General features: G+C 39.2%; 1 protein-coding gene across 5 annotated transcripts; it reads left to right on the top strand.

The window, feature by feature from the left end:
* Window positions 1-18,723: 18,723 nt before the first annotated feature.
* Window positions 18,724-67,675, top strand: LOC136876280 (F-box and leucine-rich repeat protein 13). 5 transcript variants are annotated; one of them, XM_068225405.1, is made up of 3 exons: window positions 18,724-18,870; window positions 29,583-29,725; window positions 63,982-67,674. In XM_068225405.1, the coding sequence occupies exon 3, from the start codon at window positions 63,995-63,997 to the stop codon at window positions 65,408-65,410; it is 1,416 nt and encodes a 471-aa protein (XP_068081506.1). In that variant the 5' UTR covers window positions 18,724-18,870; window positions 29,583-29,725; window positions 63,982-63,994; the 3' UTR covers window positions 65,411-67,674. The 5 variants fall into 5 exon arrangements, with proteins under 5 accessions (XP_068081506.1, XP_068081505.1, XP_067006200.2 ...); XM_068225404.1 differs by having other exon boundaries at window positions 29,579-29,725; XM_067150099.2 differs by lacking the exon at window positions 29,583-29,725 and having other exon boundaries at window positions 63,982-67,671.
* The last annotated feature ends 4,414 nt before the right edge of the window (window positions 67,676-72,089 follow it).

Genomic DNA, 72,089 nt, shown 5'->3' with positions numbered 1-72,089 from the left:
CCAAAAATCTTGTGTTCAATTTTTTCAGCCTTTGATGGAATATACCCCATTTCCTCGGCAGTTTTCTCCAATAGATAGGATCTCTGCGAGCCTGTATCCAGCAATGCCCGTACAGTTCTTTCTTTCCCTTGATGATTTAACCTAACTACAAGAGTTTGTAACAGTACTTCAGAAACATTACTGGTTTGGGTGTTAAGGGTTACAGTCGGGCCACCAGACAACTCTGAACCCCATTCTTGGTTCTTCTCATCACCCTTATAACCCCCTTTATTTACATCTAATTTGGGACACATAATAGCCTCATGTTTATCACTGCACACGAGACATTTTAGTTTCTTAATGCAATTAGCAGCCCTATGTCCCACCTTCAGACATGAAAAACAAGCTTTATTCTCTGACAACCTTTTATGTTTATCCCTTAAGTTCAATTCTTGAGCCAGATGACACCCTTTGCTGTCATGCGATTTATTACAGAAGACACACTCCAAACTGTTTCCTTTTCCAGCGAAAAGTACACTAGCAGTAGCTAAACCTTGCTCCTCCTGCTCCCGTTCTTTAATCTTGGCACTCCTCGATTTATTAGATAGTCCAAAACCAGCATGAGCGAATGTAATTTTCTCTTCACTCTCTACTTAACCCTTCAGAAAAACCAAGTAACGCGGTCAGTTTGTCAGCATGTCCATTATCCTGATCCGTTTTAGTCGTTGATGAACTCCTCATCCAGACACGTAATACTTCCTCAGGCAAGCAAGATTCTACTAACGGAAAGAGCATCGAGCCGTACTTATCTCGAGTAACGCCTATTGATTCTAAAGCTCTCAGCTGTGCTTCTAACTTGTCGTATAAGCTAGCAAGCATAGGCTTCTCCCTTGTCTGAGAAACATTTTTTACTACAAGACTTATGAGCTCCCTAACATAGAATTATGTCAATAAATCTTCTCTTCCAAACCTACCCTTAAGGGATTCTACAGCCTTAGAGTAATTTTCAGCAGTGGGGGGGAAACTGGTAACTAAATCTCTAGCTCGGCTATCAACCTTCGTGGACTGGATTAGGTATTGAAATTTATCTTCATCCTCAATTTCAGAGTCCTCATGGATGCGCCGAAATTGTCCCCAAAATTCCAACCAATTCCTAACCTCTCCATCGAATTTTACGAGTTCTATCTTTGGTAATTTCAATTGCCTTTTGTTTTTACTCTCAGCTGATACAGTTGATCAACCTGACACCAACACATTGGCATTATTAGCTTGTAACCACAGGGCATATTTTTGTCTTGCATCATCTAATTTGTCTCTAAAACTGTCTATAGATTCGTACTCACTGTCATACTCGTCGTCTCCTTCTCTTTCCAGCAACAAATCTAACACTTTTTCGTCCAACGGTGACAGTTCCTTTCCTAACCTTTCCAATTTATTTATCAAGGATTGCAACGTGTCTTCATGAATGCCGTCTTGTATTTCTTGACTTAAATTTTGCAAGAGCAAATTGTACGTTTTCGTAAAAGTTGCTCTAACCGGCCTCCGAGCTTTCGTTAACTTCTCCATTTCAACACAATCTACAAGTCGTGTAAATTAATACGTATCCTGGCAGGGTCGCCACAATTTGTTAGGGACCTATGCCTACCCGGTATAGGTATAACCAGTTGATCACATAATAAACACTCACAACTGCTATAAAATAAACGCAATATTACGAAAATACAATTTCACACATTACAGTCCGTCCGCCATACTTGTTTTTTTTTCAAAGATCACCATAACAACAGCCAAACACTCATAGTGTAAACATGACACCGTACATATATCTATGCTTCTGTCAATGAGATTATGTATTTCAACAGATGATATTAGTAAGAAACACAATAATACCAAGTTGTATGGAAGTAAACGAGCATACATGAACACTATTAAAAAAATATAAGGTTCTGTTAATTATCTTCCTATTTAAATAGCTGTGAATGTATTCGTCATGTACGTGTTATAGAATTATATATATACATGAATAATAGATGCCCAAATTCTACATGAAAATAGTTGCTTGTTTTATTTCAGTGTTTGGTACCTAAATCCTTTTAATTCGAATTCACTTGCATTTGGTTACGCCAAATACACTGTAGACAATACTGGACACTACCGCATTCTTCCATACTAAACTGCGAGACATGTTGACAGTGGCGCACCTAGTGGCCCGACCTTAAAAGTCAGGTGGTAAGAGTGAAACTACTAAGTGCATGTTAAAATTTATAAATAATTCAACTTTCGTAGTAGAACAGTGCAAACATAATTATTTCGTTTTGTCCAAATTCTTGGCTGAACGGTCAGCGTTGAGGCCTTCTATTCAGAAGGTCACGGATTCGATTCCCGGCGGGATCGGAGATTTTAATCGCGTGTAATTAATTCTTCTGGTTCGCGGACTGAGTGCTTGTATTTGTTCCAACACTTTCTCTTCATATTCTTTTTTCCTTGCTAGTTGCTTTACGTCGCACCGACACAGATAGGTCTTATGGCGACGATGGGACAGGGAAGGACTAGGAGTGGGAAGGAAGCAGCCGTGGCCTTAATTAAGGTACAGCCCTAGTATTTGCCTGGTGTGAAAATGGGAAACCACGGAAAACCATTATCAGAGCTGCCGACAGTAGGGTTCGAACCTACTATCTCCCGAATGCTGGATACTGGCCGCACTTAAGCGACTGCAGCTATCGAGCTCGGTCTCTTCATATTCAGACAACACACTACACTTCCAACCATCACAGAAACATCCAATTGTGATTACTAGACCTTGGATATTTAGGTGCTAAAATGTTATTTAGCTGCCTAAATAAGCTGTCAAATAGGTTTTAAAATATTTTAGGCGGCTTCAATTTTGCGTATTTTAATAGGCATCAATTAAAATACGTTTATTTTTCTAAGTTGATAGTAACTCGTTAGGGGGAAGGATAAAACAAGTTTCCCACACCTCTTTGCTGCAAACGTCACAGAATATAATTTTATCATCCGATATGAAATGGGGAAACTCATGTAACTTTTTAATTAAAGGTGAATTGGAACCTGACACTTTCGGCATAATTCACACACTGAACAAACGGAAATACCGAAATGTTCTCACGGAATGAAAAGGAGTTTATCAGTGGATGGTACTGTCTCCAACCTCGTGACAGACTACTGAAGTGTTCGCTGCGGGAGGTTCTTAAGGCTTTCCGGGGTGTGTGGTTTACAGTTTTCCGATTTTAAGATTTTGTTTAAGATACTGAAAACGAACCAGCAAATATTGTATTTTCTCTGAATATGTTAAAAGCATGTTAACCGATTTAGTGATAAAAATAGGAATTATAGGAATATAAGCAAACTGAAGCACCCTTTCTAACATTATAAATACATGAAACGTGTAAATACAACTTCATTTTAAGTTCTGCACTTCTCAAAGAAATAAAACTTCAGGTTTTGTTAATTATCTTCCTATTCAAATAGCTGTGAATGTATTCGTCATTTACGTGTTATTAAGTTATATATACTGCACCGTTCCCGCGTCCAGGTGAGGATACATGAGTTCCAGACTAGCTCTTGATAAACGATTCTATCTGTTTAACATTGCTGGGTTGTGGGTTCCGCTTGAGAAAGTATGCTGATGGCCTATGGTAAATCTCAACCTACGCAGAAGGACGTCTCCAACACGCTATCAGTCAGATACCATACTCGCATGTCGCCGAAATTTATCGCAAAATCCAGGTTTTTACGGCATTTCAAAAAATTCGTGCATGTTGCTACCGAAATCGCAATCAGAAAATGAGTCATTATAGCCTTATATCTAGCTCTTATTCTAAGTAGGCATTAAAAGAATTTTATAGTTTCACTACTCAGCTTTTATTGGCAATTCAGTCTAGTATCATTTAAATGTTATGTAAAAATATCGTTAGAAATTGCCTCATATAACATAGACAGTCTCATAATGCTATCAGCATCTCTATGCGTTGTGATTACGTTGCAATAAAGGAAAACAGGTTTTGAAAAACCTTTAACAAGTAATTGAAAACCAGGCCTTAATCATCGACACACTAATTCTGGCCTGTCGAAATACTAGGTTGTAGTTAGGTAATGTTCGTAAAAATCAAATGAAAAAGAAAAATTAAAATATATATAATCAAATGAAACATATTAAATATAGTTGAAATAATTAGATGCATTCAATTGGTTAAAATGAAAAGAAAATTATGCTCCCTACTATATACAACATTTCAAATTAGAGTTTCAAATTAGAATGTAAAAACGCAGTGAAAATAACCAAATAATTAATTAATTAATTAATTAAGATCTGGAATCCTTTCTTAGTGAGCTGGATTGCTCCTCAAAGTTACCAAAAATTCTATCATTTAATCTTTAATTCACATGTGACTAGTGAAATGAATATCACTTTGCTGAAAACTTAACATCCGTGTCCATGCACAGTAGAAAATCGTGTGAGAAAGCAATGTTTGTTTTCTTAGGACTTCAATTAATTCATAAGTTTGAAAACTTCCATGTTCGTTTCATATTTCACAATGTCTGATCTCCATATAAGCAAATTCAAGTCCACTCTAAGTCGTAATTAATCTCAAATTAATTCTATCATAAGGCTTATGTGGCTAACTCACTCAATTATTATCTTAATCCATGGTTGAAATTCAATTTAAGTGCGTATCTGGCTGAATGTAGCATTGCCAAGTGTACTTAACTAACTTTCCAACAAATTATACCATAAGTGGAAAAATTGGCATATTAGAAGACTCTACCTTCATCTAAAAGTCCATATATGAATGAAGTCACCAGTGATGTGTCAAACTGCTCCCATAAAATCATAAATTAAGTTACCGTGCGTGAGAGTACTTAAAAATGATCGTAGATAACTCAGTGAAGGCCTAAATATTAACGTTATTCGCCTCTTGGCTCAAACGATGAATCTGCATACTCAAATAACTCTGTATTGATGGCATTGAGATCGTATCCTAACCTATTTTGTGTATCAGGAATAAAAACAGCAATTGAAAACAGTACGTTTCAATATATACCTTAGCATGTGCAATTTACACATACTATCATCTCTCAGAAGAATACTATGACCAACCTTCCAAATAACAATAACAATCACCATCACAACTTAACATCAACTCATATTATTACTTCATTCACCATTTAACACTTCAAATATCACGTACCATTCATATTAGTGCGTCTCAAGCACTCATCTCATCAAATACGCTGCATATGTGCCATAACCTACACATAAACACTGACTGACAGAGCAAATGCAACACCAAGAAGGAGTGGTTCGAAAGGGATGAAATGTGGGGAAAAAACAGAGACGGCACGGACGAATAATTGATGTTTATTTCAAACCGATATGCAGGTTACACAATGCGCACGGCATCGACTCAGTAGGATGTAGGACCACCGCGAGCGGCGATGCACGCAGAAACACGTCGAGGTACAGAGTCAATAAGAGTGCGGATGGTGTCCTGAGGGATGGTTCTCCATTCTCTGTCAACCATTTGCCACAGTTGGTCGTCCGTACGAGGCTGGGGCAGAGTTTGCAAACGGCGTCCAATGAGATCCCACACGTGTTCGATTGGTGAGAGATCCGGAGAGTACGCTGGCCACGGAAGCATCTGTACACCTCGTAGAGCCTGTTGGGAGATGCGAGCAGTGTGTGGGCGGGCATTATCCTGCTGAAACAGAGCATTGGGCAGCCCCTGAAGGTACGGGAGTGCCACCGGCCGCAGCACATGCTGCACGTAGCGGTGGGCATTTAACGTGCCTTGAATACGCACTAGAGGTGACGTGGAATCATACGCAATAGCGCCCCAAACCATGATGCCGCGTTGTCTAGCGGTAGGGCGCTCCACAGTTATTGCCGGATTTGACCTTTCTCCACTCCGACGCCACACTCGTCTGCGGTGACTATCACTGACAGAACAGAAGCGTGACTCATCGGAGAACACGACGTTCCGCCATTCCCTCATCCAAGTCGCTCTAGCCCGGCACCATGCCAGGCGTGCACGGCTATGCTGTGGAGTCAATGGTAGTCTTCTGAGCGGACGCCGGGAGTGCAGGCCTCCTTCAACCAATCGACGGGAAATTGTTCTGGTCGATATTGGAACAGCCAGGGTGTCTTGCACATGCTGAAGAATGGCGGTTGACGTGGCGTGCGGGGCTGCCACCGCTTGGCGGCGGATGCGCGATCCTCGCGTGCTGACGTCACTCGGGCTGCGCCTGGACCCCTCGCACGTGCCACATGTCCCTGCGCTAACCATCTTCGCCACAGGCGCTGCACCGTGGACACATCCCTATGGGTATCGGCTGCGATTTGACGAAGCGACCAACCTGCCCTTCTCAGCCCGATCACCATACCCCCCGTAAAGTCGTCTGTCTGCTGGAAATGCCTCCGTTGACGGCGGCCTGGCATTCTTAGCTATACACGTGTCCTGTGGCACACGACAACACGTTCTACAATGACTGTCGGCTGAGAAATCACGGTACGAAGTGGGCCATTCGCCAACGCCGTGTCCCATTTATCGTTCGCTACGTGCGCAGCACAGCGGCGCATTTCACATCATGAGCATACCTCAGTGACGTCAGTCTACCCTGCAATTGGCATAAAGTTCTGACCACTCTTTCTTGGTGTTGCATTTGCTCTGTCAGTCAGTGTAAAAACATTATCCTTACCGTCATAGTATCAAAGAAACGTGCATCACAATACTAAGCTGTGCTACTATACTTCGTCGTAAACATTCCCTTGCTTGCTTGCTTGCTTGCTGATGCTTATGGGCTGTGTCTACGACATTTCACCCAGTCAATACTCCCTTACTCATGTAAAAACACTAGTATAAATGAAAACTTCAGTTCAATAATTGATGCTTGAGCTTGCAAGTAGAAAACACAAAACACTGATCTTCACTATATCACATAATAACCCTAGTTTGCTAGAGCAGACTGTGCTCATACGGGAAACTTCCAATCTTGCAATCACACTTCTTCTAAAGTTTCACAAACACTAATAATCCAAAATAGCACCCTCAAGTAATACACTAATGATATGAGGAATTACTCAAATGGAACCTTCAAAAGCATGAGCAAATCTCACCCTATATTACAGACAGAATTATAACACGATATTGGCTTCATCTAGAAACAAATTTAGCACTCTAATAATCTCGACTGTAGGATTACAGAGCAAACAAGAAACACTGGTTGGAAAGACCTGCTTGAGTCGCTTGAGATTAGTCATAAGTTTTTTACGGGGGTTGGCATATAACGAACATTCAAATAAAATGTGGTTGGAGTCGCCATTACTAATATTTGTACCACACAAACAGTTTGTATCCTGCGTTAAATGGAAACGAGATCTATATTGTGGTGTAAGGGCATGATTAAACCGTAACCGAATGATGTTAATAATATGCCGTCTAGAATATGATCCTCATATAAACCATGGTTTAACCAAAAGTGTTGGTTGTAAATGATAATAGAAGTTACCTTTGACTTGCGCAGTCTGTCTCCAGTAATTCTGCCATTCTTGACGTCCATCCTGTCGGATAAAAACTACATAATCAGAAGCAGGAACAATATTGTTAGTATTCGGAACAGGAAGTCTAGAAGCTTGTTTTGCAAGATAATCTACTTTTTCATTGCCTTCGATACCCACATGCCCTGGTACCCATACTAAAGTTATGTAAATACCGACGTTGTCAAGCATATAAAGGAGACTCTTGACATTGTATACATACCAATTATAGGATAACTCATACGAAACCAAAGATTGTAATGCACTCAGCGAATCCGTATAGATTGTAACTCGTGTATATCCCTGTCGCTGAACAAAAAGTAAAGCTTGCTGTATAGCGAATAACTCCGCCGTAAAAATCGAACAATCACTAGGCAAACCATATTGTTCTTTAACATTTAGAGAAGGTATATAATAAGCGGACCCAACTCCATTAATGTTCTTTGCTCCATCTGTAAAAATGTTTATGCTTCGTGGAATATTGGAAAATTTCACTCTTTTAACAGAACAAATCTCGGTCACCTGCAGACAAGTAACGTTAGTAGAGCCATTACGTATAGGCCATATTATTTGAGGCTTATAATAAGAAACCGGATAGGGTATTAAGTTAACACTGTGTATTAAGGTATACTGTTTCGACTTCAATGTAGTAAAAGCATGAAACAGGACTGGCAATCTTCGTAAACCCTGACGCCGTAAGGAATAATACTCCGAGAGTAACTGTACCTTCGGAATTAAAGGATGACTTGTTAAAGAAAAGCAAGTATTTTTCTACGTACTTGTAGGGGAGCTTCGCTGGATTCAACTAAAAGTGCATTGGTAGGTGTGGACTTTAAAGCTCCAATACAGGAGCGTATTGCTTTATATTGACAAGTGTTAAGAATATTCAAGTTAGTATACGATGCCAAGTCAAAAATATGTGATCCGTAGTCCAATATCGATCTAATAGTGGTTTTGTACAGAGATAGCACCACAACTGGATCTGCCCCCCATTGCCTACGGGTTACAGCTTGTATTACCTGATTATACCGTTCACTCTTCGAACGCAAATATAAAAAATGATGTTTCCATGTAAGTTTTTGATCGATAAATAACCCAAGATATTTATGGTGACTAACCACGGGTATTTCATACTGATCAAAAGCAAGTGGCGATCGGTCATAGGTTCGGTGATGTGTAAATATCATCGCTCGACATTTCGCTATGGAAAGATTTAACCCATGGGCCTCTAACCATGTTCTAGCTTCAGGAAGCGTGAAACTAATATGTTGTCTACAGAGCTGTAAATTTTCATGCGTATAATAAAGCAAAAAAATCGTCAGCATACGCCTGTAGTCGAGCATGACGTAGAATGACCGTTTCGAAATCTTTCATAAAAAGAGCGAAAAGAATACCACTCAGAATATCGCCCTGTGGCAACCCATTACTTACCTGCCGGGGCTGGATTGTATAAGGTGTCGATTTAAATCTGAATGTTCGATAAGTCAGAAGTTGTCTGAGAATGATAATAAATCCCTCAGGAATCTTAAGAGTTGCAAGTTTTTCCCATAATATGTTCAAAGGTACGGAATCATAAGCCCGTTGAATATCAAGGAAAACCGCTATGGTACTATGTTTTCTATGACGAGCTACTGTAATAGTAAATCGATAACAAAACTATTAAATGCATCAGATGTACTGCGTCCCTTAAAAAAGGCATATTGATATCGAGGCGTCAAGTTATAGTATTCTGATACCCATATGATTCTTCGAAGTAAGATCTTTAGAAAGACATTACGGAGGCACGAACCGAGTACTATACCGCGATAATTACTTACCTCAGTGGGTAACTGCTTATTTTTAAGAATGGGAATTAGAAAAAATTCATTCCAACTAACCGGTGTACTATGATTGCGAAAAATATCATTATACCTGTTTAATAATGCCTTCTTTGCTCTAATAGGTAATAATTTGAGCATTTGATATGATACATTATCTGGACATGGGGATGAAATTGAGCACGATTGGAGTACTGCCTCAAATTCCTGATAATCGCAGGGTTGTAGCAATACGGAAAAACGTGCGTCTAGTGGGTCTTGGGAATGAACATACTGTGGTACAACAAAATCTGGCGTCTCTCTAACAAGAAAATCAGATAATACCTGACCTGGGATGGTCTTGGCAGGGGAGTGCTGCGTAACTCGTGTAATTGCCCTGATAGCATTCCACAAGTCTGCAATTGGAACCTGACGCGTGAAGGACGATATAAACTCCCTCCAAGCGACACGACGTTTTTGATGGAAAATTCGGCGAGTTTGTGCTATGTGTCGTTTGAGCCGGAAGTAATTATCAGGTGTTGCGTGCTGCCTATATTGTTGAAAAAGCACTTTGCGGGTTTGAATCAGCAAATGACATTCCTCATCCCACCACTTGACATGCGCAGGTTTCCTAGAAGATAAAGGGGGTGAAACGATGATGGGGTGGTGAAGATTAATATAATCTGTTAAAATCTGCAGTAAAGTTTGATATGAAAAATTATTTTTCCGGTATTTTTTGTAACGCACCCTCAATGTAAGCGGTATATATTTGCGGTTTAAATCTCCTCGAAGATCGAATCATGTTATTTTGAAATGTGTGCGGCGGTGGAGAAAAGGGTCTGCCTACACCATAAGAAATAACAATAGGGAAATGATCACTGGAATAAGTATCACTCAAAGTATGCCATGTAGTGATAGACACCATATTTCGCTTACACAATGTTAAATCTACTGCGCTAGGAGGGGCAGAAGGCGCAGTCAAACGCGTAGGAGAGCCATCATTCAAAATAGCAAGAGCATGGTTATTTACTGCATTAAGGAACTGTGTACCTTAAAGTGTATCCAAATATCCTCCCCACAGTGTGTGATGAAGATTAAAGTCCCCAAAGATAAAAACATATGGTTCGGTAGTAAATTGTTGAAAGAATTGGTTCCATTGTCTCTCATTAATGGAAACTTCAGGAGGACAGTAGATATTCACAAGTAAAATATGCATATAATATAATCCTATAACATAGGTATGGGGTATGGCCTGAATATTCGAATGAATGCTATATGTCACGGACGAGTGGACCAAAAAGGCAACCCCACCGTAACCGGGTCCATCATTACGTAAAACTTTGTAATTAGGATACGCAATGCGAGTCTCAAGATTAAACCAAGTTTCTTGTATGGCTAAAAAGTGAGGTACTGTTTCCTGAATTAATTTAAATAGGTCATGACGTGTGTTCATGAGACTTCTAGCGTTCCATTGAGTGATTCTGATCATAGAATTGAATGAAACTGCAAACCTTGTCCCTTAACTGGAATACATTATGGGCTAACGCGGGGTGATCACCCAATAATTGCACCAATTGCTGAATAGATTGATAAAGACCACTTTGAAGATATTCTCTTTGCCTATGAAATGACGAAAGCGGTTGCGCCATTGAGGCGCTACTCGTGGCAACAGGTTCGTCCAAAGGTGCCTCCATCCGCCGGCTTGCGCCATTGGAAACAGGTGTAACTCTAGAAGCTGCCATCTCCATGCGGGGAATCTCTCTAACCAAATTATGATAACCATCCTTATCATATCCTGGAGCTGGTACTGGTCTCGGTGATTTTAAAATTACTTGTGTGAATTTTCTCTTACGGGGATTCGACTGTGTAGGAGTCTGCTCCTCCCCAGTTAAAGGGGGAAAATTTTTGGAATTGTCTACTACATTATATTCACTAGGTTGGACTTTTTGTACAGCGTCCTTGAACGATAAGTTCTGATGGCTCATGATCTTTTTAATGTGGACTTGCTGTTGGTGAGTTGGACAGTCAACATCTCCAGTTGAATGGGTGCCGCGACAATGCACGCATTGCAGGAAAGTTTCCGTACAGTTCGCCGTAGTATGGTGCAATGCACATTTCCCACACCTTGGACTTGTCGCTCTGCAATGCTTATCAACGTGACCGTACCGTTGGCATTTTTTACAGAGGATGGGAGCTAAAACATATGCCTCCACCGCTAAATGCACCTGATATAATGACACATACTGTGGAAGTTTCTGCGCACGAAAAACGACTTTTATAGATCCAGTAGGGACATACTGTGTTCCTTCTTCGTTAACAATTCTACGGTTCAAACGCTTTACAGATTTTATAGCAGCAGGAGACTTTAAGTGCTTTAATATAGCATCCTCTTTCAAGGTCTTCTCTACTCCCCTGATAACTCCTACCCGCAATACATTAGAGCTCGGTATGTATGCCCGTAACTTAAGCTCAACTAATAAATGGTGTTTCAAAAATGAATTTGCCTGTACGGCATATACAAATTCTATTTGTACCCTATTTCGTCCCTTGCGGGCCACTGATTTTATTCCTGGAATATTTTTCTCATAGAAAATTCTACCCAAGGTCATAGGATGCATGTTACCGACATTGCCTGTTGCTGTGGACTCCACAAAGATAATGAAGGGTCCATAATGAGTACTAGGATAAAGTTCCTGCGACTCAGTCTTCGAAATCGAAGCACCAATCTCTTTATTCACCACCGCATTTGGTGTATTCGATTTACTCACTGTACCACTATTCTCACTTGAACTATCATCCTCATCCTGGTCCATTTGAACTGTCTCTTCCCGAGCAACGGTGAGGGTTGAAGGATCAGGAGATTCCTCACCACCACTTTGCTCCCCCATAACGTACGAATTACACTCGTAGAATCACTACTCAATACCGTCCACGCTACCTCTTCACAGCGACTGTCCACTCAACTGCACACTAGCACTGCTAAGAGGGAACTGTTGTAAACATTCCCTAAATACGATCTCCAAGCTTGTTATTCTGTTAAAGCCATCACACATGTATATTAACCTTCATATAATACTCTAACACTTCACTGACAACGATTTAAAAATATCAACCACTTTCTCTAACACCACATTGATAAATTTGCGAACGGCTTTCACTGGTATTTTACGCCTATATATGGGATTAACGGTAACTTCAGATGAATACCTACTTCCTTGTAACTACACTTGAATATCATCTACGCACGCACAATGTCACAAATCATATCACACATAGCCAAAAAAATAAAGGTTTCTACTTACGAAAAACGACTCATAGGGGACTTAACTTTGCTTAATGGGTCATGCCTCCCATCTCGCTGTTGTTCATCGGGAATGGTAGGCCTCGCTCCATGGTTCTGCTTAGGTAATCGGGCCCATCTCGTCCTCTCAGCTGATTACCAACCCTCCTGGGTCATCAATCTCGTGAAGCGCCACCATAGTCGGAGTAGCCTTGCTCTTTTAGAACATCATAGTGGTCCCTAGTACGTCAGGAACAGAATAATACAATGCATTAGTTGATATTGACATGCTGCAATTCGTTTCGTACTGCCAATGATATAGGAATATATGTGCTCTGGGCCGTCTAGTTTGACTATAACAGCTCTAAATGTGCTATTATTTGTCAATTCTCTTGCTTGTTGGACGAATGTAATTTTTCCGTGCTTTTTAGAATTGCACTTTACAGCTGGTTGAATTCCGCTCTCTACGGTGTGCAGTATCGGACAAAATATAATGCTTCCAAGTCCAACCGTGACGTAGTAGCTGAACAAGACTTGACGATTCCTTATCGCTGGTCTTAAATTTCGCGTATATATGTCAATCTATACAATTGACGTTGAGCGGGCTGCCGCGGATTTAATTCTCCTCCAATAATTGATCATAAAATCAGATAACTGGCTTGTTTCTTTACTCGATTCCGTCCTATTTGCTGCAGTGCTGAACTGAGTCTAGTGTTCTAACAGAAATCTCTTTTTTTAATAATTAATTTAAATAATCCGCTTCTGTCATTCTTTTCTCACAGCCTTCTAAGAATGGTTCTTTCGGTGACTACCGGTTGAAAGGATTATCTTTTCGGCTCGTAACGATGTTAATTGCTTTCATATTGATCTTTTAATGGCTGGAACGCCATTTTTGTTCCTAATGCTGCAACTATAGAACGGTGAAATGGCACAATACATGTATAGGCTTTTCTCTAAACTCCGAGGTCCAGTGATTACATCCCACCATATAGCATTAGCGTGAGAAAAGGAAATCTGGCCGTAAAATAGGACCAAATCCACATGTTCGACACAGCTCGCAGATCTTGGAAAAGCTGTAGAAAAAGAAGTATTTTTGTTTTGTGTATTTTGTTCTAATTTTCTTCATGTAATGAATCTAAGGTAAGAATACTTGACAACTAAATGTTAAACCTAATGTGATGCGTACACTAATATTTTACAATATTGGAATTTGCTTACAATGTTTTGTCTCGAGGAAAGCGGAAGAAATATTTCCATAGCTGAACAAGTTCAAAGCTATTGTAGCCAAAAACATCACAAACCTTACCAAACATGGTTCAGTGCTTCAGTGACTGTAATTCCAAAAACTGTTGTCACCCGATAAATTACATTTTCACGGAAATGTTCTTCTTAACGCAAATCCAAGATCAAAATTTCACACTGCATAAGATGATCGGTATTACTACTACTACACTCAGTTTTAATGTCGTCCCGTTAAATGCGCTGGCAATAAATGTCGTGCGATATCTCGCAAAGTGTCACGTATTCTCTATAGTATATTTGGATACGCTCACTTAAAGAATGAGAATGGCGGCTCCATAAGTAACATTCGTATTGTGACCTCCCTAGATTGACCATCATTGGTGTTCTGTGCTGACCAGTGTGTCACACCAAAGAATCAATGAGAAGATGATCAGTCCAGCAGTTAGGTTAAGACCGACTCAAATCCTCGGACCGTAATATAAAAAACATGGCGGCCGAAGTAGCCGGATTGGTAGTATTGGCTAACACGAAAATATCACGTACATATTATATAAACGGCGGTAAATTAACATGATAAATGTAACATCATAGGGAAAATCACTTTTACACGTATGAAAAAGCTTCGCCAACAAGAATCACATATAGTCTACTAGAAAAGAGACCAACGAATTTCAATTCGTCAAATAACTCTTTTTCTTAGATTTCATTTCACTTCGCTGGATAGATGAAAATACATAATAAAACTGTTAAAATGGTACTTCTAACATCATTTTGAATGTTCCAAAATAAATGTCTTTCTTTCTTTGTTTCTTTCTTTTCCTTTCTTAATCTGCTTACCCTCCAGGGTTGGTTTTCCCTCGGACTCAGCGAGGGATCCCACCTCTACCGCCTTAAGGGCAGTGTCCTGGAGCGTGAGACATTGGGTCGTGGGATACAACTGGGTTGGATGACCAGTACCTTGCCCAGGCGGCCTCACCTGCTATGCTGAACAGGGGCCTTGGTGAGGGATGGGAAGATTGGATGGGACAGACAAGGAAGAGGGTAGGAAGCGGCCGTGGCCTTAAGTTAGGTACCATCCCGGCATTTACCTGGAAGAGAAATGGGAAACCACGAACAACCACTTTCAGGATGGCTGAGGGGGGAATCGAACCCACCTCCACTCAGTTGACCTCCCGAGGCTGAGTGGACCCCGTTCCAGCCCCCGTACCACCTTTCAAATTTCGTGGCAGAGCCGGGAATCGAACCCGGGCCTCCGGGTGGCAGCTAATCACACTAACCACTACACCACAGAGGCGGACTCAAAAAATAAATTAAGGTACGAAATTCCTCGATTTATTCACTCTCATAAGAACTGTGAAACACAGTTTGTTGCCTTAGTTTTGAAGTGGTGGACAATTTCTTAAATTCAGCACCCAACGAATAGGAAGTACACCCGAAATAATAATGTTATTGGCTTTACGTCCCACTAACTACATTTATTACGGTTTTCGGATACGTCGAAGTGCCGAAACATAGTCCTTCAGTAGTTCTTTTACATGCTAGTAAATCTATTGACATGAGGATGACGTATTTGAGCACCTTCAAATACCACCGTCATGAGCCAGGATCGAATCTGCCAACTTGGGGTCAAAAGGCCAGCACTTTAACTCAGCCCATGTACACCCGAAATGATTGTTAACCCAAAGAACGGCCCTGCTAATATTAACATAATATTGATATGTGGCATAGCAGCACTTCACACAATGATAGTAACCTTAGTAATGAAACGTTCAAACACTAAAGATATAATAGGTTTTTACCCATTAAAGGACATGAGTGCAAAAACTCTATTGACTAAATATTGATATTTAACCATATGCACGAGCTTCAGTTCGGCGCAGTCTGCTTGATAACAGATAACCATAACATCAACCGGAATGTTCTTGGCAATGTAAAACCCTACTTTACAAACCCAGCTAATCCCTATAAGTCACTATTTGTTCCATGTAACAGTATACAGATTGCTCCAACTGTCACACTTATAAGTTTTGTTACGCTCCAAGATCCAGCCAAACATTTCCGCAGGCAAAGCACAGATTATTGTAAAATAAACTTGCATCTAAATCACTCGAGATTTTGAAGCACATAGACATCAATTATATTTTATCTAAATTATTTTTTTCGAGGAACACGAATAGTTTGGAAGTAGAGAAATGGCTTCCCTAACCTTGGACTTATTCTCAAAATGATGTTTGCACGCTACGGTTTTGTCATGGACTTCAAAATAATCACGATGTTCAGTATATTCCTAATCTATTTCTATCTTAATGCTATATTCCGCAGAAAACTTAAAAATTGTTGTATGGGAGGCATTGGCGTAGTTAGACTAAAAACTGGTCCACCTAGTGCACTCATGTTCTGGGTAAAAACACGATCAAAACAAGCATATTCTCACATTTACTGCGTATAATTACAGATCGTATGTGTCCACTGACTCATATAAATACACTCGCACACTTATATTGTACAAAGAAACTAACATTTATCGACAATTTTCATAAAATTACACAGACTACATACCATAACAACAAACCAAAACGAACCCAGATTTCCAACAATTCCGGCTACTCGATTCGCCATCTTTGAACGATCGAGAGTAGCATTAAGGTCTGAGGATTGAAGTCAGTCTTGGTTAGGTCACACCAAAGTTACACCACACTACGCCACACTTAATAGGGACGTACTGAAACACTACCAATAGACGTCTCACGAGTGGTACACGGTATGCGCTTATCGATCGTCATTTGTTCCTCTATGTATTTTATGGAAGATGGCTAGTTTTTGATGTTAAAGTTTTAATAAAACGTAATGGCAGAAAAGAAAACAAGAATACTGTTTTGGCTGACTATTACACTATTCCAATGTTCCATAATCAAGGTCAATTGTATTCGTACCATCAATTTCCTAAGGAGTCCTTCCGTAAAATTGGTGGTATGCGCTTCGTAGACAAGAAATAAAAGTGTGACTCATAATATCAATACATGCTCAAAGCATGTTGGAGTTGAAGATTTTGTCATTACTGAAACGAGTGAATGAGATAATTAATTCTAATTAAGAAATAATTTTATTATAAGTTAGTGACGTTCTGATTAGTAAATACGACTTATTTCAATCATTATAGCCGGGCTGAGTAGCTCGGACGGTAGAGCGCTGGCCTTCTAAGACCAACTTGTCAGGTTCGATCCTGGCTCAGTCCGGTAGTATTTGAAGGTGCTCAAATACGTCAGCCTCGTGTCCGTAGATTTACTGGCAGATAAAAGAACTCCTGCGGGACAAAATTCCGAGACATCGGCGTCTCAGAAAACCGAAGAAATAGTGTGGGACGTAAAAACAATAACATTCTGTATTATTCTCCCTAACTTATGCGGCAGCGCGCCGGCCTCTCACCGCTGAGTTTCGTGGTTCAAATCCTAATCACTCCATGTGAGATTTGTGCTGGACAAAGTGGAGGCGGGACAGGTTTTTCTCCGGGCACTCCGGAATTTCCTGTCATCTTTCATTCCAGCAACACTCTCCAATTACATTTCGTTCCATCTGTCCATTAATCAATGCCCTAGAGGAGTGTGACAGGCTTCGGCAGCCGGCACAATGCCTATCCTCGCCGTTAGATGGGGCTTCATTCATTTCATTCCTGACCTGGTCAAATGACTGGAAACAGGCCGAGGATTTTCATTTTCAGTATTATTCAATAATTTTAAATGAAAGACGGAGACTTAAGGAGAACGCTGTACCTTCGATATTTTCATGCAGTGGCACCAGCACCTTGCAAATAATCCCGAGAGCAAGAAGATTTAGAAGTAGGGAAGCAGACATAACATCGCGTGCGTTGGTGTACCCTGAATCACAGAGTGACCTATAATTTGACACTGGTGCACCATCAATTCCAGGTTTCCTGAACACGAAATACCGTACTGTAATTAATCAATTCCAAATTTAAAATATTTATATAAGCCTTATAATCTGAAACAAGGTTTGGAACTGGTGCGCTGAAGGAAAATTCTATTCAGTAGTACTGGATGTAACCTCTGGTACTGCAGTCGTACCAATATGTACAACTCTAACCTAAAATATATATTACGCATGTTTTCAAAAGGCTATTTGCAGTTAAAGAATTCAATCTTAACAAAAACACTAAAAGAAAAGGTTGCTACTTTTAGTCCTTCCCTTTTAGACAACTCCTTTCTTTCCGGATAACTTTCTGCCCTTTTCCTTCAGTTCCGTTTTTAAATCCGCAATCGTCATTGCACCTATATTATTTCCCATCTCTTTCAAAAAATCAGCAGAATATGGTAATTTCATTTTTATGCATTTAAAGTAACAGTTTCGTTTCGATTATCATAAATTTAGAAATAGCCCATGTAAGTCGCATGTAAAACAATCGAGAAGCGGAAAGCGCATACCGTGTATTACCATTACGCTACCTAGCGGACAAGTTTTACGTGATACATCCCTATTCACTGCCTGCACGGTTGCTATAGTTACATGCTCGAAGGGTTACACTTCCCTTACACATTTTGTCGCGTCATGTTACACACATTTCCAGAGGACTACCAGCTAGCCCCCAGCAATAAAACATATTTATGTCAAAATGTACATGTATACGTATATAAAATTAAGTTTATTACCGCTACTAAAAATCGTTTTCAGTGTTCTAGGCATATTTTGACATCGCGACAAATGGCGGATGCGACCTTACTTTCAGCGCTCGTAACGGCGATCTAGTTAGTTAAAGAGATCTGGGACACCGCCGAGACGGCGGTGATCTGGGAATTCGGGAAGTTTGTGCATAATTTATTCTCTTTGTTACTAAAGCCTTCCTTGCAAAAAGTGGGCGTATGCATGCTAGGAATCTGACAAGTGTTAGTTTTCGGAATATTTTATTGCACGTTGAATTTGAGATATTCACCCAAGTAAATTTATGTGATGTTAGTGTGTTGTAACGTGTTTGAAGTGCCTCGGAACCGGTATAGTTACATATTGTAAGTTCATTTTTACAAAGGTTAGAAAATTGTCTTGTCACACACTAAGCATTTTTTTGTCGTAATCTTCGAATAATTGTGATGGTTTGATTTCTTGCCCTTTCTCTCGAGAATAATTTGAGATATTATTGCCTTTGAAATTTTATTATGCACTTTCTTTTAAATAAATGCTATAATATTAGAGATTTGAAACTTTATGAAAGAGTGGTGTATGAAAAAGTTGTTTTAGGATATGTTTTTAGCGCGCATAACATTATGGCCTATTCTAAATAAGTATAATTCAATTAAACGTAAACTAGCAAGCACACTTGCCGTTTTACATGACAATACGGTGACCTCCAGTTTTCCTATATGGAATCCGAACCAGATCTCAAATTCCCACGTTCTTTGGCTACGGTTCTAAGTACGATTGTATATGCACTGACTGCACGGATTTTTGCCAATAAAACGTCCCATACAATACTGTAATTGCTGCTTGTGATCTTATAGGCATTGGGATAATTACTTGACGTATAGTGTGTCTTGACTAAATAGGTTCGTCAACTACATGCTCACAAAGGTCTCTTAGCAGTTGTTTATTCTTGTTTCCTTTCTTGCATATTCTACTTAGAATTGAAATCAGGTTCTTCCTTTGCTCAACTCACCTCTTCACTCTCATCTGATATGATTTTATCCAAAACATAGAAATTGCATAAACATAACTTACGTTACAAGCATAGCCTATAATACAAATAATTCTGTAGGCATAAATTTTTGCTTTCATAGCTCTGTAGGAAGAAGCCCTCTTGAAGATTATAACTTGATAAACACCGTAAAATTGGTCTCGTGTTTTGAGAACCAGTTCCTTTAAAGGGTAATTATAGGCCTGTAGATATCAGCATAAGAGGTGCCACTGTGAAGTCCAAATGACCAACTCTTTGGGCTAGAAATGGATCCCTAGTCCACTTATCATTGTGGATTTGTGTTATGCAATAGGACAGCAATTCTTCACATTTTCTGACTCAAATCATTGAGTCATGTAAGCTAAATTTTAATTTTTAACTTCATTTAGTAGTAATCCGTATCGTACCGGTAAGTTATGCAGTACTACATTTTACAGTGACTATAACAGTACAAATTGTTAACATTAAGGAAAATAAACAATATCCGCGCTGAGTGGCTCAGACGGTTGAGGTGCTGGTCTTATGATGTCAACTTGGCAGGTTCGATCCTGGCTCAGTCAGGTGGTATTTGAAGATGCTCAGATACATCATCCTCATGCCTGTAGATTTACTGACACATAAATAAAAGAACTCCTAAGGAACAAAATTCCAGCACCTTGGCATCTCCGAAAACCATCAGTAGTAGTGGACGTAAAACCAGAAACAATCATTAAACAAACTATAAAAGGTAACAAGGGTGCATTTAACATTGAGTTCTTTAGCAATTAATAACAAGAAAGAAAGAAACAAGGAAAAAACCCCAGATATAATAATGTCAGTGTCACTAGTAACATACTGACCAACAGAGACATGAGCTTATCAGTTTGGTTTAGAAGAGATGATGGGGAATGATGCCAATTTCAGGTAGAAATTCAGTAAGGGTTACATTACTTTTATAGCATGATAAGGATGTAATATGTTGGAAATCTTAAGTGTAATACCCTGTAGAGGAGAGATGTGTTCCCTGCGACAGGTAAGAATCCACCCGCCGTCCCCCAGAAGTAATTTTGCTTTTATAACCTAATACAATTTATCACGTGCCATAGTCCATCACCTAACCATGTTCCAGCATTTCGATTGGGTGAGACACAGTGGTATATGACGTCACTCATAGCAATGAAGTAAATGAATTCCGTTACCAACACACGCACAAGAAATACACAATTGTCCAGACCAATGGAGGTGTCACGCGGGATACTAGAGGCCTAGGGCCGCTTCGCAGCTTCTAACCTGGGGGCTTACGCCCCTAGACCCACTTTGCTTGATCCAGACCAATGGCTTTGTTACTGACCAATGGTCTAACCAATCCAGACCAATGGCTTTGTCACTGACCAATGGTCTAACCAATCCAGACCAATGGCTTTGTCACGCGGGATACTAGAGGCCTAGGGCCACTTCGCGGCTTCTAACCTGGGGGCTTACGCCCCCAGATCCCCTTTGCTTGATCCAGGCCAATGGCCTAACCAATCCAGGCCAATGGCTTTGTCACGAGATTCGTAAATTCAAAAGTAGCGCCGCTGCACTAGGACTAGTTCTTTATATGAATAGTTGGCAGCTCTGTCCACCGCACGATCGAGCCCTTCGCGAAACTCGAGCGAGAGAGAAACAAATGACAGTAGAATCGCGCCTAGATGCGTGCGCTGACAAATGTAACCTGTTCTGAACTTTTGCAGGGCATTTGCTGCTGTGGGAAGTTGGTAGAATATGAAATGTTGGCACATAGGAGGAACATGGAATACTGGTATATTTCGGATCCTACTTCGATAAATATACAATGGGAAATGAGGTAACAAAGATGTGCATTTAAGAGTAACTTTAATAATTTAGTGCTGAAGAAAAGCAGAGCTTTGTATACTGTAGATGTTTACTCAGGTCCAAGGTGTTCAAGTATAACAGAATTTCTTTCGTACTAAACTGTCTCAGGTTGGGGTTACAGGCTTTCACAATGTACACAAAGAATGCAAACATGTGGTTAATTTTTTTGACATTTGTAGGAGCATCTGATGGCCAAATGGGGGAGCAGAAATCAATGATAGGAAGAACATAAGTAATGAAGTATGATTTAAGAGTGTTTGTTACGAATTTCAGTAAATCTGAACAAAAGTCCAAGAAACCTCATGACACAGGATTTTACTATCTTCGACCTGAGTAACAGCTTTCATTTGGAAAGCCATTTATTTCATATCTCTGGGTAAGCTCTCATTCATATGGGCAGATCGACATTTGAACCATTTTTCTGCATTAAATGTTAAACATTGCCTTGTTCCACATATCCATTGTCTGTACAAAATATTCTTGAGCAAATTTAGAAGCTGCTGTTACATCATTGTTTTAGTCAGTAAAAACTCTTTTTCAGGAACAAGTACTCTGCTACTTACAGCACTGTCTGCCGGGCTGAGTGGCTCAGACAGTTCAGGCACTGGCCTTCTGACCCCAGCTTGGCAGGTTCGATCTTGGCTCGGTCCGGTGGTATTTGAAGGTGCTCAAATACGTCAGCCTTGTGTCGGTAGATTTACTGGCATGTAAAAGTACTCCTGCGGGACAAAATTCGGCACCTCGGGGTCTTTGAAAACCGTAAAAGTAGTTAGTGGGATGTAAAGCAAGTAATTATTATTATTATTATTATTATTATTATTATTATTATTATTATTATTATTATTATTATTATTATTATTACAGTACTGTCTACTGGTCATTGAGACTTTTCATTTCTATTCTCTCCTGTTTCAGTTACACAGATGATGGATGACAAATTCTGTTTTGTATTTGGTTTATTTATTATTTAGAGCCCTTTTCTTTCATCTCATTTTCACTCAATACTCATTTTTGCCTCCCCCATATTCCATCAGTAACCTTAATATCTAGACCACTGTTACTTCTGTGTTGATAGATTCACCAGCACGTGAAAGATCCCCGCAGGGATGTCGGCATCTCAATAAACTATGAATGTTCTTGGTGAGACACAAAACTAAAAGCATTACTACTAATATTACTGCTGCTCCTATGTCCATCATGTCGAACTCTCCAGATGTGAATCATAAATGTGCTCCCTCATAAGATCTAAATGCTTGTACCCTAATAGTCTCGTATTATAAGGAAATAAATTAAGGAAAGTCAAACGTTAGAGGTAAGAAAGAGTACATGAACAACAAATTAACAACAAAATTTACTTGTAAGTACATTAAGGCAAAATTTTAAAATAATGAGCAGGCCTATCAGCACTAATGCATGGAGTTTTACTAATGATTAATTCTAGCTGCATTAATGATTTTACCTTGTTGGTGATATATTACATATCTCCAAGTTGATCATATATCTGGATAATTGTTCTGAGTTTAAACATTTGTTCAGTATATATATATCTTTTATGCAAGGTAATTTCCTGTATTCTCAGGGTATTTTTTTAGGTTTTCTATACAAGATATAAATATCAATTATTCTACATTGTATCAATAGCTCTCAAACCTTCTTGTATATACAGGGACATTCTTTTATCTATGCAGGGGATTGTCACTCACCTGGTCACCGGCGCCGTGAGCTTTTCTGCCACCAAGCACTTTGCCATAATGTGCTTCTCGGCGTCACAAGTTCCCCCCTTCTTTGCAGTTTGCTGAGAGCTTTATCAGTGTAAAATTAAATTTAGTCAAGTGTTCACATATTTAGTGCTCAGTGTGTTGTTCCAATGCCATTTTCATTACATGAGCTTGTGTATATGCTAAATACCTTAATAAAGTACAGGAAATCTTGTGCTGGCCACATTACGACAGGGGACAGGCTTGCAGCGCAGGCGACCAAGCGAGTGACGATCCCCTTCATAGATAAAAGAATGTCCTTGCATAAGTAGGGTCTTTAGGCAATCATATGGATACATTGTTTGAATTTCTTTCGATTGTTGCTAAGCATGTAAGCCTAGTAGGGATTATGTATGCATAGTATGTTCTTGATCCAACGTTTTACATGTCTAGGTTATGTTATTAGTTCGACAGGTTCTAGTATAGCCTATGTTTAACAAAGATTTTGGGGGTTTTTTTTTTCCCTATATCATCAATCTTTTTTGTGCGTAGTCACAGGGTCGAATATGTGGTTCTGCTGTTTTAATTACACTTCATCTTATGTCTTCTGATAGTTTGTTCACACTTGTCAACGACAGAGATTCTGGACAAATAGAAAACAACAATGTGATAAAATTGGCATTACGTGTGGTTTGTCCTTATTTCTATTCTTGAACAAATAGAAAACATTAATGTGATAAAATAGGCAAATTGAACCTTGTCACTGAATCATACAGTATGTTGTGTAACAATTTGAGGAATATTCTGTTACGTATTACAGGGTCTGTGTGGCTGTAATGGGACATCTTTGACAAATCTGTGAAATCTTGCCAACTGTTTGAATACGTCTCCTAAAGATGTAGGCCTAACGTTATTGCTAGCATTAAAACATAAACTTTTCATGTAGAATCCTGTATTCTGAAGGTAAATGATGATTCAGAAATTATTTTTTGTGAGGACTTCAGAGTTATTTCTATTAATCTTTCTGCATATTCTCTGTGAATATACTGAATGATTTCTAAGCTATATTATACAGTTTGTTTTTACACATTATACTGACGTAAATGAGTATTTTACATTGAATCCTGAGGAAAAATGTCCATTAAAATTATGCATTTGTACAATGTTAGAATTCCGAGAAGGCTGGGTGTCTACATGGTACCAACTTTTATTTCCTATTAGCGATTGATTAATTCCAAGATAAACTTTATTCTTGATTCTTATGAGAATGCAATAACTGAGTGACATCATGACTAAGACAATCATTGTTCATATCGTGGCCAAAACTGTGGAATTTTAAAAATGAAATTTCACCACTTTGTGCTTTGGATTCCACATACAACTGGAGGTCCCATGGCTGTGATCACTATATCAAGTTGCATAAATAACATGCTTGCTTAACATCCAAAAAATATTTCCAGAAAAGCATATATCACTAACAGACCATTGTCACCGTTGAACAATATTTCACTTCAGTAATCTGGGACCTAATCGAGTCCGCCAGGTGGCCGTGATCATTAAGGCGTTGAAGTTCGGTCTGACACCAAAGTTATCCGGTTCGAGTCCCGTTGCTTGAAAAAATTTTCACCATCAGAATGTTGGCCGTAAGGGTAGGGGAGGTGGTGGTATACAATTTCTAATCACTAAATTGCATGCCAAAAGCGTGGATTAAATTCCAAACGTCTCTGCACTGCTCATGTGGAGTGAGGGCATATGACACTCTTGATGGCGATTCGTTGGATGGGGATGTTAAGTCTTGAGCAGACCCGTTGGTGCTATTCTACAGGAGTAGGCTATGTGCTGGCACTGGGTTTCACCCTCTCCCTACTATCATATCATACAAGCATAAACTGGACGTATTAAATGTACAGTAATATTTAGTAGATTCATTCAGCGTCATAATAGAGTTAAAAATATTTACAATACTAGTTGCCCAGAATATGCTCATTTGGCCTTCTCTTGCCAGGATCTGTTTATCACGCTCCATGATAACACGGTAGCGGCATCATTCTGAGATCTAAGACTTGAATCCTACCAGGCGAGTTGGCCGTGCGCGTAGAGGCGCGCGGCTGTGAGCTTGCATCCGGAAGATAGTAGGTTCGAATCCCACTATCGGCAGCCCCGAAAATGGTTTTCCGTGGTTTCCCATTTTCACACGAGGCAAATGCTGGGGCTGTACCTTAATTAAGGCCACGGCCGCTTCCTTCCAACTCCTAGGCCTTTCCTATCCCATTGTCGCCATAAGACCTATCTGTGTCGGTGCGACGTAAAGCCCGTAGCAGACTTGAATCCTAGTGGCTTTCTCTCTAGGATTTTGTGCTTCAGAAAAGTTTTAGGACAGTAAGCTTACCTTATTTCAGTCACAAATTTATATCTTTACAGCCCTGTGATTGGATTAGATATTAGTTCATCTTTTGATTGGTTGTAAGGTGCAATTAAGTAACAAAAAAAGGCATTGGTTTTCGTGCTCCTTAGTCAGACGATTTAATTTTCTTCCATTCACATCTAGTCAGTTTGTTAAAGGTCATCGGCCTGGAGGCTGCTTGGATCCTCAAATAGCAGCACCAAAGGTTATGCGATTAAAATGAAACTGCCAAAATTGATGGTAGCAAGAAATTAGGTATACAGATGAGGATTTAGATAGTTTTCTGCTGCTTTCCTCACTGGACTAGAAGAGTGGCTCTATGAGTTTTATAACACCCACACACTAGTCATGCTGTTAATGTCATTACTCATTACCACCCATACTCCAGCAGCTCGCCTCTCCCTGTGGGTGGGGGTGATAGAATAACACCCACGGCATCCCCTGACTGTCGTAAGAAGTGACTAAAACAGACCCCAGGGTCTCTCAACTTGGGAGCATAGGTTGGCAACCACGGGGCCCTTAGCTGTGTCTTGGCATTGCTTTCACTTACTTGTGCCAGGCTCCTCATTTTCATGTATCCTATCTGACCCCGATGATATTAGAGCATTCTTTCATTTTCACACACTTCATGGCCCTTGTCTTCCTTTGCCCAGTATCTTCATTATCTTCATTTTTCAAAGTGTTGGATCCCTTCCATTTTTCCTGCCTGATTGGTTGCCTAGTTGTACTTCCTCTTGAAACAATAACCACCACCACCACCACCCCTCCCCCTCCCCGCCAGCAGCTCCCACACTGTCATAGCCATAAATAAGACTGAGACTTCTGTGGCAGGTGAATTTTGATCTAGCCTGTACCAAGAGACAGATGAAAAAATACTACATCCACCAAAAAAGAGCAAGTGTAGCTAGAACAAAAAAAGACCATTTGGTTGAATGTCCATGACTATGGCAACAGTGAGTACGGAGGCAGATTGGCTTCTACCATTTCCTTTATGTACTGCTGCACTTCCAGTTACAGTTTGTGGGTCGAACACTATTTCATCTACCTTTGTTTGAATCAGATTGTTGCTAACCTCTTTTCAGAATACTGGTACCGTAATGTTAAATGCTAAATAGTGGTCACTCAACACCCTGATGTGAAAATAGGAAACCAAGGAAAACCATCTTCAGGGCTGCTGACAGTGGGGTTGGAACCCACTATCTCCCAGATGCAAGCTCACAGCTGTGTGACCCTAACCACATGGCCAACTCACTTGGTGTGTGCATTTTTTACTTTAAGTGGAGTATTCTTTCAGAGCAATACCCTCAGGAGCCTTGCCATAAATGAGATTTCTATGAGCCACGGGGTTTTTCGTGGAATGCCAGACCAATGACTGAACCTCCTGACTCCATAAATGTTAAATACTTGCAGAGAGATTCAGGTGGTAATTTGAGGCTGAAAAATAGCCATATCTATATATATATTATCCGCGCACTTTTTAGTGATAGATTTTTGTACTCGTTGGAGAAGTAAGAAGGGTTCCGTTATTACTGCCAACTGAATGGAAATGAAATCTGAATTGAATCGATAATATGATCGATCAATATGAATTTTATAAACCTTTATTATTTTAAACAAACAACTGTGTCACACACACAATATTTAATACTATATAACATTTCCCGTTGCGAAACGTGTTCCTAGCATGAATTCTATAGTTTGGCTTTGCTGTGTAACAACAACAGTACGAGTACTTAAAGTGTACTCCAGATGGCGCACAGCGATGATAAGCGATTCTTAGTTTGTGTTTCAAAGGTTGCCAATACGAATCTCGAAGATAACCAAAGTCGACCGCTTCAGCACTAGGGTGTAAATCTATCACTAAAAAGTGCGCAGATAATAGATATAATATATTATGTCCTGACTGATTCATCATCACCGAGCCAAAGTGCTCACCAAGGAAGGATTTTTGGATATTCCTTCGCTTCGCTAAGAGGGTGAAATGAGGGATGAATTGTTTTGTTTACGAACAGTACTTCCAGATATTTAAAGAATCATATTCTGTTGATTTTCCGTGCATACTGAAATCTAGAATGTTGTGGCCTTTTAGGGTTATGATATATATTTTTTAAAGTGTTCGGGTTTTTGTTATATAACTTCATGCTTCGCAGTTTCCTGTATTCGTTGGACAAATTACATTCGTTCCAGTGACTTGGTATACCGCTGTTAGCTAAGCCAATTCAGTTATAAAGAATAATAATAATTACATTCGTTCCATGTGCCTGTGTGACATGTTTTAATGCAGTGTTTTACTGCCTTGAGTGTTTGTTATAATTTTATGTAACGTTCAGTGGTCCAGGTTCCTTTCGATATTTCAGTTTTTTCTTGGACATTTTCATTCGCTATATTCCTATTGTAGATTATCGTGAATAAATCCAGCAAGGTATTTCGAGACATGTAAAGAATCATATTCTGTTGATTTTACGTGCATACTAAAATGAAGAAAGGGAAAAAAATTTGCCTTTTTCACGGTATGTGAGTGTGATATTAATATTGCACATGGTGGAGGCAACAATTTAGGTGATGGTAACTTAGTTATTGGCATTCGGACTTCCAACATAGTGAATGATCTCCAGGATACAAATAAATCCCTTTTCTTTTCATCAGTGAGAAACTACTTTTGTAGTGCCTGTGACTACATCATCATCATCAACAAGTTTCCACTCAAGATTGATGCGTTAAAGAATGGTCAAGTTGCTAGGTTAGACAAAATGTAAGGTGCACAGTTTTCTTCCATTCGTTTTATTCTTCGGAAGGTTTCCTATCATGTTACGCAAGGAAGAGAATGAAACTACAGATGAAGTGGTGAATGAGTTCAGGTTGATGACACTTTGGTTGGGTTACATCGCGCATTCCTATCTACGAAATGTCACTGTAAAATTTATCACAAATGGAACATAATAATTGCTTTTACTTAAATGAAGTGAAAAATTGGCGGTAAATTAAGAAATACCGTCGTTATTAGAGAAATATGAATACATACTTAAGGCCTGCAGACAGGACTCCTTTGTGTCGTATTCCGCTGCTGGTGCCTTTTTTTTTTTTTTTTTTTTTGTTAATTTCTCGAGGTCCAGGGCTAGCACCGAGGAATGGGAGTGCTATCAAATACAGTAAAGATTAATACGCCACACTGAGCGAGATATAGAGGGACAGCTACTGGAACTCACTCTAGCAGATAGACCTGAACAGAACTGATTCTCTCATAAGAGCACGTGTATTTTTGTGTGAAGTTTTTGGTGTTATTTATGCGTTTTCAGGGAGTTGACATAAATAAATAGTAGTGTGTGTCATTCCTTGATATCTCCTCTCAACATGAGGGGAAAGGTATGTGCTGTGTTTGGCTGCAGTAATTACAAAGTAGAGAAAAATGCGCGGTCGTTCTTCAGGTTCCCTCGTGACAAGAACATGTAAGTAATATTGTGTTTACATATATATTCTTCCAGTGACAGAGATTTTTATAGTACTTCATAATCTTCTGAACCTGCTCGACCCATATTTTAACTGGCATAAAATGTAATACGCATATTTTATTCTATAGTGCAGCAGTTAACCTTCAGTACCGACGTGTTGTTGTAGGTGTGATCTGTGGGTTTTGAAATGTCACAGATGTGATTTGGATAAGGTGTATAAGAAAGAAGGGACGCTACGCTTATATAAGAATTATAAGATCTGTTAAGATCATTTCCAGGCCAGCGACTTTAAAAATCCTCAACTATACAGCCAAGGGTATGTTACATTTTTACTCTAATTGTATGTAAGTATTCATCAAAGCATCACCATCGACAACATTTTCATACTTTTCTTTCTTTTATCCCTCTTCTCAGATTAAATCCAATAACACTTTCTTTCTAGACGTAATTTATTTTCCATTTCCGTATATACATTTCCATTGATATTTGAATTTAGCGCGATTTGTTCAGGTCAAGTCACTAGGAGCGCCAACGTCGAATTGTCTCCCATTTTAGCAAGGCTAAATCCGTAAGTGTCGCGTATTATCTCTACTGTATTTGGTGCTGTCTGTGGATTCTCATTATCTGTGTCCATATGACTAGATAGAGCGGCCAGTTCAAACAGCAAAATGAAGTGAACAGCATTCAGTGAAGCAAATGACTATGTTATAGTGATGTGGCCGGAACTCTACGGAAAAACAACAAAAGACGCATTCAACAACTTGGTGCTGCACATTACAGAGAAATATCGTAAGTACCACAAAAATGATTTTTGTTGAAAGAAAAATAGCATGATCCCTGGACCAATATATATATAGATATATTTGTTCGAACGAAAATAACATGATCCCTGGACCAATAAATCACTAGTCCACAGAATTCTTATGTACATTGGCCATAGCTTTTTGTCGCCTATTAAATCTTGCATATCGCGATACAATTCAGGAAATGATATCATCTGAAGCAATGAAACGAAAGCAAAGAACTTCAGTTAACACAGACATCACACACGAAATTGTTGAAAGTGTCAGATAAACAAAAGACATACTATCTGCGCACCTTTTCTGGATAGATTTACACCTTAGTGCTGAATTGGTTGACCTCGGCAATCTTCGAGATTCGTACTGGCAACCTTTAAAATACAAACTATGAATCGCTTATGCATCGCTGTACGACATCTGGCGTACACTTTACCTACTAGTACTATTGTTATTTACACAGCAAAGCCAAACTATAGAATTCACTCTAGGAATAAGATTCGCATCGAGAGATGTTGTATAATGTGTGTGCGACACAGTGGTTGGCTTAAGATAACAAAGGTTTAGCAAAATTCATATCGATCGATCATATCGATTCAATTCAGATTTCATTTCCATTCATTTGGCAGTACTACTGGAACCGGAATTGCTCCCTCCTTTCTCCTCAAACCTGTACACAAATCTATCGATAAAAAGTGCGCAGATAGTACGTGTGTGACTGTGAGCGTAGCGTCAAAAGTACTTGTAAAGTAGGTATACATAATATTCTCCAAAAATAAAATATTTCTTAATTTACCGCAGATTTTAGACTTCAGCTGTGTAAAAGCTATTATTATGTTCCATTTGTGACAAATTTTACAGTGACAGTTCGTAGATAGGAATGCGCGACGTAACCTTCAGTGTGCATTATATTTCTTGCCTGTGTTACGTTAAACGAGTTTTATTGTGTAAAGCCTTTTTTAATTATCGCATATGTGCTTAATTTATCAAGGAAGTCCTGTTATGTATGCTCCAAACTAACATTCACCATGCCTACTGCTGTTTAACATGGATTTCTTCTTGATTGTTATATTAATCTACAAATCATTGGCGTATGATGTAAGTAGATATGATTTATTTTAAGTATCCTGCTTAAAGCATGAATTCTTGTATTTTGTAGCCCAGAAGTATTAATATTTTCGTCAAGTCGGGGTTCAGAGTTTTACAGTAATATAAATTTTCCACCTTTTTGATACTGTTATATGCGTTTTAGCAAATTAATTCATTACAAACAGTACATGTTTCGTTCTTATTTAAGAACAACTTCTGCTGATACATAGCTTAGGCCGCTATTAGCCGTGGGCGACTAGTGGCGCAACTAGTTGCGTAGTTGCGCCACTAGTTGCCAGAGGATTTAAAGGGGTCCATAGACGTGCAATATTATTGCGCAGTATCGGGGTTTGTGCAATATAATTGATAGTGTGTATTCAATATTGAAGAGTTATGCAATATATTGTACGAAATCAAAAAGTTTGAAATATATTGCGCAAATCGCAAAATACTGTGTCATGTATTGGCAATATTGTGCAATATCCCGCCCTGCCGCCGGTTGTTATCAACAAGTGGGGGAAAACGTATCGTGGTGGCAGACAAACAGGAGGTGAAAAAGTTTATTTTGGAGCTTATCGGAGTGTAGCATGGCCTTCCGGCTCTATGGGATGTTAAAAGCAAAGATTACAATAATCGCGTTGAAAAGGTGAACAGAACGAGGACCTTATTGAGAAATATCGCGAAAAATATCCGAACGGCGACAAGCAAGAAGGTATTTGAAAAAATCAGTTCTCTGCGTACAAATTTCCGGAAGGACGTGAAGCGGTTTCCTGATACAGAAAAGTGTGTTCACCAAACAATACACCGGCATGGACTGACTATATATTGCCACGCATATTGCACAAACCCGCTTGTTGTGCAATAATATTGTACGTCTGTGGGCAGCTAACAATATATTGTACAATCCATTTTGCGCAATAATATTGCACGTCTATGGGCCCCTTAAGACTTGTCGAGGGAATGTCGAGGTGTAGCCATCATCGGCTTTGCTCGCGACTGCTCGAGAAATCTCGGCGTTTAGCACCTCCTACCTATCATGGCGATTTCGCGCCACATGTGGAACAGGAGAAGAAGAAGAAGAAGCTTTGTTTTGCTGTCAGGGAATGTCGAGGTGCAGCCGATGCAGCTTTTCGTGAGCGCAGCGCGTGGAGCCGCTCCCACGTTTTAAAGTATGAATTTCCTTCCTTCTTAAGCAATAGTACAAATAAAACCTGTCCCTCCAGACGCCGTACATGTTTGTATAACTCTAAAGCCTAGAGTTTTAACTATGGTACTTAACTATATTTTTAAAGCATTTTCAAGTCCCTGAAAAATAATCAGGCGGCAAGATTGAACAACGAACGTTACGTGTTTAAAATTAATGAAACTAAATAATAATTTTTGCTTCTTTCTATTACAATAGTTGAATGTTAATACTGATAGTAATAATAGAACTCGATAAGGATTTCACTTTGTTCGAATCCTTGGCTGAATAGCGTTGTGGCCGTCCCGGATTTGATTTCCGTCCGGATCGAAGATTTTAATCCCGTCTAATTACTTCTGGCTGAGAGACTGGGTGTTAGTGTTGTTCCACCACATTTCTCTTAATATTCAGACAACACACTGAGTCTCCTTGTCTCGGACGGCAGCGCGTCGGCCTCTCACCGCTGGATAACGTGGTTCAAATCCCGGTCACTCCATGAGGGATTTGTGCTAGACAAAGCAGAGGCGGGACAGGTTTTTCTCCGGTTTTCCCTGTCATCTTTCATTCCAGCAACACTCTCCATTCTCATTCCATAGCATCTATCAATCATTAATAAATCACTTTAGGAGTGGCGACCCCATCGTACTAATAACCTATATATGCTTCATTCATTGCACCCTTGACCCAGTCAATGACTGGAAAACGGGTTGTAGGTTTTTATTCAGACAACTCTCTGCACTTCCAACCACCGCAGAAACATGCAATAGTGATTACTAGACTTCGGATCTTTAGGTGTTAAAAGGTTATTTTAGCTGCCTAAAAGACTCAAGTAGGTTCTAAAATACTTTTAGACAGCTTCATTTGTACATATTTTAATAGGCTTCAATTAAAATACCATACTTATTTTGCTAAATTGATAATAACTCGTTACGGGGAAGTAAACAACTTTACTCACCTCTTTGCTGCAAACTTCACAGGAACAACTCCTGTAACCACTTTTTAATTAAAGACGAGTTGGAACCTGACACTTCCGGCATAATTCACACACTGAACAAACGGGAACACCGAAATATTCTCGCAGAATGAAATTTTTATTCCCAGCAGGTCAATGGATACTGTATCATCTCCTGCCTCGTGACAAAATATGGGAGTGTTCGCTGCGGGAGGTTCTTAAGGCATTTTGGGGAGTGTGGTTTACAGCTTCCCGATTTTAAAATTTTGTTTAGGATACTGAACACGAGTCAGCAAATATTTTTTTTTCCTCGGAATATACTGAAAGGCATTTTTAATTGATTTAGGGATTAAAAAACGAATGATATAGATTTTAACGTCAATTCCGACATTTTTAAGCACAATAGGACCACAGTTTCTAACTTTATAAATACATGAAACAAATACAACTTCATTGTAAGTAATTTCTTCAAGAACAAAATAGGTCTTTCCCTAAAATCCGAGGGCTGGTGATTACATCCCTCCATATAGGGTTGGCGTCAAGAAGGGCACCCGGCTTTAAATTAGGGCCAAATCCACGTGCAAGACAGGTCAGACCCCCGACTCCACATGTATGGGAAAAGCAGTAGGAGGAGAAGAAATTTTTTTTAATGTATTTTATTTTAAATTTTTCATCAAATAATATATTACCACAAAATTCTTAATATTCACAAACAATAGGACAATAATAACTAATCAGTAGCTAACAAACAATTTTACCACCTAAAACAAAAAAATCAAGGACAACTTACTTAAAGACAATACTACTGTACAGTAATCGTGGATAAAACTGAAGACAGAGCATTTTTCAGAGATAATAAATTCAATATTGTCAAGAAAGACCCCACTAATACCATCCAAAAGAAGCTCAAATAAATACTCAAATTCTCAGTTTTTGTTAAATGAACAGCAGACATTGAAATTGATTAACATGAACCCCAAACTACCAACTGCAAGAGCACTCCCTAAAATACACAAAATAAACATGGCGGTACCTATCAGACCCATTATCAATTTTAGGAACAGCCCCACTTACAGAATTTATATTTATTCAAAAATTTCGAAACATCATTTTGCAGTTACAAAGTTACAACCTTTTTTTTTTTTTTTTTTTTTTTTTTTTTGTTAAAAATGAAGCCATGTTTTCCAGTGTTGACTTAGTTAAATGTAGCAAAGGCTTTTCAGTCTATCAAACACATAGCAAATACAATGTAAATTAAAACACTAAAAGCATATCTGTAAAACACACACTAACATACAAAGAATGACATGTTTCGTTCTACAAGAACATCCTCAGATTCTATCAAATCACTTAAAATAAGCTTATATATGTACAGTATTGTTTACGTAGCGTAAACTTGTCAAAGATAGAGAGATAAGTGATAACATGAAACAGTAATGACAAAAAATAAATTATGTACAATTATAATATAGTGAAAAACTTACGTATTTATCTAGACTGCCGATGTTAAGTCTGTTGTCACCAAACACTATTTCAGGACTGTGGTCATGGAAAGTTTGTGGTGAGCCACGCTGTGCGTGGAGAGGGGAGGGCAGGACAGGGAGGGGCCTAGTAGAACGATGTGGATCTCTCCTATTGGATGATAAAATCGGGTAGACTATAGAGTGGAGAGGGGGGGAGAGATGTAGGGCGGAGCGGCTGGAGCGCTGTGGAACTTTCCATCAACATTGGAGGGGGGGAGAGATGTTATTGACCTATTTCATGTTAATTGTACCTGTATGTAATATGGATGAATGTAATTATTATAATTTTTTATTATTTATAATAGGTGAATGAAGTACGGAACGGTATTATTATTATTATTATTATTATTATTATTATTATTATTATTATTATTATTATTATTATTATAATGAAAAAAGCAATCCACCTTCCGTCAACATTGGAGAGGGGAGAGAAGTTATTGACCTTTTCCATGCGAATGTACCTTTATGTGATATGGATGAATGCAAATTAATAATTTTTAGTTGAATAAAGTAAGGGACGTTATTATTATTATTATTATTATTATTATTATTATTATTATTATTATTAATATTATTATTATTTACGATAGAAGCAATTTAAGGAGTAGGTGTTGTCAGATATTATGCGAGTAGAGCAAATAGGGGGGAAATTATTTAAATGTGTATTATTATTATTATTATTATTATTATTATTATTATTATTATTATTATTATTATTATTTACGATAGAAGCAATTTAAGGAGTAGGTGTTGTTAGATATTATGTGAGTAGAGCGAATAGGGGGGAATTATTTAAATGTGTATGCTCATTCAGGTTATTGGCATTAGTATTTTTTGCGACGTAAATTTCTATTGCTTCTTTTATATTCAAAGATTTACTTTTATTTTCGAAGTGTAAAATTTTTAGATCAGTGTTGATGTCTGTGAAATGGTGTGAACAGTCGTAGATGTGCTCCCCGAAGGCTGAATGCCGATTATATCTGATTATATCTGATCTAACTGCAACGCCACATACATAGGTCAAACAAAACGTAATTTCCATACAAGATACAAAGAACACAAAAACGCGATCAGATATAATCGGCATTCAGCCTTCGGGGAGCACATCTACGACTGTTCACACCATTTACAGACATCAACACTGATCTAAAAATTTTACACTTCGAAAATAAAAGTAAATCTTTGAATATAAAAGAAGCAATAGAAATTTACGTCGCAAAAAATACTAATGCCAATAACCTGAATGAGCATACACATTTAAATAATTCCCCCCTATTCGCTCTACTCACATAATATCTAACAACACCTACTCCTTAAATTGCTTCTATCGTAAATAATAATAATAATAATAATAATAATAATAATAATAATAATAATAATAGTAATAATAATAATACACATTTAAATAATTTCCCCCCTATTTGCTCTACTCGCATAATATCTGACAACACCTACTCCTTAAATTGCTTCTATCGTAAATAATAATAATATTAATAATAATAATAATAATAATAATAATAATAATAACGTCCCTTACTTTATTCAACTAAAAATTATTAATTTGCATTCATCCATATCACATAAAGGTACATTCGCATGGAAAAGGTCAATAACTTCTCTCCCCTCTCCAATGTTGACGGAAGGTGGATTGCTTTTTTCATTATAATAATAATAATAATAATAATAATAATAATAATAATAATAATAATAATAATAATAATACCGTTCCGTACTTCATTCACCTATTATAAATAATAAAAAATTATAATAATTACATTCATCCATATTACATACAGGTACAATTAACATGAAATAGGTCAATAACATCTCTCCCCCCCTCCAATGTTGATGGAAAGTTCCACAGCGCTCCAGCCGCTCCGCCCTACATCTCTCCCCCCCTCTCCACTCTATAGTCTACCCGATTTTATCATCCAATAGGAGAGATCCACATCGTTCTACTAGGCCCCTCCCTGTCCTGCCCTCCCCTCTCCACGCACAGCGTGGCTCACCACAAACTTTCCATGACCACAGTCCTGAAATAGTGTTTGGTGACAACAGACTTAACATCGGCAGTCTAGATAAATACGTAAGTTTTTCACTATATTATAATTGTACATAATTTATTTTTTGTCATTACTGTTTCATGTTATCACTTATCTCTCTATCTTTGACAAGTTTACGCTACGTAAACAATACTGTACATATATAAGCTTATTTTAAGTGATTTGATAGAATCTGAGGATGTTCTTGTAGAACGAAACATGTCATTCTTTGTATGTTAGTGTGTGTTTTACAGATATGCTTTTAGTGTTTTAATTTACATTGTATTTGCTATGTGTTTGATAGACTGAAAAGCCTTTGCTACATTTAAAGTTACAACCTCATTTTTCCATTTATTACCACGATATCACCAACATGCATTTCAACATATCGGCAGCTGCATTGAAAGAAATCTCAGTAATTATACCAAATTGAGTAAAATGACTCTCCTTAAATTTGCTATTGACAAGAAGTACTTTTCTTTTAAGAATACCATTTACAAATAGGACGGTCTTCGCATGGGATCCCGTGTTTTCCAGCATTTCAGCCAATATTTATCTTGATAAATTTTTTTCTTACAGGTTAATTTACGCTGCACTGACACAGATAGGTCTAAGGCGACAATGGGATAGGAAAGGGCTGTTAGTGGGAAGGAAGCGGAAGAGTCCCAGCATTTGCCTGGTGTGAAAATGGGGAAACTACGGATAAACATCTTCAGGGCTGCCGACAGTGGGGATCGAACCCACTATCTTCCGAATGCAAGCTCACAGCTGAGCGCACCTAACCACAGGCCAACTTGCTCAGTCTTGATAATCTACAGCACGCTAAGATTATTAACAAATTTCAAGGAATTGTTTTCTGGATGTTATATGTGGAAGACATTTTTTTCTATAACTGACCATCATTTCATCAAAGAAGACACTTTGCTTAATCAATAGAACTCATTAGATCTGCATATTAAATTTATGCTTGAATCTCAAGTAAATAATTAGTTAAATATTTTGGATCTCTCAATCACTAGAAACATTAGTATAGAAAACTCACACAAACTTACAACAAAAAAGACAAGATTCTCAACATACAGGTAACCAGAAATAAAAGCTGCATTTTATAGTTTAATTTACAGAACCTTCAATATTCCTCTTTCAACTGCTAATTTAGAAAAAAAATGATAACATTTAGAATATCACATTAATTAATGGCTATAACAAGCAATTTGTTGACAAAATAATGTATGAATTGAAAAATAAATCCTCCTCAACCCTTTTTAGAAGACCCACAAACAAAAATAAATCTCTCACTTCTACATACAACAATAATTTTTCAGATAAACTTATTTAAAAAACAAAATTTGAAGATAGTGTTTAGAACTAATGGCCTGTCCCGCGGTGTAGGAGTAGCCTGCCTGCCACTTGGATCTGAGGACTGGTTCGAGGTCCACTCAGCCTACGTGATTACAATTGAGGAGCCATCCGATGGTGAGCTGGCGGCCCCGGTCTAGAATTCCAAGAATAATGACCGAGATGATTTGTCATGCTGACCACACGACACCTCATAATCTGCAGGCCCCCAGGCTAAGCAGCGGTCGCTTGGTAGGCCATGGCCCTTCGGTGCTGTTGCACCATGGCAGGGGAGCATTCAGAACTAATAACACTAATTCTAACATTTTCTATAATATGCATACATGTCAATGCTAGCAGCAAGGTTCAATTCAGGTATTTATAAGCATAAATGTCATAAAGTGATTCCAGCTACATATGCCAAACTGGCAGAAGTTACCAAATATGATATCACGAGTACATCAATTCCAAGAAGCATAATAGATTTTCGGTATTGGGTGAGCACATGGCACATTTTAATCATCAATTTATGACCGCTGAAAAAAAATCAATAATCAACTTTATGCAAGAGAAATATTTTCATACATCTGGACCAAAGAAACCATCCCATTTATAATGTCAATGATATTTCCGGGCATCCCAACATTCCTTTCGAGGCTTTAATATTTATTTCCAACAAATGGAAGAAAGCTAAAACTTCTTCTGCAACTCATAACTCTCCCCGTAAAATCCTCCTCTCCCTCCATATCTCTCTTCCTTCTCCATCTGCTCTGCTCAGTTAACAGGTGACCTGGCTCAGCAGTCAGGCAGCTCCCACTGTAGTGCACACTTATTTTAATGTTACCATACTTCAGTATGATGAACACAGTCACTGCTTACTCTCCCACGTTTCTATTCACATTACTTTTTACCAATTCTTATTTTTCTTTCTCTTACATATATGGTTCTTGGTGTGGGTTACTGTAGTCGCATCCTAGTTCGTGAACAATGGGCAACGGCCAAGCGGCATAGGAGTGGTCCTGAGAGTTGGGATACCAGTTGCTATGGAATGGGAGTGGGCATCTTGGACATATTCTGAGTCGTGGCCCTGCTTGTGCTCAGGTGGCTAGGACTATACAATCCACCAGCGGTCCCTAACCCGTTAGAAGAGAGATCCTCACTTGGACTATGTGCAAGTAGGGTAGCATCCTGCTTCATGAATTTACCGAGCTCAGAACATTTTAAGCAAGCCTCGGACCTATGGGAGTAACGGAGTCCCACTCTCATTTGACAGGCGAGGGACTCCTTGGAAACAGCTTAGCGAACGAAATGGAATTTGATGGGGAGCTATCAATATTAATGGGGCTTATGGAAGAAAGAAAGTAGAACTGGCTGAGTCAGCAAAGAGGATGCATCTGGATGTACTAGGAGTAAGTGATATTTGGGTAAGGGGAGATAACGAGGAAGAAATAGAATATTATAAACTTTATTTGATAGGTTTTAAAAAGGGAAGGGCAGAGTATGGGGCAGGACTGTTTATCAGGAATACTATTGCCCGCAACATAGTTTCTGTTAGGCACGTAAATGAGCGTATGATGCAGGTAGATTTGGCAGTTGGAGGAATTAGGACGAGAATTGTCTCAGTGTATTCACCATGTGAGGGTGCAGATGAGGATGAAATTGACAAGTTTTAAGAAGCATTGAGTGACATCGTAGTCAGGGTGAACAGCAAGGATAGGATAGTGCTAATGGGCGATTTCAATGTGAGAGTTGGAAACGGAACTGAAGGATACAAAAGGGTAATTGGTAAATGTGGGGAAGATATGGAAGCTAATGGGAACGGGAAGCGTTTGTTGGAATTGTGTACTAGTATGGGTTTAGCAGTTACGAATACATTCTTCAAGCATAAGGCTATTCACCGCTACACATGGGAGGCTAGGGGTACCAGATCCATAATAGACTATATCTTAACCGACTTCGGCCGGGCTGAGTGGCTCAGACGGTTAAGGCGCTGGCCTTCTAACCCCAACTTGGCAGGTTCGATCCTGGCTCAGTCCGGTGGTATTTGAAGGTGCTCAAATATGACAGCCCCGTGTCGGTAGATTTACTGGCACATAAAAGAACTCCTGCGGGACTAAATTCCGGCACCTCGGCGTCTCTGAAGACCTTAAAAAGTAGTTAGTGGGACGTAAAACAAATAACATTATTATTATTATTAACCGACTTCAAATTCAGAAAGTCTATTAGGTATGTACGGGTTTTTCGGGGATTTTTCGATGATCCACAGACCACTATCTGATCTGTAGTGAACTAAGTATCTCTAGGCCTACGGTAGAGAAAGTGAAATCTGTCTGCAAAAAATAAGGGTAGAAAATCTCCAGGACGAGGAAATTAGGCTGAAGTACATGGATATGATTAGTGAGTTTTGAACAGTAGATAGTAAGCAGGTTTGGGATATAGAAAGAGAGCATACAGGGATGCTGTAGTAGAAACAGCAAGGGAATGCCTAGGTACGACTGTGTGTAAAGACAGGAAAAAGCTAACATCTTGGTGGAATGATGAAGTGAGAGCAGCTTGTAAGCGTAAAAAGAAGGCTTAACAGAAAGGGCTCCAAACAAGGGCCGATGCAGATAGGGAATTGTACGTAGATGAAAGAATCAAAGCGAAACAAATAGTTGTTGAATCCAAAAAGAAGTCGTGGGAAGATTTTGGTAATAACCTGGAAAGGCTAACTCAAGCACCAGGGAAACCTTTCTGAACAGTAATAAAGAATCTTAGTAGAGGGGGGGGGGGGGGGGGGGAGGAAATGAACAGTGTTTTGAGTAATTCAGGTGAACTCATAACAGATCCCAGGGAATCACTGGACACGTGGAGGGAATATTTTGAAAATCTTCTCAACGTAAAAGGAAGTCTTCATGGTGATGTCGTGAACAACCAAGCTCATGGGGAGGAAGAAAATTATGTTGGTGAAATTACGCTTGAGGAAATGGAAAGGATGGTAAATAAACTCCATTGTCATAAAGCAGCAGGAATAGATGAACTTAGACCTGAAATAGTTAAGTATAGCGGGAAGGCAGGGCTGAAATGGCTTCATAGAGTAGTAAGATTAGCATGGAGTGTTGGTAAGGTACCTTCAGGTTGGACAAAAGCAGTAATTTCACCTAACTATAAGCAAGGGAACAGGAAGGATTGCAACAATTATCGAGGTATCTCATTAATTAGTATTCCAGGCAAAGTATTCACTGGCATCTTGGAAGGGAGGTTACTATTGGCTTTACGTCGCACCGACACAGATAGGTTTTATGGCGACGATAGGATAGGAAAGGCCTAGGAGTTGGAAGGAAGCGACCATGTCCTGAATTAAGGTACAGCCCCAGCATTTGCCTGGTGTGAAAATGGGAAACCACGGAAAACCATCTTCCGGGATGCTGACAGTGGGATTCGAACCCACTATCTCCCGGATGCAAGCTCACAGCCGCGCGCCTCTAACCGCACAGCCAACTCACCCAATTTTGGAAGGGAGGGTGCGATCAGTAGTTACTTGAGAGGAAGTTGGATGAACACCAGTGTGGTTTCAGACCACAGAGGGGCTGTCAGGATCAGATTTTCAGTATGCGCCAGGTAATTTCAAAATGTTAGGAGAGGAATAGACAGTTGTGTCTATGTTTCGTAGATCTAAGAGAAAGCATATGACACTTGTGTCTAGGGAATATCGAGGTGCAGCCATAATCGGCCATGCTCGAGGAATCTCGGCATTTAGTACCTCCTACGTAGCGATTTCGCGCTACATGCAGAGCAAGAAGAAGAAGTAGTTTTGTTTTGTAAAAGATAACTTTAGAAGTCTTATCTCAGTATTGCATGTTTTGTGATAGTTAACTTTACAAGTATTTACGTCGAGTTTGCCGTATAATATCACGGGTAACGAGTCTTTTTTTCAATCGCGGTTAGTTTGCCATTTAATTTCATGGGTAATGAGATTTATTTTAAATCGTGGTGCTGTGAAGTACAGACAGTATTTATAGACTTTTAGAGTGTTTTGGGGGTCTACTTCATGAAATAGTGAATTAGTTATGTGGATTAAGTGCTTTATTGCGCATTGAAGTGAACTTTTGTGCTTGCACGATGGACAATTTTGTATGTAGTGAGTGTAATAATTTCTTCAACTACAGGAAAAATTTAAATCATCACATAAGAACATAGCACAATAACAAAAATCCTAAATTTTTTTGTTATTTGTATACTTTTACCTCACACAAAATACAGTTTAGAACAGCATAAAAATTCACAACATAAGAGTACGAAGTGTGAACAACATCAAGTGAAATGTCCGCTATGTGTAGAAGAATGTCCTACAAAATCTGATATAGTGGCACATTTGATCAATTTTCATGAGATTTGTATCGTGAACGAAAGTTTAAAATTTGCAAATGAAGAGGATTTCCTAAAGTGGAAAAAGAAAATGAGCAAGTGTGTGAATTTGTTGTATGTCGCTCCAAGTACGAATGTAAAGATTGTTCATCTAACATGAAATATAGATGTCACAGGGATGGGACCTTTAAGTCAAGGGGTAAGCAGGAGCGTCACCAGGAAGTACTTGGAAGCAACAAGATAAGTGGTCATTGTCCAGCGAAAATGGATGTTACTTTTCAGTCTGGATATATGTATGTTTCATTTTGTGCAACACACATAGGCCACCAAGGAGAGTTAGGTCGCATGAGATTATCGCTGTCGGAAAGAAATGACTTAGCGAGGAAGATTGCGATGAAAATTCCTTTCGATACAATCCTTGATGAGGTTAGAAATTCTATTGGTGAAACTGACATTGAGCGCATTCATTTTCTGACCAGAAAGGATCTATTTAACATTGAGCAAGAGTACAATTTAAAATCGGAAGTTGTGCGGCATGAGAATGATTGTACGAGTGTCGAATCGTGGATTCATGAAATGGACGAACGTGGAGGAATAGTACGTTTTTACAAGGATCAAAGCATGTCTTCTATGATGTACCCTCAATCAAAACCAGAGGACTTCGTTCTAATTATAATAAATGAGGCGCAGCAAGAAATGTTACAACGATACGGCGACAAGTTCATTTGCATTGACAGCACACATAGTTTAATATGTGCAAACATATACACCTAGTAACTAAATATATTGGTGGTGCTAGCGAACACAATTTAGAATCGGGCACAAATTTAGTCATTCAGGAAGCACCTTCAAACGAAGGACATTATTCTGAAGGAACTGCATAATCCCTTGAAAAGAAGGCTAAGTGAGGACACAGAAGAGCACAAAGCCAAGCTCCGAGAAAAATTTCAAAGCATTCTCGCAACAGTAGATGACGATGATGCTTGTTTCTTAAAGGAGCCTAACATCGAGGTCATCGGCCCCTATTGGTACGAAATGAAATAACAAAAAGTTGAAATTCATCCACTGACCAAAATAAAATATGTCATGAAGAATGAATGGATGGACATGAACTCAACAAAAAAAAAACCAACAGTGGATCACACTCAAAAAAAAAAAAAAAAAAAAGATCGTAAATAATAGAATTACTGACCAAGGGACCACTCATAAAGCACAATGATGCTTGATGTCTAAAAGGGTGCAAAATCCATGTCTAAGGCCCCACAGAATGGTATACGTCGCGAGTAAAGTAGAACCATGGTATTTATCATGTTGGGGTACTAATCAAAATTAGCGAAACTCACGGTGTTTCACACAAGATGGTACTACTCACAAGTATTGTACTTCGTACAGGTAACGCAGACCTATGGTGTTTTTCACACATTGGGATCACTCGGAGCCAACCCAAACCGATGAGTTTCCTCACCTAGGTGTACTAGTCACGGGTGCCGGTCCCACGGGCACCGTGGTTTTCCTCACATAGTGGATACTAATCACAGGCAACGCATACCCACGGTGTCGCTCATGTAGTGGTACAACTCACAGGCAACGCCCAGACCTGCGGTGTTGCTCACATAAGTACGACGCGCAGATACTGGAAACCCCCGGCCAAGCTGCGACTAATCACAAACCCATTTCGTACCGAATATAGTGGTACAACTTGCAAGTACAGGCAACCCATGGTGTTCCCTGCGTGATGGTACGAATCAAAAGTGGTTTCATGGTTCTAATTCAATCATCCCTTGGTCGTCCCTTTTAGTCGCCTCTCACGACAGGCAGGGGATACCGTGGGTGTATTATTCGTCTGCGTCCCCCACCCACAGGGGCTAAGGAGAGAGAGAAAAGAAGAAAGAAGGGATCCATCACTTCGAAAGATGAAGAAAGGCAAGGGCCACGAAGGGCGTGAAATGAAAGACTCCTTAGGCCTCGAATGCTCTAATACCGTCTGTCGGACAAGAACAAGAGTTGACCAAGGGAGATCGGACAGGATAGACGAAAGTGAGGAGCCTGGCACAAGTAAGTGGAAGCAATGCCAAGACTGAGCTAAGGGCCCCGTGGTCGCCAATCCACACTCCCAAGTTGAGAGCCCCTTGGGCCCCTGTTAGTCGCATCTTACGACAGGCAGGGGATACTGCGGGTGTATGCTGCATGAGCATCCCCCACCACAACATGTAGATATAACTGAGAAACACCTCCAACCAATAATCCCAACTGTACAAGCCCACAGCACTAAAGCAATGATCAGCACAGCACCTTCAACTTCAAAGGGGATAAAGTTTAAAATACAGCAACAATTATTTTCCACAAAAGAGCCCCATAAGGAAACTTCTTCCTCCTTGTCAAGGCCTACTGAGCAAACAATAGGCAATTAGTAAGATTTTATTAGAATAAAATTTATTGTAACCACCTACTCAATTGCGAATTGATTATAGGCTATAAGCCACGCTTTTTTTCCAACTGTTGGCATCGCCAGTGTTCGTGGATTCTACCTCTCCGCGCACACTGCCTGCTACGTGATATTGCGGCGTTCCAATAGGTGGCTACAATAAATTTTATTCTAACAGAATCTTACTTATTGTTATCTTCAATACGGAACTAACATGAGATTAGCTACTTGTTACTTGCAACAGGCAATTGCTGCAAATTTGTTACTCCTCTAAGAAAAATTTGCTATAGGTCCTACTTCAGTACAATAAACTGTTTTATAGAAGCAATCCTAAAGACAACAGTTACGGTAACAACTACTGTATGGGTGAATTGTGTAAATATTTTCTGAACTGTGCAAATATTTTGTGAACGGTATAAATATTTTGTGAGTTGTGGTAGCAAAACTACAGTGTTCATGAAAAGAACTTCGAAACTGATGAGCTAACGATGATAAACAGCAAGCACTGTTCAGTTGAAGGGGCCCAGAATTGTATTTACGTTTGGTCTACAGTATATTATGTGCATATATAATATGATTTCCTATTTAAGTTAATAACAACAGCGCTTTTCAAATTTCCAAGTGACCCCATGCGGTAATTGTCAAGTGAAATAGAATGTACTATCTCACTGGTGTCCAGGGAATGACAAGACCAACATAGGAATAACTGAAATATACTTATATAAATGACATTACCAAAAGAGAATATGTGACTATTAAAATGATTACCTAATTTTAAAAAGTAACAACAGTTTGTGTCCGCCTCTGTGGTGTAGTGGTTAGTGTGATTAGCTGCCACCCCCAGAGGCCCGGGTTCAATTCCCGGCTCTGCCACGAAATTTGAAAAGTGGTACGAGGGCTGGAACGGGGTCCACTCAGCCTCGGGAGGTCAACTGAGTAGAGGGGGGATCGATTCCCTCCTCAGCCATCCTCGAAGTGGTTTTCCGTGGTTTCCCACTTGTCCTCCAGGCAAATGCCGGGATGGTACCTAACTTAAGGCCACGGTCGCTTCCTTCCCTCTTCCTTGTCTATCCCTTCCAAACTTCCCATCCCCCCACAAGGCCCCTGTTCAGCGTAGCAGGTGAGGCCGCCTGGGCGAGGTACTGGTCATCCTCCCCAGTTGTATCCCCAGACCCAGAGTCTGAAGCTCCAGGACACTGCCCTTGAGGTGGTAGAGGTGGGATCCCTCTCTTAGGCCGAGGGAAAAACCGACCCTGGAGGGTAAACAGATTACGAACGAACAACAGTTTGCACTCGTGCTACTGGCCATTGAATAAGAGTGCTGCTCACTTCACATGTGTCTTGGGAGCGCAGTGTGGAGGCGCTTGGAATGTCTACCATGACAACTGACGTACGCAGTGTATAGTTTATGCAACCGAAGAGAGCGGAGACGTTCTGAGAGGTTCCACATGCTGCGCTCCCGAAACACAAGTGAACTGATATGCTTTAGAAGAACAATAATACATTGCAAGAGCAACAGTTTTATCGCTGTCAGTGAATCGCCTTCCTGTGCTCTTATGAACAAAGTTTTTTCACTTGACCCTTAAAAAAATCCTTTGAGTATGAGCTGGAATGACCAAAGTACTTTATTAAGTCAGACTTTGTTTCCACTTTACTTTTCTCTAACCTGCACACCTCACCCTTCAATTTGGTGATAACTGCATTCTTTCTGCAGATAGTTTTTGGAGCCTTACACAACCTTTTCCTAATTATATTAAATTTGTTATTAACACTTTTAGGATGCCTTGTATGTCTGTTGGCTGCACCTGAGCAGTACTGGTGGAGTTGTTCCATTATGTTCCATTTCTTCTTCTCCCTCCCTCCCTCTTGTGTGAACTCCCTCTTTTTCTTGATCCCAAAACACCCTTCACGCTGCTGCTGGGAAGATTTTGTGTTGGCACAGTAATTGGGTTTCAGCCTAAAAAAAGAGTTTATTGAAACAAAGTTAATATTCATATTAATTACACACATTGCTTTTTGAATAAGCCCATGCTATAGTACTATGAAATGCAAAACTGGTAGGCTATAATAATAATACAGCATATAAATTACAAGAATATGATGAACTGTTGTGAAATACCATTCAATTTCATAGTAGTAGTGTAACAGCCCAACATGTATTATTATATTATTAATTTTAGTGGTTCATAGTGTGGGTTACTGGAGTCACCTCCTAGTTCAAGAACCACGGGCAACGGCTGAGTGGCCTATAACGTGGCCCTGAGACTCGAGATACCCTAACATTTTCAGAGTCATGGCCTGCTTTGTGCTCAGGTGGCTAGGACCCGTCAGGGGAGAGGTCCTCACTAGGACTATAAGTAAGGTAGCATCCTGCTTCACAGAATCGACCGAGCAAGCCTCGGACCTATGGAAGTAACGGAGTCCAGGATACAGAAAGAGAATGGGTGGCATACAGTGATGCGGCAGTGAAAGCAGGAAGGGAATGATTAGGAACAACCCTCTGTAACGGTAGTAAAAAGCAAAATCTTGTCGGAATGACAAAGTGAGAGCAGTTTTCAACATTCAGTCACCACGGGCCAAGTCCTCAGTGTATCTGCGCTCCATGCGGTAGAGCTTGTGATAGGTATCACACTCTTATCTGTCCTCAGAGAAAAGAATCGCTGACATGTTTCTGCTGCAACTAATATTTACTTGCCATTGTGAGTAGTGAATGTTGTTTCATGCATTTATTATATATAATAATGAAAATATGCAAAATATTCATGTTCAAATTATGCTCATGTTATTCTAGTGTATGAAATGTTATTTAATCTTATGACCATTGTCTGCAATAAAATACCAAGTAATTTATATCATTATTATTATTTAACTCAGAGGCATGCAGACTGAATGCTGAAGGGCATAACCGTCTGTAGCTATGTATGTATGTAATATTCATTTTCTCTATTTCAAGCAGTAAAGGGAAGTTAAAAGTTTTATACACAAGAACTATTTAACTTCATGAAGCATAAAGCTGAAAATTACAGGCCAGTCAGTTTGACATGCATTGCATGTAAGCTTTGGGAAAGCATTCTTTCTGGTTATATTAGACATGTTTGCCAAATTAATAACTGGTTCGATAGAAGGCAGTTTGGGTTTAGGAAAGGTTATTCCACTGAAGCTCAACTTGTAGAATTCCAACAAGATATAGCAGATATCCTGGATTCTGGAGGTCAAATGGACTGTATCGCAATTGACCTATGTAAGGCATTTGATAGGGTAGATCATGGGGACTACTGGCAAAAATAAGTGCAATTGGACTAGAAAAAAGAGTGACTGAATGGGTGGCTAAATTTCTAGACCGGGCGAGTTGGCCGTGCGCGTAGAGGCGCGCGGCTGTGAGCTTGCATCCGGGAGATAGTAGGTTCGAATTCCACTATCGGCAGCCCTGAAGATGGTTTTCCGTGGTTTCCCATTTTCACACCAGGCAAATACTGGGGCTGTACCTTAATTAAGGCCACGGCCGCTTCCTTCCAACTCCTAGGCATTTCCCGTCCCATCGTCGCCATAAGACCTATCTGTGTCGGTGCGATGTAAAGCCCCTAGCAAAAAAAAATTCTAGAAAATAGAACTCAGAGAATTAGAGTAGGCGAAGCTTTATCTGACCCTGTAATAATTAAAAGGGGAATACCTTAAGGCAGTATAACTGGACCTTTATATTTTCTTATATATATATCAATGATATGTGTAAAGAAGTGGAATCAGAGATAAGGCTTTTTGCAGATGATGTTATTCTGTACAGAGTAATAAATAACTTACAAGATTGTGAGCAGCTGCAAAATGACCTTGATAATGTTGTGAGATGGACAGCAGGCAATGGTATGATAATAAACGGGGTTAAAAGTCAGGTTGTGAATTTCATAATTAGGAAAAGTCCTCTGTTTTAATTACTGCGTTGATGGGGTGAAAGTTCCTTTGGGGGATCATTGTAAGTACCTAGGTGTTAATATAAGGAAAGATCTACATTGGGGTAATCACATAAATATGATTGTAAATAAAGGGTACAGATCTCTGCACATAGATATGAAGGTATTGAGGGGTTCAAGTAAGGATGTAAAGGAGAGAGCATATAAGTCTCTGGTAAGACCCAAACTAGAGTATGGATTCAGTGTATGGGACCCTCACCAGGATTACTTGATTCAAGAACTGGAAAAAATCCACAAAAAGAAAGCGGCTCGATTTGTTCTGGGTGATTTCCGACAAAAGAGTAGTGTTACAAAAATGCTGCAAAGTTTGGGCTGGGAAAACTTGGGAGACTAAGTAGTATACTACAAGTGATTAAAATCATGTTGGGTCCATACTGAATCTCAGTTATGTTCCAAACTGTCAGTGGAGAGATGGCGTGGAATGACATAAGTACACAAATACGTTTGATTGGTGTCTTTAAAAGTAGGAAAGATCACAATATGAAGATAAAGCTGAAATTCAAGAGGACAAATTGGGGCAAATATTCATTCAGAGGAAGGGGAGTTAGGGATTGGAATAACTTACCAAGGGAGATGTTCAATAAATTCCCAATTTCTTTGCAATAATTTAAGAAATGGCCAGGAAAACAACGAATAGAGAATCTTCCACTTGGGTGACTGCCCTAAATGCAGATCAGTAGTGACTGATTGATTGATTCATAACTTACCCCTGACTAAAGAGCTGAGGATTCCTAAAACCTGTGGATTGGAAGTGATCTCAACATATCTTGCATGAGCTATTTAAGTAGGTAGGTCCTTCTTTCTTGTAAATGTCATCCAAATCACTTCTCCTACATTTGATAACCCACTGATCACACCTACAACGAAAGAAAACAACAAATTAAAATCTAACCTATGAGTGCAACTTTTACACCATTGTCTACTTTCGATTTATGTAATTAAATCAAGATAAGAGTACTTGTTGATACCTAAATGTTACAACCTGTGATGTGTACACTAATATTTTACAATATTGGAATTTACTTACACTGTTTCACAGGACTTTGCTGCTCCAGGGCATTGTAGTTCTTGGATTATTGCAAGTTGTTATTGATCTGTAGTGGATGCCTCGTGGATTATTAAATTTCTGTATGTAGATTCAGCTGCACTGGAAGACTCTCTATTTGCTATGTTGCATGTCAAATAGATGTGTTTACACGAGCTTGATTGCTGAATGTGGACTGCTGGACAGCTGCAAGTGAATGTGTGAAGCCCAGTTTCGTGGATTATACGGCAAACTCGGCGTAAAGACTTGTTAACTATCACAAAACAAGCAATACTGAGATAGATTTGTAAAGTTATCTTTCACAAAACAAAACAAATAATCTTCTTCTGGTCCTTGATACACACGTGGCGCGAAATCGCTAGGTAGGCGGTACTAAACGCCGAGATTCCTCGAGTAGTCCCGAGCATAGCCGATTATTGGCTGCACAAGTGGATTTAAGTACCGGGCGATCAGTGGCGCAACTTGTGAATAATTGTTCGGAGCTCGGTTCATACCGGGGAATAGTCAGTTGAGAGATTGGCGTCCTACGAAGAACTTCTTCTTGCTCTTCTATTAAAAATGAAAAACCGTAGGGTTACGAAAATGCGGAAACCTCCTATATTTGTTTCTCGACTGACTAGAGGATTATATTATACACTAGCTGATGTACCCGTGCTTCGCTACGGGATTCTCAGAAAGACTGACTTGGTGGTTTTCCTAACTTAATTCAACATAGGTCATTACAAAAACATCAGTAGGAATGTAGCGATTGAAAGCAATGTTATGATATCAAATACTCGATCAAATGAAAAACCGCACACTTTCTTACTTTCAACGAACAGTACTACGGTGTCGATCTAAGAGTCCAAAGTTCCAGAGCTGGAATAACCAGGTCGCAGACTGCCGTGAACACTCCTCTGTCATTATTCCGTTAAATATGCACACTACTCAATCCAATCAGTGGCTCAGAGTAGGGATTGTATAGCTCGAATACTATGATGAACCAGTGTGTTACGTACCAGATATATCAGAAAATATATGAACCAGAGGAATGGCATGCTAAAGAAGACAGTTACCTTACACCCCAGCTACTTCCCGCCAATATACAGGCAGGCTGTTACAGTCGATACGACCAAGCGAGTTGGCAGTGTGGTTAGGGGCGCGCAGCTGTGAGATTGCATCCGGGAGATAGTGGATTCGAACCCCACTGCCGGCAACCCTGAAGATGGTATTCAGGAGATGGTGGGTTCGAGCCCCACTGTCGGCAGCCCTGACGATGATTCTCCGTGGTTTCCGATTTTCACACCAGGCAAATGCCGAGACTGTACCTTAATTAAAGCCATGGCCGCTTCCTTCCACTTCCTAGACCTTTCCTATCCCATCGTTGCATAAGACGTATCTGTGTCAGTGCGACGTTAAGCAGAAAAAATGTTATTCCGTGGTTTCCCATTTTCACACCAGTCACACCAGGCTGTACCTTAAAGCCAAGGCCACTTCCTTCACACCACTATTCATTTCCTATCCCATCGACGCCTTAAGACCTACCTGTGTCGGTGCGACGTCAAGCAAATTTTAAAAAATCTCTGTACGCTGCAGTGATCCTATCTATCGGGGATGAGAGGAAAGAGAAGACAAAAAGCACATCACAACAAACAGTGGCCAATGTAGTGTTATTGTTGATAAAGTTTATGAGCTTTCTATATTGCAGGCCTTCACATTAATTTTCTTTCGACTCTGTGATATTAGGGTGTCTTACAAAATTATTTATATCGTAGACTGTAGTTCCTTATTCTCAGACTTTACATACCGATTTCCACTAAATTCTGTTTACCCATTTTCTCGTGACTCGGCGTTGATATGGACTTAGTAACAAAAATCCAAATTCATGAATATCTCTGATTATATGCGGTACGGTAACAATGTATAAGACATAAGTGATCGGAAATTTAATAACTTCTTACATAACTACTACTAACTTACGACATAACTAAAGTTAGGTTAGTTATGTAGTATTTAGCGATACGACCACTAATAACATAAATAACTTATTTGAGAATTACATTTCAGGCCTTCCCCTAAACTACCATTTCACTCAGCATGAATAAAACAATTTATAGCCGAGCTTGTAGTGGTTCATCACCTGACATTACATACCGATTTTCATTAAATTCTCTTCAGCCGTTTTCTCGTGATGCATGTACAGACAGACAGACAGAAATTACGGAAAAGTAAAAAATACATTTTCTTGTTACTGATGACATGACCAATACAGAAATACCATTCTTTTCAAATTCTGAGCAATGTACAGACAAAACTCTTATTTTATATATATAGATTACATTTCAGGCCTTCCCCTAAACTACCATTTCACTCAGTGCGAATAACATTATTGATAGCCTAGATTATAGCAACCTATTCCCCGACTTTGCATACCAGTTTTCGTGAAGATACGACCACTAATAAAATAAATATTTGACAATTAAATTTTAGGCCTTCCCCTAAACTACCATTTTTCTCGGCGTGTATAACCTATATTGTAGCGACTTATTTCCCATCTTTTTCTAGCGATTTTCATTAAGACACGACCACTAATAACATTAATATTTAAGAATTAAATTTCAGGCCTTCCCCTAAACTACCATTTCACTCAGCGTGATTAAAATAATTTATAGCCTAGATTGTAGCGGTTCATCACCCGACTTTACATTCCGATTTTCATTAAATTCTCTTCAGCCGTTTTCTCATGATGCATGTACAGACAGACAGAAATTACGGAAAAGTAAAAAATACATTTTCTTGTTACTGATGACATGACCAATACAGAAATACCATTCTTTTCAAATTCTGAGCAATGTACAGACAAAACTCTTATTTTATATATATAGATTACATTTCAGGCCTTCCCCTAAACTACCATTTCACTCAGTGCGAATAACATTATTGATAGCCTAGATTATAGCGACCTATTCCCCGACTTTGCATACCAATTTTCGTGAAGATACGACCACTAACAAAATAAATATGTGACAATTAAATTTTAGGCCTTCCCCTAAACTACCATTTTTCTCGGCGTGTATAACCTATATTGTAGCGACTTATTTCCCATCTTTTTCTAGCGATTTTCATTAAGACACGACCACTAATAACATAAATATTTGAGAATTAAATTTCAGGCCTTCCCCTAAACTACCATTTCACTCAGCATGAATAAAATAATTTATAGCCGAGCTTGTAGTGGTTCATCACCCGACATTACATACCGATTTTCATTAAATTCTCTTCAGCCGTTTTCTATTGATGCGTGTACAGTCAGACAGACATACAGACAGACAGAAATTATGGAAAAGTAAAAAATGCATTTCCTTGTTACTGTGGACATGACAGATACAGAAATACCATTCATTTCAAATTCTGAGCAATGTACAGGCAAAACTCTTATTTTATATATAGATTACATTTAAGGCCTTCCTCTAAACTACCATTTCACTCAGTGTGAATAACATTATTGATAGCCTAGATTATAGCAACCTATTCCCCGACTTTGCATACCAGTTTTCGTGAAGATACGACCACTAATAAAATAAATATTTGACAATTAAATTTTAGGCCTTCCCTAAACTACCATTTTTCTCGGCGTGTATAACCTATATTGTAGCGACTTATTTCCCATCTTTTTCTAGCGATTTTCATTAAGACACGACCACTAATAACATTAATATTTAAGAATTAAATTTCAGGCCTTCCCCTAAACTACCATTTCACTCAGCGTGATTAAAATAATTTATAGCCTAGATTGTAGCGGTTCATCACCCGACTTTACATTCCGATTTTCATTAAATTCTCTTCAGCCGTTTTCTCGTGATGCATGTACAGACAGACAGACAGAAATTACGGAAAAGTAAAAAATACATTTTCTTGTTACTGATGACATGACCAATACAGAAATACCATTCTTTTCAAATTCTGAGCAATGTACAGACAAAACTCTTATTTTATATATATAGATTACATTTCAGGCCTTCCCCTAAACTACCATTTCACTCAGTGCGAATAACATTATTGATAGCCTAGATTATAGCGACCTATTCCCCGACTTTGCATACCAATTTTCGTGAAGATACGATCACTAACAAAATAAATATGTGACAAATTTTAGGCCTTCCCCTAAACTACCATTTTTCTCGGCGTGTATAACCTATATTGTAGCGACTTATTTCCCATCTTTTTCTAGCGATTTTCATTAAGACACGACCACTAATAACATAAATATTTGAGAATTAAATTTCAGGCCTTCCCCTAAACTACCATTTCACTCAGCGTGATTAAAATAATTTATAGCCTAGATTGTAGCGGTTCATCACCCGACTTTACATTCCGATTTTCATTAAATTCTCTCAAGCTGTTTTCTCGTGATGCATGTACATACATACAGACAGACAGACAGAAATTACGGAAAAGTAAAAAATACATTTTCTTGTTACTGAGGACGTGACCAATACAGAAATACCATTCTTTTCAAATTCTGAGCAATGTACAGACAAAACTCTTATTTTATATATATAGATTGTTTGACCATCTAAATGAGGATGACAGTACATTTTTCAATTACCTGCGCATGTCAATGTCGTCATTTTACGAATTGCTCGGCTTCATAAAAGAAGAAATAACGGGGAACGACACAGGACTAAACAAGTGTTTCCCAGCTGAGCTGTAATTCACTAATCTATCATGGATCAATGGTACTTGTAAATGTAAACCATTATAGAATTTTTATGGGTATTAATATTTCCAATTAAGAGTAGTAAACTTTTTATAATACTCATATGCCGGGCAAGTTGGCCGTGCGGTTAGGAGCGCGCAGCTATGAGCTTGCATCCGGGAGATAGTGGGTTTGAATCCTACAACAATAACGTACAACGAGTGATTGTTTGGTCCGCCTTGTCAATATATTTTATATTTGAATAATTTATACGTACATGTTTCGGGAGCCGTAACTCCCTTCGTCAGCGTATTTACATCAAAATCTACCTTACCTAGGTCTCAAGATATAACATCTTATCACATTAACATCCTTTCTAACCTCAACTCTAGTTACTATGTGTACACTTTGAATTTTTGTATAATAATGCCTGTTGTAACCCGACACGTAAGGCATGGAAAATTTTAATAACACTCTTGAATCGTCCACTCATTCCTCCTGGCCTTTGCACTCTTACAACGTGTATCATCCTGGATGGATCCACTAGCTGTGTCGACCACTGATGAAATGTTACTTGTCACTGCTTACATTGTGTTGTCACTATGAAGCTACTATCTTACGTCCAATTTGATATCCTTGGAAGTTATAACCCTTTGTTGCACTGAATATGGTCATCGTTGTAATATATATTAAAAATTATTAAAAATATATATTAAAATTTTTTTTAGCCGTGCATGTGCCGTCAGGGCAGATGACGTTTGCTCGATTGTTGCAGGACCGGAGTTCTGTTAATGGCTGGCCAGCAAGCGGATAGTTTTCCTCCTCTTTACCATTTTATTACTAGAGAAGCATTTGCAGAAACATAACGGGAGGTTTGTTTTGCTCTGATTCAAAGTGTATTCGGGAGATAGTGGGTTCATACCCCACTGTCGGCAGCCCTGAAAATGGTTTTCCGTGGTTTCCCATTTTCACACCAGGCAAATGCTGGGGCTGTACCTTAATTAAGGCCACGGCCGCTTCCTTCCCACTCCTAGCCCTTTCCTGTCCCATCGTCGCCGTAAGACCTATCTGTGTCGGTGCGACGTAAAACAACTAGGAAAAAAAAGAGCAACTTGTAAAAGGAAAGGTGACAGGAAGGTATGTGACAATTATCGAGGAATTACACTGTTGTCACAAGTAGACAAAATATTGAAGAGAATAATAGAAAGGAGGAAGGGTGGAAAGAAATTAAGAAGAGCCGTATGGATTTTGACAGGGCAGGTCAACACTAGACCCTATATTTACCACAAGATTACTGATGACAAATATTGGGAATATGGAAAAGAACTGGTGATGGTATCCGTTGATCTAGATACGGCATACAGTAGTGTTAATAGAGAAAATGTGTGGGAAACCCTGGACAGAAAAGGATGTGGAAAGCAAGCAAGGGAACTAGTGAAAGCAAAGTACAAGAATTGTTTCAACAGATTAGTTTAGAAACCAAACTGGACTAAGATAGGGAAGTGTATTGTCTCCACTTCTGTTTATAATGGTTACGGAAATTATAAAGAAAAAAAAAGGCAAGATATGGAGGGGATATGAAAATATTGTTGTTTGCAGATGACATAGTGATCTGGGGAGTCAACAGTACAGAAGTGTAAATCCAACCAGAGGCTTTAAATGACAATATTGAGAAATATGGTATGAAAATCAGTGTGGAGAAGAGCAAAACAGTGGTGATGACTAGAGGAGAAAGCGAAGGAAAAGAAATCATTAGTATCAGGGGAGAAAATCTTGAGGTTGTTGAATACTTCAAATATTTGGGAAGTGAAATAATGCAAGATGCAAGGTTGGATGAGATCGGCAGGAGGGTACAAGCAGGAAATACATAATACCAGAATGTAAGGAACCTGGTGTGGAACAGAGAAGTTCCTATGAAACATAAGGAGATAATGTACTAGATGTACTATAGCCCCATATTAACGTATGTATCAGAGACTTGGACTTTGACAGCAAGAAATGAAAGTAACATTCAGGGCATTGGAAATTCCTGTGGAGTTTGGTGGGAAAGACAAGGTGACAGAGTAAGAAGTGTTGAGGTCAGAAAAGTGATAAGGGGTGGAAAAACTGAGTGATAGGATGGAGAAGAAAAAATTGAGATGGTTTGGATATGTTATGAGGATGGAAGAGGGAAGGATACCAAAACAAGTGTTGGAAGCTAAGATAGAAGGAAAGTAGGCAAGAGGCAAGCCCGGAGCAAAGTGGATGGACTCTGTCAAGAACAGTATAAGAAAAAGAAGAATGGACAGGAATACAATTACTAGAGAGGATTGATGGAAGGAGAGGCAACAGTGGAGAAGTGCCATCAACACCCCGACCTGGCAGGAGCTGGACAAGGGCTTAGAGTATGGTTCCAGTGTATGGGACCCTCACCAGGACTACTTGATACGAGAACTGGAAATAATTCAAAGGAAAGCAGAACGATTTGTTCTGCGTATTTCTGACAAAGGAGTAGGGTTATGCAAATGTTGCAAACTTTGGGTTGGGAAGATTTGGGAGTAAGTGATGAGATGCTCGACTATCTGGTATGTTACATGTGATAAATATCATTCTTGATCCGTATTGATGATACTTGAATGGAATGATATCAATAAGTTAATTTATTGAATTTACTACCTAATCAATGTTTCGAGCTGTCAGTGGAGAATTGGCATGGAATGACCTAAGTGGATGAATAAACTGGAGCGGAGCTTTTAAAAGTAGGAATGATCATAATATAAAGATAAAGTTGAAATTCAAGATGACAAATTGGGGCAAATGTTCATTTATAGGTCAAGGAATAAATTATCAATGGAATTGTTTGATAAATTTCAAAGTTCTTTGAAAATGTTTAAACAATGGTAAACAGTTGATAGGGAATCTGCCACCTGGGCGATGGCCCTAAATGCTGATCATTGATTGATTGATTGATTATTGAATTAACAGTGCAATAAACATGAGTGAAAGTCAAACAGTAATTATAAGTACAGTGTTATAAGTATGAAATACAATGTAAATGTGTTAATTCCTAGTAAAATTATGTCTTAGGTGTCGACATGTTCCTATTGTAGACTCACTACCATGTTAAAAATATACTGTGTATGCTTTTCAAATGTAACTTTGGTTGAAAAAGTATTGAAAATACAAAAATTATCTTTTATACCTGTTATTGTTGTCACAGGGTGAAATTAATCATCATTGTAACTGCCTCAAATCTATTTAAGGAAGCAAAGCTTGTGAAAACTTAAAATTTTGCTAGTGAGATATGCAGTGGAATTGAGTGTGCTTTTGGCAGGCAACATCCGGTAAACGTATAAGCAGGAATTCAGTCAGTTGGAACAAGTAGATGACTCTTTCATCATATTGCGAAGTGAAGTTCTGAGAAGCTAGATTAATCTGAATGTATTATGTACAAGAGTTACAGTTCTACATTCTTTATTACTGATGGCAAGAAATTTGCTAGTGCACAAGCTACATAAACAATATCGCTGATATACGGGAACAGATCTTTAGGAATATATTTCAAGATTTTGAAAAATGTTCACCCTCCGTATGCATCTTTCAACATGAATTCTTGATACTGTTAGGTGTCTGTTGATCCAGTCTGGGTTACCAAAGGAATTTCAGGGAGAAGCAGTAATGACAGCAGTCTATTTAAGAAATAGGTGCCCATCCTCAGCAATAAGTTTTCAGTTACCTTTTGAATTGTGGTTCAGTAGGAAGATGGATGAGGAAGAAATAGGCAATTTTAAGGTGTTTGGATGTTGGGCATGGACAGTGAGAGTAGAATGGATGAAGTTAGTTCTTAGAAGAGAGTCATGCTTTATGGTAGGATATGAGGTAGGTAGGCCTACTAAAGACTGATATAGACTGTGGAGTCTTGAAAGGAAAAGGTGGTTGTGAGAAGAAGTGTGGTATTTGAGGAACAGATATTTCCCTCTAAGAAGAAAGGTCCTGGAAATGATATTGTGAAAGAGATAAACGTACTCAAGCCAAAATGTGATGAGATATACTTTGATACTTTGACATACTGGTATTCAAAGTCAGGGGAAAAGTCGCTACAATCTAGGCCATAAATTATTTTATTGACGCTGAAAGAAATGGTAGTTTAGGGGAAGGCCTAGAATTTAATTCTCAAATATTTGTTATTAGTGGTCCTATCTTGATAAAAATTGGTATGCTAAGTCAGAGAATAAGTTGCTACAATCTAGGGTATAAATAATTTTTTTATGCTGAGTGAAATGGTAGTTTAGGGGAAGGCCTAAAATTTAATTCTCAAATATTTATGTTATTAGTGGTCGTATTGATAAATACTACATAACTAAAGTTATATAATTAGTATTAAATTTTCAGTCATTTATGCCTTATACATTTTTACCTTACCGGCTATGTTCACAGAGATATTCATGAACTTGGATTTTTGTTACTAAGTCCATATCAGCGCCAAGTCACAAGAAAACTGGTACCGGTAAACAGGATTCAATGAAAACCGGTATGTAAAGTCGGAGATTAAGGAACTACAGTCTACGCTATAATTCATTTTATAAGACGCCCTAATATCACTGAGTCGAAAGAAAACTAAATGTTAAGGCCTACAATATAGAAAACTCATAAAATTGATCAACAACAATATTACATTGACCATTGTTTGTTGTGATGTGCTTTGTGTCTTCTGTTGCCACTCATCTCCGATAGATAGGATTACTGCTGTGTACCAGGTATTTTAAAAAATTTACTTTACGTCGCACCGACACAGATAGGCCTTATGGCAACGATGGGATAAGAAAGGGCTAGGAGCAATCTAGGACACTGTATAATTAACAGAGTAATAACAGAGGAAGTTCTACACATGCCTTCTGATCATATGATACCAAAGTACAACTTTGAAAAACCATTTGTGACCCAGATAATTAAAAATGGAGACTAGGATATCAACAAATCGAATACTGAAAAAGAAGATATAGTGTGGTGGACTGATGGCTCAAAGACTGAGGATGGCACAGGAGGAGGGATCAGCAGGGGTAGAGACGTGAAAGATCAATTCAGATGAGCCTGGGCAAACACACTACAATCTTTCAAGCTGAAGTGATACCTATCACAACATATCTTGAAGAAAATCTGAAAGTGAACTATAGGAATAAGAACATTTTCATTTTTACGGACAGCCAAGCGGCCATTAAGGCACTAGAAGCAGTCCGGATAATATCCAGAATTGTCTGGTATTACCATTCACTTCTCCTGAAGCTCTCAAAGTATAACATTGTCAAAATAATATGGGTACCAGGGCATGTAGGTATAGAAGGAAATGAAAAGGCAGATGAACTGGCCAGGAAATGGGCAGAAACATATTTTGTAGGCCCAGAACCTTATGCGGTATTTCGTATGAACAAGCCCGACACTACATAGGAAAATGGGTACAAAAGAAACAAATGGAGAACTGGAAAAATACTCCAGGATGCAGGCTTGCAAGCAAGGACCAAACAAGAAGCATACTAAAGAACTGTTGAAACTCACCAGAGAAAATATAAGATGGGTAGTAGGACTGTTCACAGGAAACTGCCATCTGAAAAAACACCTACAAAAAATTGGAGTAATAAGAGACAATATATGTAGGAAATGCAATGAAGCAGAGGAATCAGCTGAATACATACTTTTTTAATGTGAGGCGCTGGGTAGAATCGGACACTCCACTCTAAGACTATCAGGTGAAGAGAAAGAAAAAATCCAAGAAGACCCAATAAGAACAACCTGCAACTTTGTGAAAGGTGCAGGTATATCTAGGTGAGAATGAAGGAGAAACATGGTAGCAAAATATCTTAGAGGTCGACGCTAATCAGGAACTAATATTTAGAGGCTCCATGAAGAAAAGAAGGGCTAGGAGTGTGAAGAAAGTGGCCTTGGCCTTAATTAAGGTAAAGCCCCAGCATTTGCCTGGTGTGAAAATGGAAAATCACGGAATATCATTTTCAAGGCTGCCGACATTGGGTATTCGAATCCACTGTCTTTCGAATGCAAGCTCACAGCTGCCCGCCTGTAACCACACGGCCAACTCGCCTAGTAGTACAGAGTGTAACAGCCTGCCTGAACATTGGCGGGAAGTAGATGGGGAGTTAGATAACATTCTTCTTTAGCATGACATTCCTCTGGTTCATACATTTTTTTGATACTGCTGGTATATAACACACAGGTTCATCATAGCATTTGAGCTGTTCAGTCCCTACTCTGAGGCGCTGATTGGAATGAGCAGTGTGCATATTTAATGGAATAATGGCAGAGGAGTGTTCACAGCTGCCTACGGCCTGGTCACTTCAGTTCTGGAACTTTGGACTGTTAGATTGGCACCGTAATACTATTTGTTAAAAGTGGGGAAATGTACGGTTTTTCATTGATCGAGTATTTTATATGATAATATTGCTTTTAATTGCTACTTTCCTACTGACATTTTTTGTAATGACTTACGTTGATTTCAGTTAGGGACACTACAAAGACAGTTCCTTACATGGGCGCCCATATGACAGTTTCTAGGCGGGGCCCAGACCTGGGGGTACATAGTAATTTTAATATTTTGGAAGATAAATGACAATTTGTATTTTGCGGTAGAATAACCTACGGTATCCCCTGCCTGTTGGTGGGGAGGGGGAGGTACTACCGCTTTTACATAATACTGACTTTTACATCATTTTCTTGAAAGGAAAACACATGACTACACTAGATTTTTGCCTTTCCCTGAGAGCTAGAGGGGGGCCATGTCCCCACCTTGCCCCCGAGTATGGGCACCCTTGGTTCCTTATATAAACACCTAGGTACTTGCAGAGATCCGCATGAGGTACTATCACCCCATCAACACAATAATTAAAACTGAGAGGACATTTCCTCTTGGTGAAACTTATAACTTGACTTTTCATCCCATTTACCATCATACCATTGTCCATCTCACAACATTGTCTAGGTCTGTTTGTAGTCGTTCACACTTATGTAAGTTATTTACTACTCAATACAGTATAACATCTGCAACAAGCCTTACCTGTAACTCCAACTCTTTACTCATATAGTTAAAGATAAGAGGAATGGAAGAAAACATAAAGGTCCAGTAATACTGTCCTAGGGAACCCCCTTCTTAATCATTACAGGATCAGATAACGCTTCACCTATTCTAATTCTCCAAGTTATATTTTCTAGAAATTTAGCTACCCATTCAACCACTCTTTTGTCTATTACAGTAGTCCTCACCAGCTACGGGACTATGCCGAACTGACATTTCCTAATGTTGAAAAATATGTATATGATCGGGTTCACACCACCTCATGTGGTACTGGGGGAAAAGATGGTAGCCATACTGGGATTATGGAAGTAAGGGTCAATTATTAAAAACAGTCAAAAGCATTTATGTTGACAATTGGGCTACGGTGAGAATTGATGGTAGAATGAGTTCAAGGCACTTAACAGGGGTTAGACAAGATTGTAATCTTTCACCTTTATTGTTCACAGTTTACATGGATCATTTACTGAAAGGTATAAATTGGCAGGCAAGGATTAAGTTATGTGGAAATGTAAGCAGTTTAGCCTATGCCAGCAACTTAGTCTTAATGGCAGACTGTGGTGAAAACCTGCGATCTAATATCTTGGAACTTGAAAATAGGTGCAGTGAGTATGATATGACAATTAGCATATCCAGACTATAAAATGTCAAAAGGGAAGAAACCTAGGAGAATCATATGTAGGTTAGGGATACAAAACTGGAACAGGTTGATCATTTCAAGTATTTAGGATGTATATTCTCCCAGGATGGTAATATAGTGAGATTAAATCAAGGTGCACCAAAGCCAATGAAGTGAGCTCGCAGTTGCAATCAACAGTATTCTATAAGAAAGAAGTTGGCTCTGAGATGACTATTTTTACACAGGACTGTTTCTAGACCATTGTTGTATGGCATTGAAAGCTGGGTGGACTCGGGATGTTATTTATAATTTAGAAGTAACAGACATGTAAGTAGAGAGATATGATCGCTGATTAAAACAGGTGAGAACAATGGCAGGAGGTTACACATATTCGGGGAGATAAGGGCTAATTTAGGATTGAACTTGATGAATGAAGCGGTAGGCCCTATGCTTAAACCACCTTTGATGGAGTCATGTGAGGTGAATGGAGAAGGATAGGTTACCTAGGAAAATAATAAACCCAGTCATGGAGGGTCAAAGAAGTAGAGGGAGACCAAGATGATGATGGTTAGACTCAGCCCCATGCATGCGCAGACTTAGTTGGAGGTAAGTCTGCACAAACCAGTCTCTTCAGACATGTCTCTGTGTGTATGGCCGATAAGTCTGCCGACAAAAAGTCTGCAGGCAAGTCTCTGATATTCTAGTGCTGCTTGAATTCAGCCGGAGACTTTGCGACGAAAGCGCCATCTCAGCATTGCGGCAGAAAATGTAAATGTGGTAACCTACAAATATGAAAACTGAAATTTATTTTTTGCGCGTCTTTTTCGTGCAGAGCGCTAAATTGTGTCCAAATAACAACTCATCTTCTATACCGACTATCTAATTAATTTCGATCTGTTTTTTCAACCATCCGAAGCGCATAATGTTAAACAGAAAACAGCTGAGCGTGACGTATTCAACTTCCTCGGTAAAGTCATTTAGTCTGAGCGTGTGTGGGCAACTGCATACTTCCGACGTACCTCCCGAAGGCAAATCTGTGCAGGTAAGTATTCCAGAAGTCTGCGCGTGTATGGGGCCCTTGATGCTTAAAACAATAATCACCACCACATCAGTTTCTAATGATTTAAAGAAAAGAGGAATGGAAGGAAAACTCACAAACCTAGTTACAAATGGAGGATTGTGGAGGCGTTTAATAAATTCACAGAAGCTTGCAAACCAAATGCTGAAAGTGATGTATGTAATACAACTAAGAACAGAAACACCACATAACAGCTAAAGAAAATCTATAAAAGCATCTTGTAAATCAGAGCATTCAGTCATTGCCCTTGATCCCCTGACATTTGTATGCCACCAAGGAAATCAACCCTATTGCTGGGACTGTACCTTGGTTAAGGCCATGGCCACTTCCTTCCCATCCCTAGCCCTTTCCTATCCCATTGTTGCCATAAAACCTATGTATGTCGCTGCAACATAAAACAAATTGCAGGATTCAACCTTGAGGTAATTATGTAATTCAAGTAGGCCTAAATCTTAAGGAAATAAATCTTGCATTAAGTAAGGAAATACCAAAGAAATAATTCTATAGCAGTTTAGAAAGCAGAAATTGTCAGGTAAATGTTGAAGAAATTTCTTAGCTGCTAAAGAAACTTTCATATCAAGAAAATACTGTGGAAATTAGTACATGAATGAAGTTTTTGACTAAAAGGTTGAAAGGCCAAATTAAAAAGTAAATTTCTTTTATATCATTACTGTATATCTAGCACAGTATTATTGGAGGATCAAGGTCCAACCAGCTTGCTAATCCTGGCTTACTTCCATTTATTAACATTGCTTAATGTTATGCAGATATCAAACCATGTTTGGTATATTGTATGAACATAGTGTATTCCTAATCTGGGCCTTCAGTTATACCCATGTGCTGGTAATGTCTTAGTATGATTTGAAATAAGTTGTCTTTGTAATGGGTGTTCTTTTTGTTTCAGGTGAGAATCTGCTATGGGTCCTGTCAAAAGCATTGAACATTTACCTGATGAGCTCCTAGTTGAAATTTTTGCTAGTCTAGCCTTTGATGACCTGGTACATTCTGTTCAATACGTTTGTTCCCGGTGGAGGGATGTTGGTCAAGATCATCTGCTATGGAGGAATCGTGTTTATAGCCCTGACTGGAGACTTAGTGATGAAAAGATAGCTAGTGTTGTAAGACAGACGCCAAAGTTACAAACGTTACTTCTCAGAAAAAAAGGAGTAAAATCTGTGGTACTTAATGCAATCACACAAAATTGCCCATATCTTAGAAAGTTAGAATTCTGTGATGTTCAAAAGTTAAGCATTAGAGTGTTAAAGAATCTATTCAACAATTGTCCAAATTTAGAGTGTTTATCTCTTCCAAGTGATGTGTTTTTTAAGGACGAACAGACCAAAATTGTGGCACAGTTCCCAAAGTTGAAAATCCTCAAGATATGTGGTTGGGTCAAGGAGGAAGATCCATGTATACTTTTGCGAATAATAGCTGATGGTTGTCCTGCTTTGGAGCATATTGATCTTGGGGAAAGAAAGGTGACAACCCATGACTTGAAATACTTTTTAGATAAAAAGGGAGCTCAGCTACACACATTTGCAGTTCGTTGGGATAATGTAGATTTAAAGTGCAATCTTCCTCTTCTGTTAGGTTATCCGTCATTGAAGTCGTTAAACATTCGATCTTTCAGTGAAGTGGAGACCCAGGCAGGTTTTAAAGCTCTTCGAAGTTTGAAGACCTTGACCTCTCTCACATTTGGCTTTTTAGATAATGCTAAAGTCAATGATCTAATGGGGGTGTTCCAGGAAAAGTCCATGGACCAACTTGAGGAATTGCGTATCAGCTTTTATTATAACTATGAAGATAGATTGGCTGAAGTGATTGTGAAAAATTGTCCTAAACTTAAAGTGTTGTATTTTGAGGAATGTTCTAATTTGACAGATATCAGCTTGAAGAAACTTTATACCCTTCAGAGCTTACAGGATATAAATTTATGTTGTACTGGTGTTAGTGATGATGGTGTAACATATATTACAAAGTGTAAAAACTTAAGGTACCTCAATCTTGATAACTGTAACAATATCACAGAGGAAGGAATGAAAGTGATGTTAGACATTAGTGAACTAAGAGTTTTAAAAATGCGTTCATGTGATGTTGGAGGATTTCCATTTAGCTTAGTCCCAACTCATTTAAAAAACCTCATGTTGCTTAATATCAACTACTGCAAAAATGTGGATGAAGATGCTGTGGCAAAACTTCGGTCTGCTATGCCTAATCTTGACATCCGTGCATTTACCCATGAAGGTATACAACCTCATGATGATATAGATCATGACTCATTTCTAGCAGATGCTACCTTTTTGTTTGAACAGTTTCAAGAGAGTCTAATTTAAAATATTGAACACAACATTTTAAGAACTGCTCCCTCTGTTGTTACTTAGCCTTGTTTGCTTTCATTTCTAATACTGGTCATTAGCTTATATATATACATATATATTATGTTTTTTTGTTGGCTACTTTACCAGTATTCTTAATGACTTGATCAAGTTTATAATAGTTTCCATATGTTATGAAAATAGTTATTTTCCTTTACCTCAGTTATTTAGGTTTGCCTTTGAGGTAATATATTTGTATGGGGAATAATCTTCCCTGCTTACATTATTTTTTCACAAAAAATTAGTTTGTAAAGGAATTAAAGATGATGTGTAAACGAGCTGGTTGTAACATTAATGTCAAAGTAACCACAATGTATTTACAGTTTTGTAATTTTCTGTGGTAGTTTCATTTTTTAAATTATATATTTAATGTTATAAGCATTTGACCTCCTTGGAAAACTCCAAGTTAGCAAGGAAAGCAGACAGGCTGGTAAATAGCCTACTCTTTGATGCTGCTGAACTACCACCCACATAATGATGGTGAAAATTAAAAGGTTATTTAATATTACATGATAGAACATAGGCCTATCGGTGAGAATTCCAGGGTACTGTCCATTGAACTATCCAAAATGGAAACAGCCTTCGTTACGAGATTTGTCATAAACAGTTGTGGAATTTGCGTCGTGTTGATTGCATGATACTCATTATCATTACTGTTAGGACAACAGACATTTGTTAGTAGACCTTAAACCCACACAGATAGTCTTGTGCCACAGGTGTGTATATATATATATATATATATATATATATTTATTTATTTATTTATTTATTTATTTATTTATTTTCTCTGCATGTTCCTCAAATTTTGATTGGTATATTTTCAATATTTTTTTTTTGTGTTGAGTGCTCAAATTCCATACCAAGGATTTATACAGTCATTGGTATAGGCTACTACTGTACTACTGTACTTGATAAAGACTCAAGTATAGTTTGTCACTCAGGAGGAATTAATATATCATACAGTATAACCAGAGGTTACCAAGCAGATTTGGTAGAGTGATATGTCAATCTCAACATTTTTCAACTATTAAGTCTCATTTTCCCTGAATACTTTGAATACTTCACAGTGTGCTATGACTTCAGTCTAACCCGAATGATTATGTGGAAAACACTATGTGCACTTTGAAACAAGCATTATTCCTTCTGTGACCAATTGTTTCTGCTTGCCATTTTAAATAAAAATGAATTAATTTCTGTTTCTAAATCAGAGTTTTACCATGTGTAAATATTTAAACATCAGCTCTTGTTTTTTTTGTTTGTTTACTTCTATTTTTCCACTGTTGACTCAGTTTATGATTCATGTAGCATTGTTCTTTTTTTTATTAGTATCATACTTTTGAAATGCATCATCATGCTCTGACATTGTCAGTGTTGCTCTGGTGATCATGATATTGATTCCCTGCACTACTGATGATTGACGAGGGGATTGAATGAGGCTATCCCTACCTTGCAAGGACCATTGAAAAAGGTTTTTGACCTGAAAATCAGAGCCCTACTTGTGAAGCATAAGTTCCTGAGGTTGCTTGATTTTGTGATAAGAGGGAAAGACAAACAATCCAAAAAAGGTCATAGAATCACAGGATTTTTTTATTATTGAAATGTATGTCATCACTAGGGGAGATGGTTCTTGCTAGGTGTGTCCGACAGAGTTGGCTATGCAGTTTGGGTCATCCTGCTGTCCTCTTGCATTTGGCAGATAGTGGGTTTGAACTCCACTGTCAACAGCCATGAAGATGGTTTGCCAAGGTTTCCCATTTTCATACCAGGGAAAAGCTGGGGCTGTTCCTTAATTAAGGACATGGACACTTCCTTCCCAGTTCTAGCCCATTGCTATCCCATCATCACCATAAGATGTGTCTGTATTGGTATGACAGAAAGGAAAATAGCCAAAAAAAAAGAAAATAGGTGGCTCTCTTAACCCTGTCTTTTTTTAATACTCTCTGTTCTAAAATGTTAGCATATCAATAACATAACTGTTTTTGTACAGAAATTATATTATTGTTTTTCTTTGAACCTGCTTTATTACAAAATAATGTTTTTTGGCCTGCCAAAGGATGTGAATTTCACTGCGAGCTTCTCAGTAAGTTAACATGATGTTGAAGGTCATTGATGTTGAGATAGCAAATCTGTCACTCTGAATCTGCAACAGAGATTGGCAATTCTTTGCTGATGTTTTATAGTTCCTGTTCATGTGAATGCTGAATAGTAACAAACTTCAATAAGGTGTTTCCTTAACACCGGTGATCATGATGAATTCATTACAATAAAGCATGCTGTTTGTGCACAGAGTTCAGAAGGCGTTAGAAGCCTTGGATGGGGATGTGTCACATGTAGCGAAGTTCAAAAAAATCATTCACAGCATGCAGACAATATAAGAACACCACAATTCGTACAGCAAGTGCGCAGAACATTATTGATGAAAACCCTGCAACATTCATGAGGGCCAGTGCCAGAGGGGGTCACAGAGGTGTCACCAAGCAAGTGGCTGTGCGGTTTGGGTTACGTAGATATCAGCTTGCATTTGGGAGATAGTGGGTTTGAACCCCACAGTTGGCAGCCTCTTTGTACACCAGGCAAATGCTGGGGCTGTTCCTTAATTAAGGCCATGGTCACTTACTTCCCAGTCCTAGCCCTTTCCTATATCTCATTGTCACCATAAGACCTATCTGTGTCAGTGTGATGTAAAGCAAATTGTAAAAAGAAATCTACTGGTATCTTGGGGCTTAATCTGCACTGTGGAGAGTGAGATCCAACATTAGTATGTTATGGGGAACGGGCAGCTTTTGTTGGTGTGCAGTCAAGAACAACAGCTTCTCTGAGCTAAGAGATAACTGAACAATTTGAAACATGTGGGGAAGAACCTGGCCTGCTGTTTTATTTTATTAAAAGAATTCTACTAGGATTAAATAATTAACAAAAAAATGACACATGGTTATATACGGATCCTTTTGATTTCTTCTGTGTTATGCACTCAAGTTTTCTGCATCTGTGATGATTTTAGGGGTGGTAACAAAGTGACATACCATTCCACTCCACTTCTTTCCACATGGACTTCAGGTGAATGCTGCTGGCTATATTGAGGGGTTGGAGATATTTGTGAAATTTTAGATGGAGAGCATAAGTAATGAAAAACCATGTGTGTTTTAGAGACCTTTTCAACTGTGCACAAAGCTGTGACAACACTAGAGTGAATGGTAGCCAATCTGCTCCACATCATCACACTGAACATGTGGACACCTAACTCGCCAGCCCTTATCCTGCAGATTATTGCACGCAGGGTATTGTTGAATGGGGGACTAATCAACATTCCCATTGTGTCTCCAACATCAATAAGGACCATGTGGTCCCACGTTGAAGCCATTATTTAGCTAAAGGTTGTTACACCAAATACACCTGTACTCCAACCATTACTGCATCTTTTGTACACTAAGTTCATTTTGTTATTCGTCAGATATGGTTGTCTTTCATACTGCCTGTAATGTGCCCTCAAATACCCTCTGCACCCTGTAATATACTAGGGACAGCTGAGGCAACTGACAGAAGACTACCTAATACTTCTTCCCTAATAAAAAGAAGAAAAACATATGTTCAAACGTGCATGATCTCAGTTATTGGAAACTACCACAAAATGTCTTTGCTGAACAGTTCACCGTGTGAGTTATAAAGTATGATTCCTGTAGCTATAAGCTCACATTCAAAAGACAGTGACTTTGAATCTCACCGTCAACCATTCTGAAGATGATTTTCAGTAGTTTCTCACTTCACACTAGGCATATGCTGGGGCTGTACTATACTGAGCAGAGCACAAATGTGGCTTTATCTAAAGATGGTTGAAAACTGTTCACAGATTCCTTTGTTTCATGGTTATCCAGAACCTCTACTGCAGTAAAATTATAAAAGTCAAAATCAAGAATATAGTTTATAGAATATATAAGATAATCAGTCAGTTTTGAAGGGAAAAAAAATTTTAACTAAAACTAGTCTTGACTGAACAGTACGACTTACATGTCTCTGAGACTAGTTACTAAATCATCTTCCTGGACACCCAGTCTGTGGAAAATCTATTATTGCCTTCTAGTATTAGCATATCTCTTTTATTTACATTATTTATATATATATACTCATTTGGAAAAGGAAATTTGGCCACCATGATAAAAGTGCGAGTAGACCCCCTGCGGGTGGGAGACGCACATGTAGAATACATCCGCGATATCCCCTACCTGTCGTAAGAGACGACCTAGGCGTGGACATGGATTGCAGTGGGATATCGTGTTGGACCTCCTGTGGTTGGGAGGGGCTAAATACATTCACTGGTAATCTCTGCCTGCAGTAGAAGGTGACTAAAAGGTCATGTGGCCATGGTCCCCTCTTTATTTTTTATTGTTTTTTGAGGGTTAGTTGTAGACCTATTCCAAATTTTTGATGTGCTTGCTGCTCGGAGATGAACCTCCTGTGTGTTTGACTATGCTCGAAAGCCTGTATCAGTAACCACCCAGGAAGCGGCGAGTGGGAGTATCATGTACCATTGCAGTAGTATCCGCCTGACAACACAGGTCCCTGCACAGCCGAATGCCAGAAGGACTTATTAATTGTTTTTATTTTTACGTATATTTAGTGCTCTGTACACGCTATGGGGTACATGCTATTGCAGGTGACTGGAGGAAGGGAGTCCTAGTGCTCATTGCGTCAGTCCTCCCGTATTAGGCATCATCAAACATCGGACCCCGGGCAGTACCGGCTATGACCAGATGCGTATTGCCTTGGCTGCTTGGTTCGACTACAAAGACCCCTGATCAGAGTGGGTGGCATTTGGGGAGGATGATTTCGGGCATGGCGTCGAAACAAATTCCACCTGTCTCCTCGGGTAGTTTCCTACCCAATCCTTTAACTTTTGATTCTCTAAGCGGGGCAGCCCCTTGGGAACAAGCGCAGCATATTAGTCTGGGTTCCAGCTTCCCTAGGTTCCTGGTTGCTACCAGAACCGATAGGCACAATTTCAAGCTGTTCAAATCGATTCTATTCAGTTGGCGCATTGAAAGTGTATATGGTGAACTTGAGGATCTTAAGAAAATGCGCAATGGTGGTTTGCTTCTGAAGATGAGCACTGCGCTCCAAGCAGATCGGTTGCTTAAGTGCGACCACTTTGGCGAAATCCCCATCAAAGTGGAAGAGCACAAAACCTTGAATCTGGTTCGTGGAGTTATTTTCCACCATGATCTTGTTCTGAACACTGATGATGAATTGATGGAAGACATGAAGCACCGTGGTGTGATACACATCCGGCGTATCACACACAGAGTCAACGGTGAAGACGTTGCCATGGGTGTGTTCATAGTCTCCTTCAAATTGTCAGTGTTGCCAGAGAAAGTCATGGTAACAACCTATTGTTGCGATGTGAGGCCATACATCCTGCCTCCTATGCAATGCTATCTATGCCAGAGATTTGGACACATGGTATCTCGTTGCTCAAATCAGTCTGTGTGTGGTACACATGGAGGAGTAGCTTACGGCGTAGAGGAGTGCACAACTCTGTACAAGTGCACCACCTGCTCTGGTCTTCATTCTCCTCGAGATCGGAACTCTCCGACTTATCCGAGTGAGATGAATATCCAGGAGATCAAGACCCTGGATGGTCTTTCCTACCAGGAAGCGTGCCGTAAGTTTAATTCTCTGAATGCACCGGCCAAGACACTAGACTATTGCATGATAGCACAGTCTCTCCCAGGTTCGTCATTTTCAACTGGAACACCTTCCTAGAAGATCGCTGCACCCAAGGCAGCAGTTGCTCCTGTGAGCAATGCCACAAAGAGAAAGAGCTTGAAGGCGGGTCCATCCCAGCCTTCGACCACCAATAAGCCTGTGCCAGTTAAGAAACCTATGCTGGCACAGCAGGGGAATAAGACAAAGTCTCCTTCCCTCACGAGGTCGGCGAAATCCGTGCCTAAACTGGCGGAGGCGGCATCATCGACCAGTGCTGGGAAATCACCTCCCAGCCCATCTAAACAAGAATTGACGGCGGGGAAGAAGAGCGCCCTTACAAGGCGTTCTTCCATTTCTCCTACAAATAGGGTCTCACACCCTCCACCCGGAGGGTCTGAGTCTGCGCCAGAGGGTTTTCCTCCTGGAAAACCTGCGCGCTCCCCACGTAGGAAGAAACCCCACCCCCTCCACTTCTCCTACAAATAGGGTCTCACACCCTCCACCCGGAGGGTCTGAGTCTGCGCCAGAGGGTTTTCCTCCTGGAAAACCTGCGCGCTCCCCACGTAGGAAGAAACCCCACCCCCAGACTATGTTGAAGAAATTCAAGGCATGCATCACCTCGTCTGGGAGAGACTGTGCTATCATGCTGAAGTCTAGTGTCTTGGCAGGTGCATTCAGAGAATTAAACTTACGGCGCGCTTCCTGGTAGGGAAGACCATCCAGGGTCTTGACGGGGTGATGCACATGGAGCATTTATCTCCATCTTCGGATGGGGATGTGAGTGTAGGTTAGGAAGCATTACACTGCTTCTAACCTAACCCTCAGAAGTCCACACCCACACTATGGCACTGTTACGATGGAACTGTAACGGTTATGATAGACATCTTGCTGAGCTGCACCACCTCATTAGCGAGTATTCGGCGAGTATAATCTGTAT

This window comes from Anabrus simplex, chromosome 1 (genome assembly GCF_040414725.1).
Source record: "Anabrus simplex isolate iqAnaSimp1 chromosome 1, ASM4041472v1, whole genome shotgun sequence".
Lineage (NCBI taxonomy): Eukaryota > Metazoa > Arthropoda > Insecta > Orthoptera > Tettigoniidae > Anabrus > Anabrus simplex.
Note: the sequence above shows the minus strand (reverse complement) of the source record. Positions and strands in the feature narration are given on the sequence as shown.

Excerpts from the sequence above, each read along its gene's own strand:
- LOC136876280 (XM_067150134.2), top strand. The coding sequence starts at position 63,995 with ATGGGTCCTGTCAAAAGCATTGAACATTTACCTGATGAGCTCCTAGTT.